The sequence below is a fragment of the Malania oleifera genome, chromosome 1 (genome assembly GCF_029873635.1).
Source record: "Malania oleifera isolate guangnan ecotype guangnan chromosome 1, ASM2987363v1, whole genome shotgun sequence".
Classification (NCBI taxonomy): Eukaryota; Viridiplantae; Streptophyta; class Magnoliopsida; order Santalales; family Ximeniaceae; genus Malania; species Malania oleifera.
Genome location: NC_080417.1, coordinates 102,167,783 through 102,239,871, shown reverse-complemented (window position 1 = coordinate 102,239,871; position 72,089 = coordinate 102,167,783). Strand labels below are relative to the sequence as shown.

The 72,089-nt window shown below is 35.2% G+C and overlaps 3 protein-coding genes and 2 non-coding genes across 5 annotated transcripts in view; 1 reads left to right on the top strand and 4 right to left on the bottom strand.

The window, feature by feature from the left end:
• The window catches only part of LOC131162101 (uncharacterized protein At5g39570-like), a 10,443-nt gene extending 4,992 nt beyond the window's left edge, over positions 1-5,451 (bottom strand). The window contains exon 1 of the mRNA XM_058118264.1: positions 3,984-5,451. Within this exon, the coding sequence (XP_057974247.1) occupies positions 3,984-5,384 (1,401 nt within the window). The 5' untranslated portion in view covers positions 5,385-5,451. The remainder of the gene's footprint in view (positions 1-3,983) is intronic.
• Positions 5,452-24,178: 18,727 nt separating this feature from the next.
• LOC131162095 (pectinesterase 31) lies at positions 24,179-28,962 on the top strand. Its single transcript, XM_058118251.1, has 6 exons — positions 24,179-24,667; positions 24,828-24,932; positions 25,225-25,302; positions 26,017-26,204; positions 27,621-27,794; positions 28,454-28,962. Exons 1-6 carry the CDS (start codon positions 24,425-24,427, stop codon positions 28,614-28,616), a joined length of 951 nt encoding a protein of 316 aa, XP_057974234.1. The 5' UTR covers positions 24,179-24,424; the 3' UTR covers positions 28,617-28,962.
• A 2,867-nt stretch (positions 28,963-31,829) lies between these two features.
• TRNAA-UGC (transfer RNA alanine (anticodon UGC)) lies at positions 31,830-31,902 on the bottom strand. The gene has a single exon. It is a non-coding gene; the product is annotated as a tRNA-Ala (tRNA).
• Positions 31,903-32,028: 126 nt separating this feature from the next.
• TRNAA-UGC (transfer RNA alanine (anticodon UGC)) lies at positions 32,029-32,101 on the bottom strand. Its single transcript has one exon. It is a non-coding gene; the product is annotated as a tRNA-Ala (tRNA).
• Positions 32,102-57,503: 25,402 nt separating this feature from the next.
• LOC131162089 (pentatricopeptide repeat-containing protein At5g15340, mitochondrial) lies at positions 57,504-59,812 on the bottom strand. Its single transcript, XM_058118237.1, has one exon. It carries the CDS (start codon positions 59,752-59,754, stop codon positions 57,859-57,861), a length of 1,896 nt encoding a protein of 631 aa, XP_057974220.1. The 5' UTR covers positions 59,755-59,812; the 3' UTR covers positions 57,504-57,858.
• Positions 59,813-72,089: the final 12,277 nt, after the last annotated feature.

Genomic DNA, 72,089 nt, shown 5'->3' with positions numbered 1-72,089 from the left:
CTATAAATCATTGTTAAATGTATAAGCCTTTGTGCCAAGTAGGAAAATCCTAGATACGGCTCTTACCCCAAAGAGGTAGCAAAAATAAACTGAAATGGTGCTTTTAGAATGATTTGTAAGTTTGACAGGGGTAAAGCCTGCAATCACATTTGCTACAATTTCTCATTTATGTTTTGGAAATGATGGGTTCAATCAAGGTGGAGAAAGCAGATGTGGAAGTGTATTTCAACACGCATATTTTCCATTCTTTTGAACAGGACATCAGCAGGCTTTTTCATTTTTCCAAGGGCTTAGGCAAGGAACCTCTCTCCCCTTTCCTCTTCATTTTGGTCTTCTATTGCTTTTTGGCAGATGACAAGAGGATGATGATTATTGTTGTTGTTGTTGCTGTTGTTGTTGTACTGAGGAGTTAGATGAAATAATAAATTTGAAGTGCATATTGCTTCGTTTTGTGGAAGAGCAGTTCTACTCCAAAAGGGTTAAGAATTGAATGATAAAGGCTTGCTAAAGTGTTGGGGTGTGCTGTGGGGTCTCATCACTTATTTGGAGCTCCTGCTAACTGCTAAAAGTTATATTTAAGGACAAAAGGATCAGACAGGGTAGGATGTGGCTTCTCAGACCCCTCGCATGGGCTAGAGCTTGCCAGTCCGCTCCCACAAGCCAGCTCACCCTAAGGGAGTTAAAAGGAGTAAAAACAAAAAGATAAGAAACAAATTCCATCTATGCTGTATCCTATCTCTAATAGATGGCAAGAAAAACATGCAATAGGATGATATCCTGTGCAGTAAACAAGCTAGTCCAATCATACAAAAACTCAACCTCCAAAACAAACACACCCATATGGGCTTAAGGTGCCTGCCCTTTTTTTCCCAGTAATAAAAATTATTTGGAGCCAAATATTCTCGGGCACTATTCGAGTAGTCAAATTTATTTTTTTTTGCACCTAAAGTCTTAGGCTAACTTTTGGGTTAATGAGCCAAATAGCAATCAAATTTTCTGTTTGAAAATTATGAGATATGATAAGTTTGGTTACAATAACGGCAACCAAAATTTTCAGTTAATTCAGAAATTAAACTGAATTAAGCCATACCAACCGAATGCTCAGCCTTAATTTTGATTTGGAACATGTAGAGGAGAGGCATTCAAGTTCAATTTGGTGAGGTGTAAAATGGTTAAACCACCATTGTGGGCAGCAAGAATGTTGAGGAAATGTTTGTGAAGGGGAAAAAAGAGTGTACCAAAGATCAACGTAATGGGCAGATAACAAAGGAGAGGAGGGAACCTTCTGGGACAGGGTTAGGAGAATATACAAGGAAAAGATGGGTGCATTTTGTTAACCACATCTTTGGTGAAAATGGGAAACAGAGAATTTGTCATCCGCTGGCAAGAGTGATTCCCCTTTAAAACTTAAGTTTCCTGTTTTATTCTAACAGATTAGGTTTTAAAACGAGTTAATGGACTCATTTTTGCATAAATCACATAACGGGGTCCTGTGGGATGTTCCTTTTCATTGGAAGGACATGGCCCATTGGTATCTTGAGATGTTCGACAACTTTATGACTGCTTATCCAACTCTGCCGTGTTAGGAGAATGAGAGGATGGAAAGAATCGGAGAAAAACAAAAGGTGGCACATTTGACACCTTAGAACCATAGATTCAAGTCAGAGCTTTGTTGGAGATGGGTGCTGGACCGTATTGGGTAATGTCAAATCCATGTTAAAATAAAATAAATTAATTTAATTTCAAACATGTGTCAGGCTGTACCAAACACATTTCAGTGCCTGACACTTGCTAGAAACTGACACTCAGGTTCTCTTGGCTCTTACTTCTTAGGAGGGCATTTTAGCCATTAAAGAAACTAACATCTTCTGCCATTTAAATCTTCTCCCTCGCCTTTTGAAACTCTCATGCCAGACTTTTTTCCCTTGGAACCATATCCTTTGGTGGCAAAGGAGCCTGGGAAGATTCAAGCTTTTGTCTAGATCACGATCTTGGCAAGGATTAACATGCACAATTTGCTTCAGAGGAGGTGGTCTCATAAGGCTCTCAATCCTAACTTGTGTATTATGCGTTGTGAAAGAAACGAAAAGAACACACACCTCTTCATGCATTGCAGAGTGGCATCACAGCTTTGGAAAGCCCCTTTCACTAGTGCGGGAAGAGTGGGTGTCTCCAAGAAAGGAGCAGAGCTGCTCTTGTTTAACTTCTGGGATTTGGAAAGAAGAGAAATGATAGAGCCCTTTGGGGTGCAGCTATTTCCACCATTATTTGGACCTTATGGATGGAGAGCAATGCTAGGTTCTTTAAAGGCCAGTCAAACTGTTCACAGCCTTTTTGAGATAGTGTACTTCTGCACCCCTCTTTGGCGGAACCTGCTCCTCACAATTCTTTCAAGGTCTATCACTGTCAGACCTCATAAGAGACTGAAGGGCAGCGCTTTTGTAATGGCTACCGTTGTGTCTTTCTGTTTTCTCTGTTTTCTTTGCTGTAACATAGTTTCATCCTGTATCTACTTTCCTGGGAAGGACGTCCTTATTCTCTAAATTCATGTTGTCTGGTTATCATTTTATAATTAATAATGTCTTCTTTTATCCAAAAATAAATAAATAAACGAAACAAAACAAAACAAAAGGTTAACATGCTAAACAACTCCTTCAAGGGCAATTTGTTACCCGAACCTATAAAATTAGGGAGGTAAAGCTAAATTATGCAAATCGTGATGTAAGCGAACCATTGTTTTAAGTTCAGACCAGACCAGCCAGTTCCAGGCTCAAACAGAACCAGGTGCCTGCCCGTTCAGGGTGACACCTAAGACTCAGAAATGGGGCAACCGGGTCAAAAAACAGCTGACCAGGGGTGAACTGATGCACCAGGGTCAGACCTGGGTCTACCAGGTAAGACTTATAAAATAAAAATTTAGAAGAAAATAAAAAGCAAGACAGGGTCCTTCTACAGTGCCAGCACAGCATCATTCTTCTCCGGAGACCAGCAACATCCTCCTATGGCAAAAGCACACTAGACCAGCCTCCTCTGCAAGCGACATACTCCCTCAGGAAGCACACATCCCCCTCTGATACAATGCCACATCATCCTCTGACAACACATCCTCCTTCAGCTCAGCACGGAGCCACACTGCAAATTAAAAATATTGAGAGCCCCAGGCTAACCCACTAAGTTTTACTAGATTCTCTAACTTGATACACGTGCAGCTCCATCAATTTAAACACCATATATGCATCCTTAAAGAGTTTTTATTATAGGAATGAAGGGTGAATGGAAGGTGCTCTGCTCACATGCAGGAAAACACAATGATTTGATTCGTCATCATGGCTTCACCATTGATCCAGTTTTTAAAGCCATGAGCGAAACCATCCTAAAAATTAAATTATTCTTTGCAAATTGGTTTAAGAAGTTAGGGCGCATTAGGCATTTTATTTGTTCTATTAAAAGCTTAAAAACCACAGGTAATATTGGATGAAAAAGGGTATAGTGCAATTTTCTAAATGAAGGGGGTGTTACATGATTATGCAAAATCTTGGGCGGTGGTTAGTGCAATTTACGATAATAACTAATAGACTTATCAACAAAAATGAATATCATAAATCATGGCATAGAAATTAAAGAGTTATGGAAGAAGAAACTCGTACCAACTATTACAATCTAGGATAGCAGTCAAATTAATCAAAAGGAAACAAACGTCCAAGTAGAGCAAGCATCAAGAAATGAGGGGAAATAACTAAACATCTCCTCATCTACAGACAATCTAAATACTGCAATCTAATTACAACACAAAAATGGAGTAACACTTGAACTACGCAATCAAAAGGAACATCAAAATAAACTATACCAATAGTTGGAAGAGAAACACCATAAATAACAAGTATCATACAGTACTCACACAAGACTTAAAAGAGAATCACAAGCCACAAAATAAGGTCGAAGAAAGGGATAATAACAACGAGCAAAAGATTGAAAGTGCTCACATATTTCTTGCGACCATAGCTCTCCTCACCATAGCCATATTTGCGAGGCTCGTCTTCATCATCACGCCTCTGATAACTGGGCTTCTCATAAGTAGGTTTCCTGTACTCCTCTTCCTCAGACCTCTCATAGCTTGGCCTCTCATAAGTTGGCCTTCCATATCCCCCTTCTTCCTGAGTCTCATAACTCTGTCTTCCATAGCTCTGCCTCTGAGGCGGCTCCTCCACCTCAGAAGCCCCATAACTTGGCCTTTCATAACTTGAGACCTCGTGCCCAGGCCTCTCGGTCCTTCTACCGTACCCGCTATCCTGATCCTCTCCGAAACTGGTCTTCCGACCATACCCAGAACCATATTCAGAACTGGGCACTTCAGTTTCAGTCCTCTGACCATACCCAGATTCATGTTCAGTCCTTCGACCATACCCAGAACCATATTCTGAACTGGGCGCGTCAGATTCAGTCCGTCCGCCATAGCCAGATCCATATTCCGAACTCGGCTTCCTATATCCCGGCTTCTGACCGTAACCAGCACCATATTCCGAACTGGGTTCTTCATATTCAGTCCTCCCACCGTACCCAGATCCATATTCCGAACTCGGTGCCTTATATCCCGTATCCTGAACGTACCCAGATCCATATTCGGAACTAGGCACCTCAGGCTTCCGACCATACCCAGATCCATATTCGGAAGTGGGCTCTTCATAGTCAGGCTTCCGGCCGCCATAGCCAGATCCATATTCCGAACTTGGCTCCTCATATTCAGGCTTCCGACCGTATCCGGAATTGTGCACTTCAAATTCAGGCTTCCGACCGTACTGAGATCCATATTCCGAACTCGGCACACCCGATTCAGGCCTACGGCCATAGCCTGATCCAAACTCGCTTTCTCCACCATATGACGGCGGGTTCATTCCCGGCTGGAACCCATAATTCGGCTCAGGCTTCGACCCATATCCACCGCCTCCGCCTCCGCCTCCGAACCCTTCCTCGCCATAAGACACTCCCGGCGGAGGACCGCCGTAGGCAGGGGCGGGCCGTGGCTTCGGACGACCGTAGCTACTATACTCAGTAGCGAGAGCCTCGTCTCCGTATGCGGAGGGCTCAGAATAGGAAGTGTAGTTGGGGCGATCGTAATCGAAATCACCGGCGGACGACGACGACGATGGGAGATAGCAGGTCTCCTCGGACGGCTCCAGAGGGCGCCCGTATGTGAGTGTGATGTCGTAGCCACCGTTGTAAGGCGCCGGATCGTACTCGTCAAACTCGTAATTGTCGGCGTCATCGTCCCTCCTGGAGAAGTACGCCATAGCAGCTTCGCTTCGTTCTCCCTGTTCTCGCTTCTCAGATCTCACAAAATATGCGGAGAGCAACAGGAACGATCGGGCCCGCTTTAGTAGATGCATTTCAACAGAGAAACGGCGTCGTCTAGAAGTTTCCTTTATGGTCAAAAATGCCCTTGGATCTATCCAGAATGCCGCGGCGATCGGGCAGGCAATCATGGGTTAATTTGTTTAATGGGCCTTCCATGGGGCCCAAAAGTCGCACCAGCGTTCTCGTGCACACACGTAACCCGCGAGGTCAATATCGGGATTATAAAGTATATGGCCCGCCGGGGAAGGTATCTAGCTTGCACTCACACGCTCGGAATTAAGAAGGTTGTCGGAGAAATAGGGGCATCCAATGAGCAAGTAAATCGAATTATTGAATATTGAATCGAGTGGAAGATATTGATTAAGCAATTTGTGGATCAAAATTAAATTAGATTGTGCATGTTTTAATTTTTTTTATTTTAAAATTTTAATTAAAATTAGTAAAATGTGAAGGATATGTTGATTTTGTTTTGAGTAATTATAGAGCGATTATAAGATAATAAGATGAGTATTTTGAGCAATTAAAAAATTAGATTAAGTATAAAAAAAATTGAACAAGAATTTAAATGGATAAAACTTTTTTTCTAATTTCTAAGAAACCTTTGGAAGGTTCATGGGATGTTTGAAACCTCAGGTAAGTCTGCATCTTTTTACCAATCGGATGAAAAGTTTATAGAATTTTTGAAACTTAAGAAAGGATTCACGTGTTTTCATCATACTTTATGAGACATATACTAGTGTGTTTTGCTTGAAAATTTTAAAGAATATATATATATATATATATATATTATTTTTATTTTATAAAATCTCAATAAGCAACTTCTTCTAACAAAAATATTAGTAAATTCATTATTTTGTAAATTGTGATTTGCTACCTTAAATCATCATAATTATTATTTATTATTACTTAATGTTCAATCATTAATTTTTTTTAAATTTCAAATAAATTTAAATTTTACTATTTGGGATATTTTTAATCAACATTTTTATTTCTAAAATTTATTTTAGAAGTTATATTATTTTTTTTGTCTAAATGATTTTATCAACTTCACAGTAAGTTTAGAGGGCGTTAGAGAGATTTGACTATTTTATTTTGGATTACACCTTTCATTTAGTGTTTATTATGTATTGTATTTTTTTTATTTTTAATTAAATGATTTTTTAGATTCAAATAAATGTAAACTTTTCTATTTTTTGAGTTTAATTTTTTTTTTTTTCAAAAAATGTTTTGTCTTGTTTTTTTTTTAAATATAATATTTTTTATTCATACTTTATATTTATGCGTATATGCATTACTAGTTTTTCTTTTTTAGGTTTAAACATTTAATTTATTGTTAATAGATTTTATAAAATAATGTTATCTAAGTATGGTTTAATTTACTAACGTTTTGAAATATTTGGTTGTACTTTTAAAACATCCTTATCCTTCCCATGAATGCAATTAAAGATTCCCTCCGTCTTATGAGTTACTGCAATGAGCACCCTATTCTATTTCCCAAACACACAATACCTGCAGAAATCCGGCTTGCATGATTTGAACCCCCCCCCCCCCCTCTAAAAGATTTATCTAATGAAACTCCATCATTTCACGCTCACCCATGTGCCCTAATCGCGTATGCCACAAGACAGCTATATCCGACTCAAACTCCACAGTTGTAGCTCCACCTACAACTGTGGTACCTACACAAGACAGCTATATCCGACTCAAACTCCACAGTTGCAGCTCCACCTACAACTGTGGTGTTTAGCAATGTATAGATATTATCTAATACTTTCTGTCCCTCATCATGGTTGGAACACCTTTACTCATCTTTATTACTCCACTTTCAGACTTGAAACTAAACCCGTTACAATTTAAAGTGTCCAATGAAATCAAATTCTTCCTTAACTCTGGTATATGTCTAATATCACATAATGTCATCACCATACCATCAAATATTCTAATTTTGATATTCCCTATTCCGATAAATTTTCATGAAGCATCATTTCCCATCAAAATAGAACCAGAATTTATCAGTCTGTAAGTGGTGAACCAATCTTTGTTGGGCATCATGTGATAAAAGCACGCTGAATCTAAGATTCATGAATCCGTGAGACCATCTGAACGGGATGAAACCGAAAGCATATCACTATCACTACTCCCTAAGTCTCCTTCTTCCACTATATTCGTCGATTTTAATGAACCTTCTTTATTTTCTGCATTTCTCTTCTTTCTCTCTAGACAATCTGATTTTATATGCCCTTTTTCCCGCACTTAAAACACCGTACGTCATTTCTCTTCCTGGAATTGGGCCGAGCCTTATTGTTACTCGATCCACTCTAGAACTTGCTTCTCCCACGATCCTAATTATCTTTCACCATAAGCCTTTCATCTTTAGAATTCTCATCGCTAGCTTTCTTCCTCTGATGAAAACTTAACAAAGCACTCATGATATCCTCCAACTCCAGAGTTTCCTTTCCCCATGTCAAAATCGTAACCAATTTTCATACGTAGACGACGTAGGTAGGGAATTTAATAGCATCAACACCTTGTCTTCATCCTTGAACTTCACATCAACCGTTTCAAATCACTAATGATCTGATTAAATACGTTGATGTGTTGATTCTGATCTGAACCCTTTGTCATCTTAAATGCATATAGTTTCTGCTTAAGATACAACTTGTTCGTCAATAACTTGGACATATACCGGCTCTCCAGTTTCAGCTAAACTTCCGCCAGTGATACCTCATCCAATATATCATGTCATCAGTTAGAAAAAGTCTGATAGTCGCCACAACCTTCACTTCCAATCCCTTTAAACTCATGTCGTCCATGCCTTCTGGCTGCCTCCCATATAATGCCTTCACCATACCTTACTGCACCAACAAGTCCTTAACTATCACAACCTGAAAATTCTAGTTTTTTTTCCCACATAATAGACTCTGATACCACAAAATATAACAAAGTCAACCCGGACCCAAAGTGGGATACCAAGGATATACCTGTCCATACATACATACTATCTATGAAGTAGAAAACATAATGAACATGTCCTCATATACAATACTAGAGTTCTACTGTTTCCATAAATATACATATATATCTCCAAAAAGAAACCATAGAATATCCTAGGTACACACAAAACCCATCTCCTAACTTAAACACTTACCCTGCAATTAGGGCAGTACTAAAACCTCCTCTATCTCGGAGCTCACTCCGCTCGTCAATATGGATTTCCTAAAATGTTTGAATTCTGGGGGTGAGACACCTCTTAGTAAGTAGGATAGATTAACATCAGTGTGTGGCACATGAGTTCTATTGTGTTATAAACATATGTTGTATATAATTAACTGTATTTGATAAATCAAGTAATTCTTTTCTGTATAAGTCTGAAGAAATCATATTTCAACATAACATACTGTGTCATGATAAGTTTCTGTATACATGTAAATCATCTGATATATCTGTATAATACTGAAACTATTCCCTAGATGGATAACAAGTTGCTATCATGTATTACCCCCACATGATTAGGTTGTGCAGCTTGTAGGCGAGACCTAGCAATGATTGGCCTACCATGCTAAGCCAAAACTGATTCATCTATAAGTATAATTGGTCTGCCCAGCTTGGTCCGGACTGCTAGGGGGGCACACTACTACTCTTTGCTCAATTGACTATCCATTCACCAAAATTCTATCTAAGACGTGTGGTGGTGCTAATCTGAACTGATAGCTATGGTACTGTACTCTAAAACTAAACTAGGTCATCAAGAGTTTGTTATCATATAGTACATTTCATAAATAATTGTAATATCCTTGTTTCATGGTTTTGTGTAAAATCTATCATAATAATATTTCTGAATAAACTGTTATATATGTAGAAACCCGAACTCAGAAAATAAAGAAATAAATAAGAAAAGAATAAAGGAAAATTTTTAAGGGCAAACAGAAGGATTCGTCGACGAATTTCCTGTTTTTGTTGACGAAGTCCCTTCTACAATTCGTCAATGAAGTTCAGGCGTCGTCGATGAGGAAATGTCGAGAGGAATTTCAGGCTTAGGGTTTATCGACGAACCCCTCCTTTCATCGACAAACATCCTTTTGTAGTTCGTTTACGCAGACACCATTTTGTCGACGAATGCGACCAAGTCAACGGTCTATAAATAGGATTTTTCATTTCTTCTTCATTAAGAAATCATATTTCTCTCTCTTCCTCTCTTTAAATCGATGCCCCTCACTCTCTCTCTACGATTCTTCACCATTTGTCGCCAGAATCGACGATCAGAGGTTACCACGAGGATCTTGGGGAAATTCTTTACAAGTCTAGCGGAGTGGATTCTTGAACGAGGTCTTTCCAGGCATCACCCCCAAAGTTAAGGTAATGGTAGAAATGGGTTGTTTATATAGCGTATAACTTTTTAAATGGGGTGTATGGGCTTGGGGGTGTTTAATGGTTATTATTTTGAGGAAATGTGTTTTTCAGGGTTTTGGGCTCCGTATCGCCGTCGGGTGGGCTTTACGAGCGTCGTAGGAATTCTCTCAATAAACAGGTGAGGGGATTAAGTTAAGTCAGGAGTTTTATTAAAGTTGAACCGATTAAAATTCTATATATATATATATATATATATTTGTATATTTATGTTTTCAGTTGTTATTTTGAAAAACCAACCATTCAAAATTGACTTTTCAAACTTAGGATATATGATATGGTATTTTGAGTAAAATTGAACGGTGGAAAGTTTGTTTAACTAAATATATTGTGTTTCTCGGTTGCCTACGGGCTATTTTTAAAATATTGAAAATGTGTGGCAGGTGAATGATTTTATGATTTATCGTAAAACCGAATTTGGGAATGATTGTGAATATACTGGAATTGTTTGTGAAATACTAGAACTATTTGTGAAAATGTAGGGATTTGATATAGCAGCTGCAAGTTGAGTTTTATATGATGGTCGGGGGCCAGGATTTGATATAGCGGCTGTGAGCTAAGTTTTAAATGACGACTGAGGGCCGAGATTATGTTCAGTGGCTATGAGCCGAGATGTATATGACGGTCAGAGGCTGAGTTTTATAATATGACAAATTTTTATACGGAATGAGTTTGAAATATAGTTTTTATTACTTAAATTGCATGATATGTTTTAAGAATCCTAAGGACCAGTTATGTTATGAGCACGGTACCATTGCTAGAGATTCAGTATTTGACCATATGCGCCCACACTGTTCTGGATAGAAGTGTAGGGTGGTCTCAGCTGATTAGCCTCAGTAGAGGGTGTACCTTTCCTGGCAGTCCGGACCAGGAAGTGTTAAGGCAATTGGACCAACAAGCAAGTTGCGGATGCCTGCCATCGGAGTTAGTGGCAGATAAATGATTTGAATTTGTCTAGGTTGATCCCTCAGGGCTTGGTCTTGCCTTCGAGCCTCATGACCCGTACCATGGGGGAAGTAAATGGTGTTTAGTCCTAAAAAGTGTCTTTCATGCATATCTGTAGATTTATGTAAATGATGTTATATATTTATTGAATTATTTATACCATGGAAATAAGATGAATATTTTCAACTGTATAAAGTGAGTACAATGTAAAATAGCTATTTTCAGTTAAATAGAGAATGGATGTTTTCCGTAAACACTAAATACATGTTGACCACACATTCATATTAACTTAATCTGCCTTACTGAGAAATGTCTCACTTGAATATACAAATTATCTTTTCAGGACCATCTCGAGGTCGAGTTTAATGAACTCCGGGGCAAGGTGATAGCCAGTTAGTTTTTGTGAGTGTCCATAAGAACTCGACTGTATATAAGTTGGGTTTGAAACCCTGAGTATGTAATATGGGTGTATGGAATGAGTTGTTTTTTTTTGTACTATTTTAATGGGTTGTAATATGGATAATTGGAGACTATTGTGTTTAAAGGTACTTTAAAACTCTGGTAATGGATTATGGAGACTATTTTATTTATTTCCGTTGTATTTATACTATTGATTATGGTATCAAGTACACAGATGTCACTAAAGTAGCACCCCGAGCCCATGTAGCGGGTCGAGGCTTTACAATATATATCTAGTCACAGCACTGGGCCGGCTGAAATATCACAGCATTTGGGCCAACTTAATTGTCACGGCATCTGGGCCAACTGCATTGTCATGGTATTTGGGTTGGCTGAATTATCACAGCATCTGGATCGACTGAATTATCACAATATACTGAAAAATATCATAAGTTATGTACTGTTTATAATTTTTTTTTAAAAAAAATCATTATCAAATCATGTTTGTTCTATGTAACCATAAAATAACCTAACATGCTTATATCTGCAGTAAAATATTTATACTCATGTCACACAAGTGAGTGTTATTTTATAATATAATATCTGTCTGGGAAGAATATATTTTTCTAAAAAATAACAATAAATATGTTTCCAGGGTTTACTCCGTTCAAACATCAAATTTCTTAACAACTTACATTAATTCATAAACATGGTTCCCATAATTCTGCATTCCTAGATAATTTATATATATAATTTCTGAATCAAATATTGTATTTTTAAATGGTAAACTTTTTGAAAATACCTGATATAATCTATCCCCTTACCTAATTCTTGAAGAAAAGTCCATAGGATTCCTAATCCGCACCTACGGCATACGCACAAAATCCTTGTATTCATAAACCCTAATCCAATCAACTTAACCCTAGAAAATTTATTATTTAAAACTCCTAAGCCCATACTCCTTCAATATTTAACAAAACTCAAAAAACAGCTTCCTTACCTTAATTTTGGAGCGGTCTCTGAAATGCCCGATTCACGAAACTACTCTAATTAAACTGCGGAGAATCGCCGCCGGAATCTCAAAGTCATGTTTATAAGCTGATTCAGGCTGAAATCAGGTGAGAAATCAAAGAGAGAATGAGGGAGAGCTGTAGCCGTAAGAGAGAGAAAGAGGAAGATAAAATTTTCCTTTAAGAAAATGAGTTATAAGATTGATTTTATTAAGCACTGCCCGACAAAACCATTGATGATTTTCCCAAAACCGTCGATGGTTTGGGTTTTAATCCTTCCCTTTTTCACCGTTTTACCATTACTGGGCCATAGTTACACAAAATCATCGACAGTTTTCTAAGCTCCCACAAAACCGTTGACGGTTTGGTCTACACCAAACCATTTTCCCTCTTTTCCTTTGTTTTCTTATTATTCCTATTTTCCGGGTCTCTACATCCTCCCCTCCTTATAAAAATTTCGTCCTCAAAATTTGTCATCTATCTATAGTACAAATCTTAAGGGAAAATGCTGAAATTTTATTAATTACCCTCACTTATTGTAGAAGAATACCGTGGTTACACATATAGTTTTGGGAGACTACAATAACTAAATCAAAACTCTCTCAAAACTAGCCAAAATAGAAAACTACATTCAACTAATTAACTTGCACAAAAATCTACTTACATTCATGATTTCTTACTTGAGCCATTACCTTTTCCTGGCTAATGCTGGATCTCACTAAATAAATGTGGGCACTTCTGACACATTTCCTCCTCTAACTCCCACAAAACTTCCTCAACTGCATGATTCCTCCAGAGTACTTTCATTAGTGAGATTTTCTTGGTGTGTAATTCCTGTTATTTATGATCTAAGATTTGAACGAGCACTTCATCATAAGATAAGGTCTCACTAATCTCCATTGCCTCATAACTTAAAATATGATATGGATCTTGGACGTATTTCTTCAACATGGACACATGAAATACATCGTGGATTCTGGATAGTGCTAGGGGTAACACTAATGTAGTGACTCGAAAAAATAAATTAATAAATAAATAATAGTATTTAAATAATAAGAGGAAGGAAAATGGGAATAGGAACAGAAGGAGGCAGTAGACTTCGTTGAAGAATACAAGGATTCATCGACAAAGGTCTTTAAGATCTTGTCGACGAGGTCCCGTTTCATTGACGAGAAAATACCGAGCGAGGTTTTGGGCTGCTCTGAAATTCGTTGACGAAGGGTAAGGTTCGTCGATGAATTTAATGAAAGACTCTTCGACGAGGTGATGTGTCTCATCGAAGAATCTGATCCTATAAATAGGGAAAACTCAAATTTATATATCACAAATTTCAGTGCTCTCTTTCCTACGGTCCCTCTCCCTTCTCTCTTCAATTTTGGCCTCTCAAGTCGTCGGATCGACAATCCAAAGCCACCATAATGCTCCTAGAAAAGTTCTTTGCAATTCTTCTGGAGCGGATCATTGGTGAAACAAAGTTGGATTTCATCCCAAATTCAGGGTAAGGCCTTTTAGTCCATTTTTGGCCTTCTGACAGTTATAGGAAATGATGTAGGTAAAGAAATATTGATATTTTATTCTAACAAATGTTGTTTTCAGGGTGTTATATAGGAAGCCCTGCGGGTGTTAGGCTAGTATACCATAGGAGCTTTCAGTAGTCAAGTAACAGAAATATGTTATGCTAGGTAATTTTAAAAATATTATATAGTTTATTAAATTATAAAAGTTATGTATTAAAGTATGGTGTGGCTTGAGAATATGAATATAGTATGGAGATAAGTTTATGAATTCCAGTACCATGATTTTATGAATTTCAGTACCATGATTATACGAATTTCAGTATTATGATTATGCAGTTTCAGTGTTATGATTATACAGTTCTCAATATTATGACGTATGAATTATAGTTACAATTTATTCAGTATCATGGTTATTACAATTATTTTAGAATCATGATAAATCAGATAATCGTATATAGAAATATATTATATAGTATCAGACCCTGCTGGACTATGCAGTTACAGAGTACAGTACCGTTGCTACAGATATTATGTTATGTTATGAGTGCAACAACCTATTTAGATAATACGTGGTAGTAGGTCGATTACTTAGGCCCTTGATGTGGACAAGCTCCCCATCAGATATGAGTTGAAGTGGCATATCAGACCGATGGAGTTTAGTGATTTACCCTGGTCGGCCAGCCAGTGTAGATCCCGCCTACAGGCCACACAACCCTGTCATAAGGGGTTAAATCGTGATACACAGTTATCCACAGGAAAAGTTTTCAGTTACTATTACGTATATACAGAATTACAGAAACAGGGAATATACTTATGTATACTAAAAATATTTTGAATAGTAACCTACAATACTGTGATGTTAAACAACATGGAAAGGGTGGTGTATTTCATTACTTGTACTGTACTTACGCATCCAGTTATACATGATTATATAGAAACAGATTTTCATAATATTGTAACTCATTTGCCACACACTAGTAATAGCATATTTCGTCTTACTGAGTATTGGCTTATTCCAGTGTTGAATCATTTTTCAGGTGATCCAGGTAGGCGAGCAGACCAGGCTTGCAGATAGAGGCCCCATAGTACCGCCTTGTCAGTAAAGAGTGAGTATATTTTTGGGGGTGTTTTTGTATAGCTCCCACTAGTTGAGAATATTTTGGGAATATATATATATATATATATATGTATATTTTGAGGATACATTCTAACACTCTGGTATTGTATGTAATTATATATGGATATGTTTATTTGACTTCTGCTTCTCATTGCTTAGGTTAATGATTGAGTTTTCCCTAGTATGGTATCAAAGCATTGTAAATGTTATGTTAAAAAAAAAATTGAAATTAAGCAGGTCATTACAGCTAACCTATAGGCAACTGGGCCAACCTTTTCTAATATCTCAAACGACCCAATATACCTAGGGCTAAGCTTCTCTTCGTTCCAAATCCCATTACTCCTTTCATTAATGCAATTTTCAAGAACACATTATCACCTACATCAAATTCCAGCTCTCATCAACGAGTATCTACATAGCTTTTCTTTCGGCTTTAAACTATTTTAATTCTTTCCTGGATAAGCTTGATTTTCTCAGAAGCTCGTTGTGTCATCTCTGGCCCCAATATCTATTTTTCACCAATTTCGTCTCAATATAATGCAGATCGACACCTCTGACCATATAATATCTCATACGCGGCCATCCTAATATTGGCCTAGTACTTGTTGTTGTAAGCAAACTCTACTAGTGACAGGTACTTCCAATATCTGTATAGTCCTCTCTGTTTGTCCATCGGTTTGAGGATGAAAAGTCGTGCTAAAAGCCAACTGTGATCCCAAAGCTCTCTGTAAGTTTTTCCAGAATTAAGATGTGAAACTTGGATCCCGGTCAGAAATGATGGACACAGGCACTCCATGCAGACTGACTATTTCTTGTATATGCAGCTCTGCCAATTTACCCATGGAGTAGTTAACTCTGATGGGAAAAAAATGAGCAGTCTTCATTAATCTATTAACGACTACTCAAATGGCATCCTGTCCATGAAGTGCCGATGGTAACCCCGATACAAAGTCCATAGAAATATGCTCCCACTTCCATTTAGGGATGTGAAGTGGTTGCAATGGTCCCTCCGGTCTCTACCTGCTGGCATGTCAAACACTACTGTACATATTCAGCAATTTCTCTCTTCATATTGCTCCACCAGAAGGATATCCACAAATCCCTATACATTTTCGTACTTCCTAGATGTATTGTATACAGGGAACCGTGCGCCTATTTCAAAATAGTCTTTTTAATTTCGCTGTCATCAAGTACACACAACCTACTACAAATCCTTAGAGCTCCGTCATTTGAAATATTAAAATTGGCTCGCTATCCACTTTGCACTCTATCTTTGATCTTTACTAATTCTGCGTCTTGCATTTGTGCAATTTTAATTCTCCCCAACAAAGTCGATTGAAGTTCCAAATAAGCAATTAATGCGTGATGATTACCCTCTACCAGTTCTACACCAAGTCTTTCTAAAACCATTCTAATCTGAGGTGCAGTCACTATTGCTGATACGGATGCACACCCTGATTTACAGCTCAATGCATCAGCTACCACGTTAGCCTTCCCTGGGTGGTAACTGATGGTACAATCGTAATCTTTAATCAGTTCGAGCCACCTCCTCTGCCTCATATTTAACTTCTTCTGCGTAAAGAAATACTTTAAACTCTTATGATTTGTAAATATTTCACACTTCCCACCATACAGATAATGTCTCCAGATCTTTAATGCATACACCACTGCAACCAACTCTAAATCATGTGTAGGGTAGATCTTCTTGTGCTCTTTAAGTTGACGAGAAGCATAGGCTACAAATTTCCCCTATTGCATTAGCACACATCCGAGCCCCTTCTGAGATGCATCACTGTAGATTACGAATTCACCATCTCCTGATGGAATAGTCAAAACTAGTGCAGTGATGAGCCACTGCTTTAATTCCTGGAAGCTCTACTCACAATTGTCATTCCATTCAAACTTAATATTCTTCCTAGTTAGCTGTGTCAGAGGCCCTGATGGCCTAGAAAACCCCTCTACGAACTAATATCCTACCAGTCCCAAGAAACTTCTGATCTCTTGAACATTCCTCGGTCTTGCCCAGTTAACTACTGCCTCTATCTTGCTTGGATCTATAGAGATACCATCCTCGGATACCACATACCTAAGCAAAGTAACTCGTTCTAACCAAAATTTACACTTCTTAAATTTGGCCTACAACTTTTTCTGAGTATCTGAAGTACCAGCCTTAAATGTGTTTCATGCTCCTCAGGATTTCTCGAATAGACCAATATATCATCAATGAAAATTACTACAAACTGGTCTAAGTACTTATGAAAAACTTTGTTCATCAAGTCCATGAATGCAGTAGGAGCATTCGTCAGTTCAAAAGGCATAACTAAAAACTCATAATGGCCATACTGAGTTTGGAACACTATCTATGGAACATCCTCTGCCTTGACCCTCACTTGATGGTACCCAAAGCGAAGATCAATCTTAGAATAGACCCGTGTTCTGTGGAGCTGATCGAACAAGTCATTAATATAAAGAAGATGATACTTGTTCTTAACTGTCACTTTATTTATCTCCTTGTAGTCGATGCACATCCTTATCATCCCGTCTTTCTTCTTTACAAATAGAACTTGCGCTCCCAAGGGTTATCCACTAGGTTTGATAAATCCTTTATCTAATAATTCTTGTAACTATTCTTTTAACTCTCTCAACTCTGCTAGAGCCATTCTGTAGGGAGCTTTAGAAATCGGTGTTGTCCCTGGAAGCAAATCAGGGACAAATTCAACCTCACAGTCAAGAGGTAATCCAGGTAGTTCCTCTGGAAAGACATTTGAAAATTCCTTCACCATTGGAATATCGGTAAGTTTCAATTCTTTCTCTGACATTTCCTTCACACAAGTTATGTATCCCTTACATCCATCCAGGAGTAGCCTCCTTGCTTGAATAGCTGACACTAGCTGTGGTAAGGAACGCATGCGCGACCCCACGAATCGGAACTCCTACTCTCCTAGAGGTCTGAATACCACCTCTTTCTAATGACAGTTGATGCTGACATAGTTGGCGGCTAACTAGTCCATTCCCAATATCATATCAAATCCATGCATGTTTAACACTATGAGGTCAGCTGGTAGCACTCTCCCCTGAATACCCTTTAAGTACCCTTTGACACCTCACTACTGATCCTGTCAGTGTGGTTACTGATAATTCGGTGTCTAGCAACTAAGTTTTTACCCCACATAACTTGATATATCCCATAGATACAAAAGAATATGAGGCCCTTAAATCAAATAAAACAATAGCTTTAATTGAGAGTATGGTAATAATACCTGTCACCACATCGCTAGCTGCCTCAACATCTCCTGGTGTCAGTGCATAGACCCACGCCTACGCGGTATTCCTTTTCTGGCTTCCTCGAGGTGCCTAGATGTTTCCCTGGAATTGTTTAAAAGCAAGAGCATTGCTCGGCTGCACATGATAGTCTTGTGCCAGGTGACCCAGTCTACCATACTGATAGTAGACATCCCTTCCCGTTCGGCACTCTCCCACATGCTTCCTATCACATCTACGGAAAATAGGATAAGTCTGCTCACCCTAAAACCCACAGCTTTCCATATCCTGTCTCTGTCCCCTACTATATCTGCCTCTCCTCCATGAGCCCCGGCTAGTACCCACCTAAAATCCAAGAAGTGTGGGCCTCTTCCTCTGACTATGCTCCTCGGCACCCCTTTACCTGCTTGCCTCTGCAATGGTGGCCTTATCTACTAGTTCTATGAAATCCTGTTCCTTTAGAACTACCACTTGTTCATAAATTTCTTGCCTCAAGCCTCTCTTAAATTTTTTTGCCTTCTTCGCCTCATCTTGAACTATGTACGAGGCAAAGCGAGACAATTCAACAAATTTTACCATGTACTACTGAATCGTCAGGTACCCCTAAGTCAAATTTAGGAATTCCTCCACCTTGGCTTCTCTAGTGGTGGCGGGGAAATATGGTCGAAAAACATCTCAATTTATCCATGTTGATCCATCATAAGCATTAATTTCACATTCATATCAATATCACAAATTATTCTTCAAAATCATACTCAATAACTTCATGCTCAGATTTTCAAAATATAGTGAGCCATAAATCATCTATATTTTCGTTGTCTTTAAAGATCTCAAGATACCAAATTCAAGATATACACATGTATCATATTGCATTCATATAAGCTTGGAGTATATCATATCATGTGCATTGTACTATAATTTTGCTTGGATTGTTCTTATGTTGCTCAAGTATTTCATTTTAAACTTGTTTAACAGTTTTACCTTCAGTCAATCGGTTGAGCTTATGTCCAGTCGGTTGACTGTCATAATTTTTCTGCCAAGTTTTCATCTTTATCAAAATACGTATGCAATAAGCTCTATTTGCTTCAAATATTATTTTCTTTTATAAACATCCAAACTTCGTATATCTTAATACTTTCTAATTTAAGGCTTATATGAATCATTCATTAATTGAGGCGAACAATTTTCATTTTTGTTTTTATTTGTTTTAATAAGATAAACTCTTAAACTCTTCTTTGAGATTTTCCATACAAACTTTTTATCTAGGTACCCATACTTTCTGAGGTCCTGATGATTTAATAAAGGATATTTCTTTAATTCTCTAAACTTGTTTTGTTTTCACACCTTTTCTTTTTAATGGACATTCAAACTTTATATGTCCCTTCTTTTTACATAGGTAGCATGTGGTGTGAGTGTAAGCATTTGAAGAAGTGCTTGCATAGTCCTCGGAGGCTTTTGTGAAGTATCCCATGTAGAAATTCTTTTTCCTTGTATTATCAATTTCATTGAACCCTATATATGTCTTTTTTATTTAGAGACATTCTTTGTGAGCCAATTATTTTAACAAAATTTTCTTTTCCTCTAGTGAAATTGTAAATGATTTTAGCTTGATCCTTAATTTCCTTCTTAAGATCATAAATTTCTGAATTTTCTATATTTTTGCCCTTTTTTTTTTTTGGTTTTTAGACATCTTAATAATTTTATCCTCTAATTCAGAAATATTTAAGTCTTTCTCATTTTCCATAGAGGATTGAGATCTCAAGTCTTCTACTTCCTTCATCAATTTTTCATTCATGCTTTCTAATTTCTTGATTTTCAATTCTTTTTCTTTTTTAGCAAAATTTTTAACTTCTAACTCTTTTATCACAGCTTCATTCTTATTTTCCATTTTCTTGATTTTTGAATCTTTTTCTTTTTTAACAAGTTTGAGAGATTCTAACTCTTCTATCACTCATTCATTCTTGTTTTTCAATGATGCGTATTGTTTAGTTACTTTGACTACCATCTTATGCACTTTGAATAAATTATTTTGTAACTCTTCATAAGATGACATATACCCATCATTGGATTCATTTGATGAATCACTACAAGAATTATTAAAGGATTTATATGAGGAGCTTTCCTCATCGTCCCAAGTCATAAAGCAAGTATAAGCAACCTCTTGGTCACTTGATTCACATTTCGAACTACTTGTACTCAAACTATCCCAAGTAGTGACTTTCATTGCCTTTTTCCTTTTGAAATCCTTCTTAAGTAGTGGACATTCCTGTTTTATATGTCTTGCTTTGTTGCAATTATAACATGTAGAAATTTTATTTCTTGATTTCTTCTTGCTAATTTCTTCTTCTTCATCTGATTCAGATTTTGATTTTCGTGTATTTCTTCTTTTGAATTTATTTTTTCTTCTTAGTATTCTTGCAAGTTTCTTAGATATGAAGGCTAGTTCATCTTCATCCATCTCTTCTTTACTACTAGAGTTTTCTTTTGAAGCTTTGAAGGCTATAGATTTTTGGGCTTTGGTTTTTCCATTCCTTTCATTCATTGACATTTCATATGTGAGTAGAGAACCTATTAGTTCATTTAAAGAAGTGTTTTTCAAATATCTTCCTTCGGTTATTGCTGTGACTTTTGTTTCCCATATTGGTGGCAGCCCTTTAAGAATTTTACGAATCATTTCATACGTTGAATATGTTTTTCCTAGGGCATTGAGGAAGTTTATAATATGGGTGAACCTAGTATACATACTAGTGATTGTTTCATCCGTATTCATTTTGAAAGCTTCATATTCAATAGTTAGCATGTCAATTCTATTGTCTCTAACATCTACCGTTCCTTCATAGGTTACCTCTAACTTATCCCAAATTTCTTTGGCTGTTTTGCAAGCCATGACTCTATTGAATTCATTAATATCTAGAGCACAATACAAAGCATTGATAGCACTTGAATTAACTTGCAGCATTTTGTGATCTAAGTTAGTTATGTCCTTTTTCTCCTTAGGGACTTGTTTTCCATCTACTAGTTTGAAGGGAATTAGGTCACCATCCGTGACAACCTCCCAAGCTCTCCAATTCATAGTTTGAAGACATATTCTCATCCTTTATTTCCAAAATGTATAATTTAAATCACAAAAGATGGGAGGCCTAGTTGAGGATTGTCCTTCTCCAAAGGGAGCTACGCCTAAGTGTGCCATTAAGATCTTTATATAGCTATTGATTAAGATTTGTTATAACCTCGCTCTGATACCAATTGAAAACAAAGGTGTAGTCCCAAGAGGGGGGGTGAATTGGGTTTTAAAATTTCTTTTAAATCTTTTTAATTGATTCTTGACTTCTTTATTTGATTTAGCAATCACACAAGAACTAAATTCTTTTTATACAATTCACAACACAATTAAACAAACAATCAATCAAGCCAAACTTTAAAATCAATCAATCAAATCCACAAAATATTTAATCAAGATGGTTAGTTTGTTTGCAGCCCTGTAGTGAATGAAATTTTGAATCAAGCCTTGCGGTTAATGCAAGCCTTGTGATAATGAATTTGCTTTCTCAAAATGAAGTATTATATAAAATCCAATACTCTTTTCAAAAACTTAGACGCTAAATAAATTTTCAATTAAAGAATCTTTGGGTGTTTCACCAATCAATGTACTCTCTTACGATTTCCGCAAAATATGGATCAAACAACGTACTAATTTTCGGTTTCTGCAATCCCAAAAACAAATTAAATTTAAGTTTATTTAATGTCTAATCCACGTAGTATATATGATTTAAGAATTTGAAACATCCACGCAGTTTATATATGTTGAAAGTAAAGAGAGTAAAGGAAAGAGAGAGTGAGGCCACAGTTTTTACAAGGTTCGGCTTATCCCTAGCCTACATCCTCACCTTTGGCAAACCACCAAAGGATTCCACTATACCAGTTCCTTTCCAGGCGGAACAACACCGTTACACACTCCTTTAGTAGGCTAGAGCCCGCCTCTCCAAGTGATATTCCCTCACTCGGTCACTTCTTCAATTAGACTAGAGCTACACCTCTCTAAGTGATACGCCACGCTTAGCCAATGATCCAAACACCTTGAATTGTCAAAAATATTACAAAAATACAAAAGAGTAGCTGTGTACAAGAACACTCTCAAATAAAGTAGATTAGTACAACTTTAGCGCTATGTACTTCAAGAATTTAAATATCAATATGAAATAAAATTGAAACTTAAGTGTAGAGATCACCAAGGGTTCTTTAGTGATTGAGAAAACTCAGTATGAGAATCGTAAGTTGATGTTTCAGCAGCAATTCAGATGATTTCCCCCAACAAGAGTATGAGCAATAGAAAACTTTGAGAGAGATTGAGAGATTGAATGTAAGTTTGCTGTGTAATTGCTTGGTTATAAATTTCTTGGGATTAAAGTAGTATTTATAGACTTTTTAGGATTAGTTTCCTTATTCCCCAAGTTACTTGGAGTGTCCACTAAGTTTTGTATAAAGTTCATATTTGAAAAACTGATTTTTAGAATTTTCCCGTTGAGGTTTAAAAATTCATATTCTCGTGGAGTCGGTTAACAGGATAGGTGACTGGGTAATCAATTTTCACAGGGTTAGTCAGCTGGACAGGCGATTGAGGCCTCTTTGTTTGCCAGATATTAATTTCATTAAAACATCAGTCGACTCACTCAACCACATTCAAAAATGTCAGTTGGCTGGACATTGTCAGTTGGCTGAGTAAGGTTAGTTCTTTTGGTCAGTCGACTGGGTAGTTTATTTAACCGTTGTATTCCTGTCAGTTGGCTGAGCAAACCCAGTGTAACCTGGTCAGTCGGCTGACCAGTTCACTTTTCTGGTTTTTCTTTTTAGTTTTCAAAATTAGTTTTGCTCTCTTACTTTGATCTTTCATAAAATACTTTCGGGTTGTTAAAATAGGTTTCTAAGTCCATAAATATCCCCTAAAGAGCTTCAATAATATTTCAAAAAATATTTAAAATATGAAACACTTACATAAAGACTTCTAGGACTTTGAACATTCTTGGTGCTTAAGTCTTTATGCTTGTCTTTTCTTCGAACTCTCCTGCTTTTGTTTTCTTTAGCCTCTTTTGTTTTTCTTCAAGCTTTGATACACTTTTAAACTTTCCCTCATATTCTTTAACTTTTAAAATATCATCTTGAAATTCATGCTTTAAGTTTCGTACGATCATCCTTCTTTGAAGTATAAGCTTGCATTTTCATGCTTGATCCCTGTGAGTCCTGAAATATCATTACTCAACAAATATGTTAAATTTCACTTGTTTGTTAGCATCAAAATAGGATGTTAAGCCTTGTAAGGTCAACATAGGTGAATTGAATACATTATAATTTTGAATATGCTATGTTATTATGAAAAGTACGTGTATGTGGATTTTGTGGTATGATTGATGTTGAATGTGTGTTAGTACATGTATGTGAATTAAGATGCGTAAACAAATTATGACGAGTAAAACTCTCTGTCCGAGGGCTTACTGAGTAAGATGAGTGTCCTGATAAGTATCAGTTGTAGTCTCACTCAACTATAAGGGTAAAGTTATAAACGGTATTAAAGTAAAGAGGCGTTACATGTATGAGCGTGTAATCTCCCCTATCTTCGGAAATTCTTGCTTATAAATGTTTATGTGTGTGTGTGAGTACAGTTTGCATGTGTTTTCTCAGTTGATATTGATTAACAAACAACTATATTTTGTATACAGTTGATATTGATTAACAAACAACTATATTTTGTATACACTAAAACTCATTTGCCATACATTGATATAATTTATTCCATCTTTACTAAGAAGTGTTTCATCCTAGCAAATTATTAACTTTTCAAGTCCCTCAAGTGATCGAGCTTAGTAAGCTCCAAGGCAGGGTTAGTTTTTGTCACTATGAGCAGTCGTAGGAACTGAAATATATAAATTTATGTTTAATTTTCGGTTATATAATATGAGGTGAATGAATACACTTTTTGGATGTATAGAACAGAACTCTGATATTTTATTTGAAGTAGTTTAATTATTTTTCGTTACGTGTATGAAATTTATAGTATTCGAGACGGATGAATGGTCCTATAATATTCCGAGCCTCACTTGGTGGATTAGAGGCATTACACCTTCTACTTTTCCTCATCGTAACTAAGCTACTCTTTCTCACAAGTGCGTCTATCTTGCACTATGTCTATGCTAATTAAAGAATTTCTTAGTTTACACTTAAAAATTAGAAGCTGCAGAGAAGATTTGATTCCTAATCATAAACCGCGTGAAGTTTGAAAATGAGGGAAGCATAGTGGCGAAGCAGTGGAGAATCAGAATCGCTCTTTTCAATAGCAGACTCCACCGACTCTTAACACAGCTCAAGCAATAGAGAGCGAAAGAGGCGATCAGAGAGAGGGAGAGAGAGCGAGGGAGAGGGAGATGGCAGGGCGGGTGATTCGGGTGGCACAGGATGGATGCGGCGACTATCGAACGGTGCAGGAGGCCATAGACGCAGTGCCACTCAACAACGCAACCCGGACGGTGATCCAAGTCTCGCCGGGAATCTATCGGCAGCCGGTGTACGTTCCCAAGACCAAGAATTTTATCACCCTCGCCGGCCTACACCCCGAGGACACCGTCCTCACCTGGAACAACACCGCCACCAAGATCGACCACCACCAGGTAACACGTCCCCACCACACCTGCTACCCGTCTCGTTTTGGGACTCTTCGGCAACTGCAACTGCAACTATAAGTGTTCTGCTTTAGGGTTTTTTTTTTTTTTAAATGTTTTTTCCTGTGTGAATGTGGCTGTGTTTGATTGGGTTTCTTGAAGTTTTCAGACATCTCAGGTGATTGGGACTGGTACATTCGCATGTGGAAGCGCTATTGTTGAAGGCGCCGACTTTGTAGCCGAGAATATCACTTTTGAGAACTATTCTCCTGAGGTAATGCGGCTCAACTCTGAATTTGACATTCTCAAATTTTCGTTTGGTTATTCATTTGTTGTCTGCAATTTTTTTTTTTTGTTGATCTTTAGAGTAATGTGTATCTTAAAAATTGTAGTTTGGGGTTTTTAGATTTACTGAAAAAATCCTGCTTTGATTTTTTTTTTCTTTGCTGTCTGAAAAAATAAAATAAAAATTAACCAGTGATTGCGTGTGTCATGTGTCTGATTTGTTTTTTTAAAGGTTCCCTTCAAATTGTAATACTTTTCTTAACTGCAATCATTGTTTTCAGGGATCAGGCCAAGCCGTGGCACTTAGAGTCACAGCTGATCGCTGTGCCTTCTACAATTGCAGGTTTCTTGGGTGGCAGGTACAATAATTATCTCGTCCATTTGTTGCTTAGCAAAAGATAGATCTCAAATCTTTTTGTTTGGTGGGTTCGAGACCTTTTGTTTTGTTTAGGTTTGTTTTGTTTTGTTCAGTGAAGAATAACACTCACTATAAGGATTGCTGGAAAGAGCAATCAGAAGCACATTAACTGTTCAGCTAAAAGCTTTACAACAAAATGACAAGCAAATTAAGCTGGGGAAAAAAAAAATGTGTCAAACATTATCCTAAACATTTAGTTAGTAGGAGGCTAGCGGCTGGTTGGGAAAGTTTACTGAGCTTTAACAGAGAAGCGTGGACTTAAATTTTTTAAGCTATATAGTTCGTTATTAAGTTTGAGGATTTAAAGGGTAGTTCATAGTCCACTGAATATCCTATTCATTTAAATTTAAATGAATGGGTGTTGAGCGCCTAATTACTTGAAGAAACTAGCAATATATTCTTATGATGTACTTTTTGGAACAAGGAAATCTCTTGAATGATTTATCATGTACTTTCTGTAATTAGGCAATACTTGGAATTAACTAGGGGTCACGGAACCAAATGTCATGCAGCTTATGCTCATGCCAGTTTGATTGTTCAGCAAGAAATATATGTGTTCTCTTTACATTTCCCAACGTCCTGTGTTTGACTTAATTCTTTTAGTTTTTCCTTTGGGCTTCATGATTCTTTGTCTGACTTCTGTTTCGTTATGCAGGATACTCTCTATTTACATTACGGAAAACAGTATTTAAAAGATTGCTATATTGAGGGCAGCGTGGATTTCATATTTGGGAACAGCACTGTTCTGTTGGAGCATTGCCATATCCACTGTAAATCAGCAGGGTTTATAACTGCCCAAAGCAGGAAATCTTCTGAGGATACTACCGGCTATGTGTTCTTTAGGTATGCAGCTACATTGCTTTTTGCACTTAAACATGTAGATAATATACGTACATATAATTATGATCTGTGCTTTTGCATTTGTTGACAATGCCAAATAATAAAATTCATGCTCGTCACTGCTTAAGGATTAACTAGATTTAACTAGCTCTTGCAATGGGAGACTCGAATTGCATTTCCTTTTAGTATCAGGTTTACTTGTAAGTTAGTGTACATGAAACTCTTCTAATCTGGGTTGGTAGGGGAAGCTGAACTAGAAACATCTTTCTTTCTTTCTCCTGTCCACATATCATTTCATTAAATTAGAAATGATAATCGTCTTCTTTAATGCTGACACTTGCTTGATTGCTTAATCACTGAACAGATGCAGCCTCAGAAACTTTTTTCTTCCACATCCTCTGCTTGTTTTGTTTTGTTTTTTTTACTGTCCTCTTTTTATTTTTTCTGAGTCTGTCATTTACTTTTGCTAAATTGTTGTTTTTATTTTCTCCATCATATACATATTATTGTTTGTGGTTGTCATACCTGTCTGCTCCACTTCATCTGGGGTGGTCAATAAAAGTATCCTGCAGTTATACGTGGTACAAGATGAGAGTCTATAGATTGAATAAATTGATCTTAAGATTAATAATAATAATAATCATCATCATAATAATAAATGAATAATTCTCAACAAATCTTTCTGTATCTTGCAGTTAACCATGCAGATGACTTATCTAAGGCAAAAAAGAAATTTATTTTGGGGGGGAACCAGTGCTTCATTTTTGACTAACATGTTTTGATGTATTTGGTGCCTTGCTTTTTCTTCTTTGTGTACATTTGCACTGTAGGATTACACTGTGCTCAGCCCTACTTTTACTTGTTTATCAATGGAATTGTTTGATGCTTTCTTTGGCTACACAATGCTAAATCCTTTGTTTATCAATACAGCCAATGCATTCTTTGAGGTTTTATTTTTAAGCTATTCATGTTTAGAAAAAGAAAAAAAATTATTGCAGACATTTCTGACTGAGTTGACGTCACGTTTGGTTTTCCAAATGGAATGTCGGATAGGAATGGAATGAAATGAAAACCTGAATGGAAAAAAATGAAGAAATCAAGTGACAAATTCAAGTCCATTCTGCCAGATACTATTTGATTGTTATTTACCAAACATGCAATGAATGAAATAATTTTTGTGGAATGCAAGAATATTGCATACTTTTTGATTCTTATCTACCAAACATGCATTGAATCGAATAATTTTTGTAAAATGCAAGAATATTGCATCACTCTCACTAGATGTTTTTGTTCGAAAAGATCATCATATCTTAGGAGTGTCTTGTTTGTGTAGTTGAATTTTTTCCTCTCACTTTTGAATCATCTGAAGTCAGTTGCTTCTGTGGTTTCTCTCTTGAATGATTTGTGGCTCTGCTACAGATGTGTGATCACTGGGAATGGAGGGACTTCATACATGCATCTTGGACGCCCTTGGGGGCCTTTTGGAAGGGTGGTCTTTGCACACACATTTATGGATGTATGCATCAAGAGTGAAGGCTGGAACAACTGGGGCAAAACAGAGAATGAGAGAACTGCTTGCTTTTATGAGTACAGGTACTTGTGTTCTTTTCTACCTCTTCAGAGTCTTGAAAATTTATATAGCCTTGAGTTTGACATTTATGTATATGAATTTATGCATGTTCAAGAGCACTACTCAGTTATTCAAAAAGAACAGGGTCCAATTTTGGTTCCAAGAGACTACAAGTAGTTTGAAATTATCCAGTGTTATTAAATTATTTAATTGGAAGGTGGCAATTAGTTTCCTCCTGCCTGTTAACAGTTGTGTCAACTTTGGGTGTACGACTCAAAATGCTTACAAACTAATGTGTTCCTAAGGTGGGTCACGTTGTGTAATTTTCATGGACAGTTTGATGTTGTGTTGGATTTGGGTTTCTCCCAGTAATTTCATATTGTGAGTGCTCGTCTTATCGTGTTATGTGTAATTGCCACCGTTATTTCTTCCTCAAAGAAGAAAAGAAATGTGATAGATAAGATAGAAAAAAACTCAAAATTTTTTTTCTTTTATTTTTCTTTTTAATTTCCACCCCCACATTGGAAGGAGTAATTATATGTGGGCATAAATTGTTCTTCGAAATTTTCTTTTGCATGTGTAACCAGTATTTTTTTTTTATAAATCTTTTACCATGTTTCCCATTTGTTTACACTGTTCACTTTGGTTTACTAGCATTTTTTTGGTTGTTTCAATGAAACAGGTGTTTTGGACCGGGTAGTTGTCCATCAAAACGGGTAACATGGGCTAGAGAATTGGCAGCTGAAGAAGCCAAATATTTTCTCATGCATAATTTCATTGATCCAGATCCAGTACGGCCCTGGTTGGCCCAAAGAATGGCATTGAAGATACCCTATTCTGCTTAGAAAACATTATTTACATTCACTGCCAAAAGATCTCAGGAAACAATCAGAGAGCCAATATGTAGAATCAATAAAAATCTGCAAGATGGCTATTTTGATATCTGTTCCGTTGAGGTACAAGACCATTGTGGCTGCCTATGCATGATCTTCTTGAAGGTTGCAGATGTATGACATGGATTCCGATGTACTTTGCTCAGGTGTATACTGTCATTCAAACATAATATTAATTTGGTTGATTTAGATTAAGATCCTCATTTCGTAATAATGTATCGAAAACAGTACTTTAGTTTTAAGCAATGTAAGAGTTGTTATTTTGTAGGAATAAAATGGTTTGTCTGTTATAAATTTAGAACAATGGCTACTGTCATCGCCTCTGCGATGGTTGTTATGAGAGGCATGGAGCTACAATTGGATCTAATAACCTTGTCAAGAGCTTGCAGTGATTGAAAAGACTTGTTAGCTCCACTGTATTAGAAAAATTGTTACTGCAAAGGAAGAATAAAACTGCTTACATGGTACCAAGTGGGCGTTCTCGGCCCAGTCAGTTTGCTAAATTTAAGATGTCCTTTGGAAGAATGAGATGCCCATCTCATTTTGGGTTTGGCTTATAGAAATTTTAGGGAATTGAGTATTATCACCATGTCATTTTTTTTTTAAACCTCAGAACAGGTATGAGAATGGAATGTTGTGGAATTTTTTTTGGAAATTGCGAAGGGGATTTCACGAACGAAATGCCACCGAAGGGGTGAAATATAGACAATTGGGGCTTATAGTGTTGGAGCTAGTTGTTTGATGGGCGCCATGGTTGTCTGTTTGGGCACCATTTTGTCTGTCTATCATTTGAGAGAACAATTGTGTGGAGAGTGGCCAAATGATTTGAACCTTGCTCTGGCCCTAAGTATTCCACATGGGACAACTATTTTGATTTCCCTTTCACCTTATTCTTTGAAATCGATCTTCAAATTAGGTCAAAATGATCCATCCCATCCATTTCTCATCATACATATATTCCACAAACAACACTAATTAACCACAATTTCATATATGGATTTGTGCAGTGAAATAGTTGTTGGGTTCAATTTGGTTTTTCTCCAGTTGAACTTCAATTGATAATGTATTTTGACTAGATGAGAAAATAGATCACATTGCTAGCTTTAGTTTGCAATTTGATATGGCTCTTAAAATATTTTTCCTATCAAAATTTTAAGTTGAACTATAAAGTGTTAAGGTGATGACATACATTTAGTGTATACTCTTGGTAGAATTTGGAAGGGAGTACACCAGATCAAAAAATAAAATAAAATAATGGTGTACTTCTTTTCAAATTTTACCAAGAGATAACATGACTTAGAAGTTTCAAATTCCAAACCAAAAAGCACCATATTAGCAAAAGACAAAAACCTAGCCACCCATTGCTTTGCCTCCCCTCCCTAAAGATTGAGAAGGACAACCCCTTCATCTAGATTTTGTAACACACTAATAATACTTTAATACACACAATTGAGGGAGAGGCATGCTTTGCTATGCTCCTAATGATATCGATCTCATGTTATTTTAATGTATTACACATTGGCATGTCATTTTGGGACTCATGATCATTGTAAGTAATTTTTCTTTCTTCGACTATATCTCTCTCCCTAGTCGATTTTGTTTTCTTTTAAGGGAGAAATTATTACGTAGATTAAATCTACAACATCATCCAGAGACTAAAGCACTAAAAAAATTGATATTTTAGTTATTAATTAATGTCAATAGAAGGCCACAAATTATGCTTTTTTAATAACTATTAATCTAGACTGCATATACTTTCATAAATATGAGAGTAGATTTAGTTTACCATGTATAACTTCCTAAATCACTTTATGTAAATTAGTTAACTTACCATAATATAACTTCTTAAGATCACTCTGTGTAATTAACATGACCAGATTTAAGTTTCCTTGTATAACAGACAATCTTGCCTGTATAATGAAAGTCATTCTCAAAAGAGAGGACGATTCAAACCATTATGTTAATTAAGCGTCATTTTTTCTTTTAATCATTTGGAAGCCGTGCTAGGGTTTGAGCTACAAAATAAGAAACAACTCATTTCCCATCCAGTGTACTTTACCACTTTCTGTAAGATTCGAATCTAAAACCTTTAAGTGAAAGTCTCAATTTTAGTCACTGATATGTCTTTAGGGGTAAATTGGGTTAGGTTTAATTTTAACATAGATATAATAGAAAAATTATCCACACTATAGTTACACACACTCTTGTTTTTATTTTTTGGTTTGGAGCGTAGAGGGTTAAGAAGAGAGACGACTTACTTTTTGTCAAATAAATTGAATTCTCCATCAAATCTAAGTAAGTTTCTCCTCTCTAAAACTTTAGTTTTTTTTTTTCCCCATAAAATATATATTCCATTTATTTCTATTTTTCCTCAACTATGGTTGTTTGGAGGGAAAAAAAATTAATGCACTAATATTTAGTGATTTGCACATGTGACCTAATAAATGAATTTCATATTTTAAGTGGTTTGATTTACAGGTAGTGTGGTAGTCAAAATCTATCCAAGAGTTAGAAGAAAAGATTAATCTTACATTTGGTTCACAGAATGTTTATTCTTATGAATAGATCAAATATAATAGGTTAATTAAAATTAGTAATATAAAATATTTTTGTTGTTTCGATAAAATAAATAATAATATAAAATTTTTATGAGTCCACAAAAAATAATAGATAAATGGCAACCATTTCCCAATTTTACCATGGAGATGTCTATTCATTTTTTATTATATGTTGAATGCGACGACAAGGAACATATAAGAAATAATAATTATCTACTATTTTTCTTAGTATTTGATTATCAAAAATAAAAAAAAATAAAAAATATACAATAAATTTTTAGCTCTACTCATTATTAGCAATTAACTTTTTAAAAAATTAATTAAATTATAGCAAAATTTTAATATATAAAAATATGAGAACAAGAAATTAAATTTTATTTTCCTCTTTCAGCCACAAAAAATGCATACCAAAATTTTAACATACAAAAATATTTGGAAAAAAAGAAATAAAATTTTCCTTTTCTTTCCTATTCCACCCCCCCAACCCCCCCCCCCCCCCCCCCCCGCGGCCACCCTCCCCCACTCTCTGCCAAAACGGGGAAAAAAAATTCTTTTAGAAGTCTTTCATACCATCTGAAGCGGGGGATCGAACCCCGTGCCTCTCGCATGCAGATGCGGGGGATCGAACCCCGTGCCTCTCGCATGCAAAGCGAGCGCTCTAACATTTGAGCTACATCCCCATTTGAGCAATGACGGTCAGATTTATCTATTATAAAATGCAAACATAGCTACTCCATTTTTCCCCCAAAAGCCATCCTGGATTCGAAGAAGAGGAAAAATAAACAGGGCTAAAAGGGGCGCCAGGTTGGAGATGCGGGGGATCGAACCCCGTGCCTCTCGCATGCAAAGCGAGCGCTCTACCATTTGAGCTACATCCCCTTCTTTTTGGAGTCTCAAAATTAACTAATTTAACTTCTCTTAACTGTATTTTGCCTTGTTTAATATTTTAATTGGATTTTTAGAAACAGTAGCGCACTGACTAGGAAATGCTTAACCTATATATATATATACATTTATTAAAAAGTCGGCTAAACTCTTTCCATATGTTCTTAAAATTGAAAGTCTAAATAAAATCTATTATCTTTTTATATAAGTTTGAGGTTACTCGTGCAAAATGGATTTATTTTTATTCAACTTTTTTTTAAACAGCATCATTATTTTCTCCCTTTTTAACATCTGTAAATAAAATGTTCAAAAAATTTTCTAAATAATTTTCTAATGTTTCTATACAAATGTTAAAATTTTTAAAATAATGTAATATTCTTGTAATTCTTTAAAAAGTAAGCATGAAAAAGGAAAATTAATTTTGACAGGTCCTTTAAACTCTCTCTCTCTCTCTCTCTTCCTACTTTTTAAACCCTGTCGCTTATAGCGCACATCCGCGATTTACCTTTTACATGTTGATTGAGGGCACAACTGGTGTAGGCGTGGATTAATCTGACGCATAAACCCAGAAAATCCAACGTATCTAAAAAAAAAATGAAGCCCCTTAAAAGGTAAAATATATTATATAAGAGAATAGAGTATTGATTTTAATTTACTATTATTTAATTATTTTTAAATAATTCTTTTTATGGAGAGTTTTATTCTTGTTGGTCTCTACTACCTTAAACCATTGCTTGATCACAACTCCAGCGCACATTTTCAATGAACCAAAAAAAAAAGGAAAAAAAAGAAGAAGAAAAGAAACATGAGCCGATCACCAATTTTTTTGTTTTCTGAATTTTATGTCAACCTTTGAGCAAACAAATTTAAAAGAAAAATATCATTTTTTATTTGTTTTAAATCACTTTTTCTTTCTTTTATTATTTAATTTAATTTTCATTAAAAATTATGTAAAAAGTGAATGATTTAATTCATAAAAATTAATTTTAGATATTAAAATAGAAATCCCGTTGCCAAAATAATTGAAAAGAAAACTATAAAATCTAATTTTCAAAAATATTTGAAAACTGTTGGTTTTTTTGTTATCCCACATTGGTGGGAAAGTTGTTTTGAAGTATTTTGTTTGTCTTACATTGGTAAGAAATGTTTTTTGGATTTGAGGTTGAAGTTATATAAAGAGTTTGTTAACTTTTTAAGTCTAATTCCTATTTTGATTATGATAAATAATAGTATCTCATCTGTGTGTTAAGTGTATTAATATGTTCATTTTTCTAAGCATGGGTAACATATTGGAAATGGAATCCTTGAAAGTACTCAAACGAACATACCTTGGCATATTCCATGGGGATTCAAAGGAGCAAAAGCATGAGTATTTTATTTATTTATTTCTAAGTTGTAATAATTAATTAGGTTTAATTATGCATGCATCTCATGATTTTTATTTGAAGCTCTCACAAAATGATCAAAACATTAGATTGACCTTAGGGGCCTAAATTTTCATGAAAACATTTTTTCCAAAACAATTTCTTTAAAAAAAAAACCCCTTCATATTTCTTCCACCGCATTGATGAATACTTTTCTCTATCAAACACTTCTTATCTTAAAAAGTGCCCAACATGAAAGTCGTGGTATTTTATCTTAACTTTCTGTTGATATTAAGAATGTTAAATTTGGAATGCTATAGAAAAAGTTATGTGCAAAATACTGAAAGGTGTCCATGCAAAAAACTCAGGTCACTCATCTACGAGTGCATGGACTAGTCGATGAGTCCAACAGGCAAAATTATTTTAACGGGCGAAAAACGGTTAGTTTACTAAATTAAATATCTTTTCTTCCCCCCAATGGCTATATAATGGCTACAAACCCTTTTTGCCTATAAATACATGTCTAAACACTTGTAAAATGTTAGAAAAACTCTTGGGAAACATACTTGCATATTCTTTGATTCCCATTCATTTTTTTATACTCAGTTTTGAAGTTTAAATTCTTACTTCTCCTACACTTTCTTTTTAAAAATCTTTTTTGGGGAAATTATCTTGGGATTATACTTGCAAGACTTGAGCATATTTCATATCCATATATTTTGCTTGAAAAACCTATTTTTTCTTAAAAAGTTAATCTTGAAGAAATTTTATATATATTTCTCCTACTCTTCTTATTGAAAATCTTCTTGGAGAAAATATTTTTGAGTTATCTTTGAAATCCTTGAGCAACATATTCACTTATATATATATTCTTACTTGAAAGGCTACTCACATTTGATTTACCAAGGTCATTTGAGAAAAATCATTTTTCATACTCTCACTCATTACTTGCATAATATTTTTGAGAGGAAAATTATTTACTCTACCAAGCTTCACTTGAAAATTATTTGAGAGTGCATATTAGATTTCTATTGTACAAATCAGCTTGTTGAGAAGCATTTCATTGTACAAAAATTTCATTATCATTGTGTTTTATGGTTCGAGTTGTGAATCAGGTTAGACGTGGGGTATCGTTTGGATAGGCAGCTGCGCCTAGGAGTAGTAGATGTAAAGGGAAGCTTCGCCCTGTGAAGAGGTGGATGTAAAGGGAAGCTTCGCGCCTGAGAACATAGGTAATTCTGTACCAAATCTCGTAAAATTATTGTGTTGTTCTTTATTACTGTAGAGACCCGAAAAATATAAATAACAAGAAAAGAAAAAAAAAAAAAAAATTTGGTTTGGTATAGACCAAATCGTTGACGGTTTGGTGGGAGCCTAGAAAATAGTTGACGGTTTTGAGTAACCGAAATTAGGTAAGGGTAAAATGGTGAAAATGTGTTTGGTTAAATAACAAACCGTCAGCGGTTTTGTTGCAGGATAGAGGACTATATAAGGCATGTACGTCTTTTTTTTGGGATAAAAATCAACCTTTCCCTCTCTCTCTCTATAGGGCTACGACCGTTAGCCTCTCTCTTTTCGATTTCTCTCTTGAATTAAGCTTGAATCAGTTGAAAAATACCATTTCAAGATCCCAACGACGATTTTTCGTCGTTTGATTGGAGCAATTTTGTGTTTTGGAGTTTCTAGGAACCACTCCAAAGTTGAGGTAAGGATGATAACTGTGTTATCTGCTTAGAATCTAACTGATTAAATGGAGTGTATGGGCTTAGCAATTTTGTGTTTTGTACCGCTTTGATTAGTACTGAATGCAAAAAGAAGGATTAGAGGGTTCATAAGGAAACAATAGAAACACTAACAATAAGAGGACGTTCTCATAGTCGTAAACTTGGAAGGAGGCGTAAATCTCATAGGAGACTTGCTAAAGATGAATGTGTCTTTTGTCATGAGAAAGGGCATTGGAAGAAAGATTGCCCTAAATTGCAGTAGAAGAATAAAGACAAAGCATATTCTAATGCCAATATAACTGAGCATGATGGAAGTGAGTCAGATTTTTCTCTTGTTGGAACATATTCGTCACATTATTTTGGTGAGTGGATTTTGGATTTTTGTTGTTCCTATCGCATGTGTCCCAATAGGGAATGATTTTCTAATTTTGAAGAATTAGATAGTGGGGTTGTTTTTGTGAGAAATGATAATACATGTAAAACAACTGGAATATGATTAATACAATTGAAATGTCAAGATGGAACTATTAAAACCTTGACTAATGTTAGGTATGTTCCAAACCTAAAGGAAAATATGATTTCATTGGGTGCCTTAGAATCTAAAGGGTTCACTATCACTTTGTAAGATGGAACCTTAAAGATTAAATTAGGTGTGCTGATGGTGATGAAAGGAATAGGGAAAAATAACTTGTATTATTTACAAAGTAGTACAGTTATTGGCTCAGCAACTATTATTTCTGAGAAAAATGCATGTTCAGATACAACTAGGTTATGACATATGCGATTGACACATGCAGGAGAAAAATATTTGCAAACATTGGCTAAGCGAGGCTTGTTGAAGGGTGCAAAGGTATGCAAACTTGAATTTTGTGAGCATTGTATTATGGAAAAATCGACTAGAGTGAAATTTGGCACTGCAATCCACAAGACTGAAGGTATTTTGGACTAAATCCACACAAATGTATGGGGACCTACTAAAACTGCTTCATTGGGTGGTATGTATTATTTTGTCACTTTTGTTGATGATTTTTCCAGAAGAGTTTGGGTGTATTCTATGAAGCATAAAAATGAAGTGTGACATTTTTCTTAAGCGGAAAAAATTAGTTGAAACTCAAACTGATAGAAAGATTAAACAGCTCAGATCAGATAATGGTGGTGAATACACAAGTGACCCATTTATGAAGGTATGTTAGGATAGAGGTATTGCTCGACATTTCACAGTTAGAGATACACCACAATAGAATGGGGTGATAAAGCGCATGAATCAAACTTTGTTTGAGAAAGTTCGATGTATGTTGTCTAATGCTGGGTTGGAAAAAAGGTTTCGGGTTAAGGCTGTTAGATATGCGTGTCATCTCATCAACTGTCTACCGTCATCTGCAATAGGGGGAAAAACACCCAATGAGGTATGGTCTGGAAAGCTTGCTAGTGATTATGATTCTTTACATGTATTTGGTATTATGACTTATTATCATGTTAGAGAATCTAAGTTGGATCCAAAAACCAAGAAAGCAATATTATTGGGGATTATTACAGGAGTCAAATGATACCATCTTTGGTGTCTAGAGACGAGAAAAATGATTTTAAGCAAGGATGTGACTTTTGATGAACTTGCGATGATGAAGAAAACAATATGCAAGCAGTCACCAATTGAATAAAAGACCAGTGATACTCAACAACGGGTGGAGGTTGAGACAATTTTGGGAAATCCAGTGAGAAATGAGACTACACGATGTAACTCTCCAGTTACGGTAGGGAATTATGTACAAGAAGAGGATATTTCAATCCGAGAATCTTCACAACAATAAGAATCAATTGTTTCTTTAAGGCCAAGACAAGAAATTCGAAAACCTGCTCGGTATATTGATATGGTGGCCTATGCACTTCCAGTTGTAGATGATGATGTTCCTTACACTTTCGAACAAGAAATGAGGAACTTTGAATTTGGCAAGTGGAAAAGAGCAGTGAATTAAGAAATGTCGTCTCTTCATGAGAATCAGACTTAGGAGCTAGCCCAGCTACCCAAGGGTAAGAAAGCAATTGGTTGCAAATGGGTTTATGTAAATAAAGAAGGATTTTCAGATGCAAATAATGTTCGCTTCAAAGTTAGCTTGGTAGCTAAGGGCCACGCACATAAGGAAGGTATTGATTATTATGAAGTATTTTCTTCAGTTGTTAAACATTATTTTATTCGAATTTGGTTGGCTTTGGTAGCACAATTTGATCTAAAACTAGTTTTGCTCAATGTAAAAACAACATTTTTACATGTTGATTTGGAAGAGGAAATCTATATGATTCAGCTAGATGGATTTCAAGTTTGTAGAAAAGAAAATTGGGTATGTAAACTGGGTAAATTGTTGTATGGTTTAAAACAGTTCCCAAGATAGTGGTATAAACAATTTCATCAGTTTATGATGAGTCACAAGTACATTAGAAATAAACATGATCATTGTATTTATTTTCGCAGACTGCAAAATGGATATTTTATATATTTACTCTTGTATGTTGATGATTTGTTAAGGTTCAAAAAATGGAGAAGAAATCAACAAAATGAAAAATCAGTTAAATCAAGAGTTTGAGATGAAAAATCTTGATGAAGCAAGGAAGATACTTGACATGGAGATATGCAGAGACAGAATGAGAGGAAGAGTCAGTTTGACTCAAAAACAGTATTTAAGGAAAGTAGTTCAAAGTTTTGGCCTGTCTGAGCAGTCAAAATCAGTTAGCACTCTTGCTCCTCACTTCAAACTTAGTGCAACTTTATCTCCTAAATTAGATGAGAAGCATAAGTATATGTCACATGTTCCTTATGCAAGTGTTGTTGGTAGTCTAATGTATGCAATGGTTTGTATAAGACCTGATATTTCTTAAGCAATTAGTATGATGAGCAGGTATATGCATGATCCAGGTAAAGGACATTGACAAGCTATGAAATAGATTTTACGATACATTATGAGTACTATTGATGTTAGTATAGTATTTCAGAAAAATAATACTATTGATCAGCGTGTTGTTGAATATGTGGATTATGATTTTGCAAATGATTTGGATAAGCGTTGATAAACTATTGGATATGTTTTTACATTTGCTAATGGTCCAGTGAGTTGGAGCTTTACTTTACAGTCTACCATTGCTTTGTCCACAACAGAAGTAAAGTATATAATAGCTGCAAAGGTTGTTAAGGAAGCTATTTGTTTGGAGGATTTACTTGAAAATTTGAGAGTTGTTCGGAAGCACATTGTTGTGTTCTGTGATAGTTAGAGTGCTATTCATTTGGAAAAAAATTAAGTCTACCATGCACGAATGAAGCACATCGACATTCAGCTTCAATTTATATCGGATATGATAGATGAAGGCAAAATACTCCTTTAAAAGATTGCTAGCGCTGAAAATCTCGCAGATATATTGACCAAGATTGTGACAACAATCAAGTTCAAACATTGTTTGGACTTGATCAATATCTTGCAATTCTGAATATTTTTGGAAGGTGCTGATGATGTGGAATTCTAGAGAATGTTGGTGATTGAAAAATTTGTTGAATTTATCGTCAAGGTATAGATTTGTTGGTTTTTGTTTATCCCACATTGGTGGGAAAGTTGTTTTGAAGTTTTTGCTTGTCCCACATTAGTGGGAAATGTTTTTTGGACTTGAGGTTGAAACTATATAAAGAGCTCACCTCTCCATTTGTAAAACACACCTTAAATTTGTACTTTATCTATAAGTAATGGATTAATCGTCGGCACCTGAGGACATAGGTAATTTTGTACCGAATCTCATTAAATTCTTGTGTTGTTCTTTATTGCTGTATTTTATTATTAGTTTCTGCATTACTTTAGTTTTTTATATATTTAATAACGTTAGTTGTAGTATTGGTGTTTGGCACAAGTGAGGTATCCGACACAACAAAAACAACTAAAACCTAATAGGAATAGAAAACCAACGTAACAAATGTGTTGTCATAATTATTTTTGTTGGACAAAAACAAAAATAGAAAATGAATAACATAAATGATATCAAACAACTTTTTAAGGTTAATTACTTTTGGTTTACAAAGAAGGGGAACCTAAATGCAACGATAAAGTTCTTTGATATGAAGATCATGGGTTCGCAACATGGAGATGGTCTCTTGCAAAAATGCAAAGATGATTCGTCATAGTGGACTACTTCGTTAGATTCCACATATGTAGGAGCTTTGTGCATAGGATTGTCTTTTTTTTTTTCACTTTTGATTCACAAAATATTTATTATTAGGAATAAAATAGTCATACTATAATAATTTATTAATTTATATAAGAAGCTAGTATTGTTATCATTATAAAGCCAATGGCAATGGAAAAAGTTTTTATTAATTCATAATTTCATAAACATATGATGAATAATTATTTCCAAATTTCTTCATAAGAATATTTATTTTTGTTCTGACTGAATAATACAATGTTCTTAGTTCTATGCAAGTGATTTTTTTTTAAAAAAATTATTAAATCCCTATATAATATTTATTTCATTCCCATCTTATTTTATTCATCATAGAGAAATTAACACTTTCATTTATAAGTACAAATTTTTATTATTTGTTTTAATTACTATGTTTTTGAACTAGACAATCGCAATAATTTAATATCCCAATTTCTACACAGGAGCTTATAAATAAAAATTTTAGTACAATATAAAACATTATTAATGTAAAAAAAAATTAATAATAATGATAATTTGAGTTTTATAAAATAAAAATATTATATCCCAATTTCATTATGTCAAATAATGATATGAATAACGCTGATTTTTTGTTTTTATTTTTACATAATTTTTTATGTTCACTTATATACGTACTAAAATATGTGTCTGGGCCATAACAAAATTAGATGGGAATGATAATAATTAAATCTTAATTACCTATAATCAGAGAAAGATGGTTAGAAGTGAAAAAATAATTAAAGCTTAATTACCTATACTAAGAAAGATGAGGACCCTGCAGCAGCAGCACCAGTAACTGGTGCAGCGTCATGAGCTGTACATAATTTCCCACGAGGAATAAGATTCATAGATATTAATTTTTCTTCTTCTTAGCTTTTTTATCTTCGGCACGGCGGTCCCTCTTCTGGCCGGCCAAACATGATGAGGGCGAGGACGACGATCCCATGGTGCCATCCACCCTCTTCTTAGTAGTAGCTGCAGTCTTCTTAGTTGTAGTAGCAATTGTCCTAACTTTTTGACCTTCGGCAGGGCGGCCCTTGTTCTGTCCGGCTGAACATGGAGAATCCAGGGTCGCGAATTGAGTCAGTAACCTATCCTCGACGCCGCAGCTCCACACTCCCGGCAGGCCCAGGGCGGACGCCATCATCCCCAGGTCCCACTCAGTGGTCATCAACGGCGCCGCCTCCTTCCAAAACACGTCTTCGCCGTCGATGTTATAGTCCCACACTGGGAACATCCCTTCCTCCTCACCGGAAGTACTATACTCTCGCTGATTCTCCATCTCGCTAGCTAGCTAGCTCTTGATAACCAGAAGAAGGGAGAGGGAGCAGAATCAGAATCCTCAATTGCTCAAGGATTGAAAGGGTTTGGAAGAACCCAGATAACTATTTATTGTAGCTGGCGCTGCCATGGAAGGATGGAGGAGAGATCGGTGTGCGATTAAATCAAGAAGGAAAAAGACAAGTAGCTGGGCATTTGGAGAAGATATTAAAATGGCATAAAATAGTTGTATAAATATATTCATCGATCGAATTAACATTTTTGGCTATATTAGGCAGCTGTGAAGTGAATGTAGTTGTGATGAAGTTTATTGGAGAACGAACTGAAGAGTGGATGCATGGATGCAGGGTGACACTTAGATGAGAGAGAAAAAGAAGGGGGGGGGGGGGGGGACATCAAATTTTAAAAAAAAAAAAAAATTTACAATTTTGGGTTGGGCTTCTTTTGTTGTATATGGGCCTTTGTTACAAAAAACCCATGTGTCCATTTAGCTTATTTCGACATGTATCTATTTTATTAGATAAAAAAAAAATTAACTTCTTAATAATTCAGTTAAAATAGAGGTAAATAGTAAAATTATATTGTTTTTATGTTTACATAATTTTTTTTTGGTCACGAGTAAGAGACCAAACACAAATAAGTTTGCAAAAAAAAAAAAAAGGGGCATATGCCTACTTCACTTGTGTAACACAATTTCTTTGTACGCACAGTTAGTCCCAATTGTCCGAATAAATGAGTAGGGTTGTGTTAGATAACTGACAACCAGTGTAAAACTTTGTCAGATCTTATTATCACGAGTTCTTACCGAATTCACCTAGATAAAGGGAGTTGATCGGGTTAGTATATAAGAGAGGGTAAAAAAGTTAGGTTAAAAAATTAAGATAAGATTAGCAACTTGGAATATAATGATTTTTATGAGGAAAAAAAAAATGAAATTGGTGAAATATTTAGAAGAAAAATTAACTTATTTTGCCTTCAAGAGGCAAAATGAGTAAGAGAGAAAACTAGAGAAATTAAAAAGTACATATTTAAACTTTGGTACACTGGAAAAGAGAAAGATCAAAATGGGGTGGGGATTATTGTAGATAAAAACATAAAAGATAATGTAGTAGATGTTAAAAGAATAGGGGATATGTTCATTAAAATCGGGATAACTTTAGGTCAGGAGATAGTGAATGTCATTAGTGCGTATACTCCCTGAATAGACTTAGCAGAAAATTTGAAAAGACAATTTTGGAAAGATTTGAATAGTATTTAATTTTATAAGGGATACCAATGTCTGAAAAGACATTCATAGGAGCTGATTTGAATGATCACATTGACAAGGATAATATAGACATGAGAGGACACATGAAGACCATGGATATGGAGATAAAAAATGAGGCTGGTGATAAAAGATTAGATTTTTCTATGTTTTACAATTTGGTTATATTAAATACTTGCTTTATAAAAGAGAAGAACATTTGATAACTTTCAAAAGTGAGTATAATAAAAGCCAAATAGATTTCTTTTTAATTAAGAATGGGGATTGTCTATCTTGTAAAGATTGTAAAGTTATTCTAGGTGAAAGCCTGACTACATAACATAGAGTCTTAGTACTAACTATGCATATTAAAAAATGGAAGAGAATGAGTAGTATAAATCAACACAAGAGAGCTAGATGATGGAACTTGAAGGAAGATAATAAAGTAAAATTTAAAGATAAAATGAACAATGAACGTGATTGGACAGTAAGAGATAAGGTAGATGCAAATACTATTTGGAATAAAATGACAAATTCTATCATAAAGATAACAAAAAAGGTTTTAGGTGAGTCCAAACGAAGATACTTAAGTAGTAAATAAAGTTGGTGATGGGATCAAGAAGTCCAAAAAATCGTTAAGACAAAAAGAAATTGGTATAAAATATGACAATATTGTAGAAAAATAGAAAATCTTGAAAAATATAAAGAAGCGAGAAAAAATGCAAAAAAAAAAGACTATCAATGAAGTAAAACATAGAGTTTATGATACTTTATATACCAAATTAGATACAAAAGAAAAAGAAAAATACATTTATAAACTTGCTAAAGTTAGAGAAAGAAAATGCAAAGAATTAGGTGATATAAAATGTATAAAGGATGAAAATGATAATGTCTTAATTAAAGAAGAAGACATAAAAGAGAGGTAATGAAGATGCTTTGATAAGTTGTTTAATAAAAATCAAAATGAAAGATTGAATTTAGAAGTGACAGATGAGGAGAGGACTAAAAATAGGAGATTTATTCTCAAAATTAGAGTCCTTGAAGTTAAGATATATCACATGAAAAAAATGAAGAGTGGGAAATCTATAGGACTAGATAAAATACCAATTAAAGTTTGGAAATGTTTAGGAGATAATGGAATTATTTGGTTAACTAATCTATTAAACACTAATATAAAAATGAAGAAAATGTCATAAGAATGGAGGAAAAGTGCGTTAGTACCTTTGTATAATCACAAAGGTGATATTCAAAGTTATAATAACTATTGTGGAATTAAAATTATGTAAGTCATTCGATGAAAGTATGGGAAAGGGTAATTGAATAAAGAACAAGATTAGAAATGAAGATTTCAGATAATCAATTTAGTTTTATGTGTGGGATATTAACAACAGAAGCTATTTATCTTTTAAGAAGTTTAATGGAAAAGTTTAGGGAAAATAAGAAGGATCTTGCATATGATTTTTATTGACCTAGAGAAAGCTTATGATAGAATACCTATGCAGCGCCCCGAACTCGGTGGGGCCCGAAGCACTACTCTCCATACATATATCTCTGATACCATAATTATAGCGACCCGAACCCAACAAGGGAATCCCGAGTACTCTATTCCCCAAGACATTTAAAAATATGCAGCGGAAAAACATCAAACCTTAAAAAAACTTTACCAGAGTTCTAATACCACCATAATTACACATGTACCTTCAAGTATTCATATCACATCCCAAATTAAACAAAAACATAATAACCTAGTGTCTCGGAAACACTTACAATGAACTATAAAATCTAATCCTAGCCTCGTAGCTTACTAGACTCAGTTTCCTGTAGGTCCTGAAAAATGAAGATATTTATTATGGTGAGACACCTCTCAGTAAGAAGGATTAAATTATCATCAGTGTGTGACCAACATGAGTTTTAAAGTGGGCATAAGACATTCATTAATTTAACTATAAGTGAAAAGACATTTGAAAACTGTACTTACACCTATATCATTGAAAATACATACATTTTCCTTCATAACATAGTTTCGGCTCAATATAGCCCATTTTTCATAAATTACATATATGAATAGAGAACCTTCCTTATTGGGCCATCATATAACATCATGAATAACCCCTATGATTGGGTTGTGCTGTAACGCTCCAACCTGGGTCTGTCAGGGAGCACTACGTCTCTCTTCCTCCACCTGGACCAGACAATAGGGGGGTGGACCTTATCGGACTAATGACTGGCCCCACAAACTAAAACGTGTCCTTTTCAGTGTGTTTTGTCCTCACTCACACATTTCTTGAGAAAACTTCCCAGAAGGTCACCCATCCCAAGATTATTCCAAGCCAAGCATCCTTAACCGTGAAGTTCTTATGGGAAGGCTCCCGAAAGGAAAGGTGTACCTTGTTGATATGGGTAGTAACATCTAATCCTTTTAAGCCTTTCTTCCATGAGGTATCACATTCTCCCCCACTTACAAAACGCAACGTCCTCGTTGAGAACCCACATTTCCAAATCCAGGCGATGTGAATATCATCTCACTTCCGGCTAGGTAATTGCTTTGATACCATTTTGTATCTTATAAATCACGGCTCTTACACTAGAATAGCAAGTCAAATAAAACCCACGGCCTTTACGCCGACATATCATATAAGACCTCGGCCCTTACGTCGGCATATCATATAAAATCCATAGTTTGAAATCCCTATAATATTTATAATATCTTCCTGAAAAACAGTAATAACATGCTTATTCTGAAAACATACTATTTTGATATTATATAAAATCATAGAATTTTATACTCATGCCACAAAAAAGTGAATATTGTTCCATTCATAAAATTTACACAAAATCATAATCCCTATTGAATTGTGTTAAAATTGTTTTCTTGTTAACATCAGTATTTCCAAACTCAGCTCTATGACATACATAATTTCCTTGAAAATAAAAGCTGAATATTCATAAATAATTTCATGGAAATATTGACTTAGTTTATCCCCTTACCTGACTTATTGGGAAGCCCACAAAACACCCAACTTACACCTGTGTGTTCCCAAGCTCAACACCTTGAAATTGATATTTTCTCAACAAAACTTCAGTATTATCTTCCCTAATATATTCTCCTCAGTCCAGAAACACTATAAATCTAATAAAACTTAAATTAACTAACTTACCCAAATTTTGGGATGGTTCCTAAGTTGGTCCAACCAACGATCTACTCCAACAGATGTGAAGAGAAACTTCCCACGAATAGCATGGAGGCTTCAGATCATCGATCTGAAGAAGAACCGAGCTGAAAAACTAGAGAGAAGGGGTAGATAACGAAATGTAGAGAGAGAGAGAGAGAGAGAGAGAGAGAGAGAGAGAGAGAGAGAGAGAGAGAGAGAGAGAGAGAAGGGTTGCATGCAAAATTTCATGCTGGAAATCCGAGTTTGAACTATTTATACACTTTCCTTCGCCGACGAGACACGTCACTTCGTCAATGAGGCCAAGTAGAGAGTTCGTCAACGAATACTAATTCATCATCGACGAATTTCAAGCCCTGAAATAACCCCTCTCGGTAATTTCTCATCGACGAGACATGTGTCCTCGTCAACGATCTCAATAAGTCACTTTGTCGATGAACTCTTTGCGTTCATCAACAAGATCCTGCTGTGACCCCCTTTTTAAATTTCCTTTTTCTCTCCTTCTTTTATTATTTAATTACTATAATTTACTGGGTCTCTACATTCTCCCCTCCTTATAAAAATTTCGTCCTCGAAATGGGTCTTTGATACCATTTTGTAACGCCCAAACTTGGGTCTGCCAGGGAGCATTGCGTCTCTTCTCCTCCACTTGGCCCAGAAAACAGGGGGCGGGCCTTATCTGACTAATGACTGACCCCACAGACCAACACGTGTCCTTTTCAGTGTGTTTTGTCCTCACTCACACACTTCCTGAGAAAACTTCCCAGAAGGTCACCCATCCGAAGATTATTCCAAGCCAAGCACGCTTAACCGTGGAATTCTTATGGGAAGACTCTCGAAAAGAAAGGTGCACCTTAGTAACATCTAATCCTTTTAAGTCTTTTTTCCACAGGGTATCACATGTGCGGTCCGAAGACTAGACCTAGCAATTTGGCCAGCCAACCACTGCTAGGTCAACATAACATACTTTGAAATAAGATTTGCCCACCTCTACTTGGTCCGGACTCCAGGAGGGTACGACCCTACTCACTCCAAATCGACTGTCTATGGCCTACACTTCCACTATAGTGTGGCTGTACTAATAATTTCTCTAGCTACGGTACTAAGCTTCAATAAGATCTAGTCCCTCGGGGTTCATAAACCATATATATAATTTACATAGTAAAAACAGTAACATTGTAACGCCCCAAACTCGCCAGGTGGGGCTCGGAGTCTGATGAGACCAATCACACTTCTATGATACCATTCACGTAGCAGAACTAATTAAACAACCTAAAATAAAATACCAGAGTACTATATACATATATACAAACCCATAAAGGAGTATAACCAAATTCTCCATATTACATAACTAGAAAAGAAAAAAAAAATTAAACATAGAACTTCACATATATCTCTTCTTTTAACCACTCACAAAACTAAACCTCGCCTCGAAGCTTTCTAAACTCAATCACCTGAAGGACCTGAAAAGAATAATAAATCGCCGGGGTGAGACATCTCTCAGTAAGGAAGAAACAAGTTACAACAGTGTGTGGCAGAAGAGATTTAATAAAATATAAAATACTGTCATTTAATAATCAACAACAACCAATAAAACGCATACATACTGTAGTCATCACACAAACAAGCCAATATTTATAGCAAAAATTTCCGAGGATTGGGGTGATTACCCGTCCATACAAGTAGCAACCCTCTGTTCTGGTACCGTTTGTAACCTTGCCCTTTCATTTGGGTGCAACCACACCTGATACTGATTAGGGCACTCACTTCTCAGTAAGCCCTCGGGGCGAGAATTTCTTTACCATAAATATTCATGTAATTAAATTTACACACATCCAATGCTAATCATTTCATAGAGATCCACGTATACACACATATCACAACCCATCCACACAAGATACACACACACACACACACAAACACACTTTATTCACACCCATACAGGGTCCATATTCTCACAGGAAATATAGTCCACACAGGACTCACATCCACACAGGAACACCATCCACAGACGACTCACAACGACATAGGTTACTACACAAGCTTCCTAACCACAAAGGTTACAAATCCACACACACAACCTTGTTCATAGTAAATCGGTAAAACAAACTCCTCATTCTACTACCAATGTTTTACCCCCTTAATATAAATGTCCATATAATGATCTCCTCATACCATTGCCAACGTTATATGACGATTTATATCAGGTATGATATAACGACCTCCTCATACCACTGTCAATGCTATATCGAAATTTACATGAACCATAGAACAATACACATCCAATTCATGAAAACACATCAATGCATTCAAGTTCACAATATTTATTCATCCAAACCGCATCACAACCAATCAAAATTTGCAACCCAAACAGTAACCACAAGCGAACAATAATCATAATCAAGCAGTACTCGCAACCATTTAATTATAAAAGTTATTTTTCATACCACACAATTTTTCCCAAATATGATATATAATCAAAATCATTTTTGATCCAAATGCCTAAACCATTCAGAAAATTATACATGAGTATATAGAATTGTATACTCAAATTTAACCGATTTAAAACTAATAAAAAGTTGTTATAACATATTCCCCTTACCTGCTCCTCGAAATTTTGCCCAAATTGAATAGAAAACGAAACCATGTATTCCAAAAATCCTAAGTTAATTAGTTTAACCGCAGGATATTTATCATTTAACATCTCCTAGGCCCACACACTCTTAATACTTAATTTAATATTAAAAATATCCTACTTACCCTGGTTTTGGAGTGGTGCCCAAGTATCCCAAATCAAGTTTATGCTCTAGCTATCTTGAAGAGAAACTCCCCAGGAACCTCACGGTGGTTTCCGATTGTCAAATCGAGCTAAATTCGGGCCGAATTTGAAGAAAATAGGTGGTAGGGCCGAACCCTAGAGAGAGAGAATGGGAGGAGAGAGAAATTTCGTAGAAGAAATGATCTAGGGTCACTTTATAACTTGGCCTTTGTCGACAAGTTTAAAAGGTTCATCGACGAAGCCAAGAAGAACATTCGTCGACAAGGTCATCATGTTCGTCGATGAAGCGTTTAAAAACTTGAATTTTCCCTACTCTCGGTAATTCCTCGTCAACGAGACATGTGTATTTGTCAACGAAACCTAGAAGTACATTCATCGAAGAGGAGAAAAAAATCGCCAACAAGTCCCTGCTTGATGCTTTTTTAAAACTTCTTTTCCCTTTCTTTTATTTTCCCTTTTTCCTTTTATTTATTTTCTTTTATTTTTCTGAGTTCGGGTTATTACATTCATTTTCACTACTCGGTATAAACTGTCATATTCATAAATGTTTATAAAACCTATCATATCATAACTCAGTATAAAATCGTCATATCATATCTCGGTGTAAAACCGTCATATCATAACTCGGTATAAAACTGTCATTTCATAACTTGGTATAAAAATGTCATATCATAACTCGGTATAAAACTGTCATATCATAACTCGGTATAAAAAAGTTATTTCATAACTCAATATAAAACCATCATTTCATAAATCCAAATTATTCTTAACATTTCCCGAGGTCAGTATAAAACCATATCTTTCACTATATAATACCATAAAAACCATCAAGTTTAATTATGCAATAATAATAAACATTCTTATGTCACACGATTTGAGTGATATATCATAATATAATAAACTACCCGGGAAAAATATATTTTGCTGAAAATAAAGGTATGATCATCTATAGGGTTTAGTTTAACTCAATACATATATTTTTCACAAAAAGGAGATGATCACCCCATTCACTTTAGTTTTCCCCAAATATGTATAATAACCAAAACCCTCATTTCATATGTCTAATTCATTCAGAAAATCATATATAATATTCTTGTACACATATACTTCAATTTAATCGATTCACATTTCAAAAATAATTGACATAATCTAATCCCCTTACCAATTCTTGAAAATCTGCCTACAACGTTTGGAGGAAATCCTAACTTCTTAACCTAGCCGAGGAGCAAGGATGGACAAGCCGGGAGGAGAGAAAGAGGATCGGAGAGCACGTGTGGAGTGCCTTTCGAAGAGAGAGAGTGAGAGACTCGGTTTAGGGAAAGGGTGAGAGAGAGAGTGAAAGCCCACAGAGAGAGAGAGAGAGAGAGAGTTAAAATGAAAAGAAATAATAGATTTCCTTTTATAAATCCCCCTAGCTTGCAGGAAACCATCGACGGTTTTCCTGAAACCGTCGACAGTTTGGTCTCTTACCAAACTAGTTTTCTCATGTTTCTTATATAAAAACTCTCGATTGTTTGAAACCGTCGACGGTTCCCCTGAGATTTCTGAAACCGTTGACGATTTGGTCTTATACCAAGTCGTTGCCCCACTAAACCATCGACAATTTTCCTCAGATTCCTCAAACTGTCGAACGTTTTGGTATTATACCAAACCGGGTCCTTACAACCTAGGAAAGTTCTTTGGTGGGCATTAAGAAAGATGGGAGTTTGCAGTAGATATACGAAGGTTTTTAAAGATATGTATGATAGAGTACAGATTAGTGTTAGGACTATAGGAGGAAATTCTAGAGAGTTTCCGATCAGAATAGGTGTACATCAAGGTTCTACTTTGAGTCCTTATCTATTTACTTCAGTTTTTGATGAATTAACTAGGAATATCCAAAATGAGATCCCTTGGTGTATGTATGATATTGTGCTGATTGATGATAGTAGAAGCGGAATGAAATCTAAGTTAGAACTTTGGAGAACCATATTAGAGTATAAAGGGTTTAAGATAAGTAGGAATAAGATAGAATATATGAAATGTAATTTCAGTAATGTAAGGAGTAGTAATAAAAAGAAGATTAAACTAGATAATTAAGAAATTAATTACATTGATAGATTTAGATATCTTAAATCTATTATGCAAGTTGAAGGGTAAACTGAAGAAGATGTAGTACATAAAATTAAGACAGGTTGGTTAAAATGGAGGACTGCATCGGGTGTGTTGTATGATCATAGAATATCCTTAAAATTAAAAGGAAAATTTTATAAGACAACTATAAGGTCAGCTATTCTTTATGGTTCAAAATGTTGGGCAACTAAAAAATAACATGTACAAAAAATGAAAGTTGTTGAGATGTGCATGTTAAGGTGGATGAGTGGTTTAACATTAAAAGATAAAGTAAGAAATAAACATATTCGTACTAATTTAGGTATAGCACCAGTTGAAAACAAAAGAAGAGAGGGGCAGCTTAGATATCTTGGACATTTGAAACACAAACTTAGTAGAGTATTTGTGAGGAGGAGTGAGTTAGTTATTGTTTTTGGCATGAAAAGGGTTAGAAGTAGGTTTAAAAGAACTTAGAATGAAGTAGTGAAGAAAGATTTAATAACTCTTAATCTAATAGAGGAAAACTCTACGAATCGAGTGAATTGACAAGAAAAAATTTATATAATTGACTCCACTTAAGGAGACTTAAGGCTTGTTATTGTTGTTATAGTAAGAGACCAAGCAATTGATTTTGTTCGTCATCTTAAGCATAGTTGTTGTATAAATTTTTTGTACGTTTTCTCTAAAGGCAGCATCAAAATTGGCTTTTAATAACTCTTGTTAAAAAATATGTTTATTTTTATTTATTTATTGTAGTTTTTATCACAGCCATTGGATCATCTCTAAATCCAACGGTTGTGTGGTATCATATATATGTTTGTAAGTCATAGGCATATATAAGGATTGCTTGTCATTTTGTGCAAGGAGAGCTAGAGAGGGGTTCTCTCTAGGAAGAACTTTTCTTTAATGAATTGAAGGTGAAGGGGTGTATAAGGGATCTGGGATCAAGGAGAGACTAACCAGATCTTGTACTATCATCGTTTCATAGTGGATTTTTCTCCAGGTGCACACTCCGTGGAAGTAGGCAACCTTGTTGAACCACGTAAAATCTCTCGTATCCATTTTTCTGTGAATGTTCTTTGTGTGATTTATTTTGTTGATCAGAAGATTAAAATTTTTGTGTGTCAACAAGTGGTATCAGAGCATGGTTTCGATTGGGTGCATATCTAATAGATCGTATCAGATTGAAAGAAATTTTTTGGATATGAAGTTTTTTTGCAGGAGTGCTCAAGATCAGAGTGGTTCGTTCACATCGGATTGAGGTACGTGAAGATTTAGATCAGGTGCTGAAAAATTATTTCAAAAATTTTCAATTGAAGGAGGATCATTTTTCAATTGAAGGTGTGAAAAAAAATTCAAAAAAAAAAAAAATTTCATAGATGAAGAACATGATGAACAATGCTAGAATTGAGTGATAGACTTGGATTCATAATCAGGATGGAGTGCGAGTTGAAGCGCGGATCCTCCCCATGGAGCACTGACATCACACTAACGAAGAAGCTAACACAGGCACCATTGTTGACGTCAGAGGAGAGAAGAAAAGAAAATTTTTTTAATGGCGAGTCTTTCGACGGCCAAGTTCAAGGTGGAGCCCTTTAATGGGAAAAATAATTTCAGTCTGTGGCAGAGACTGATTAAGGCATTGTATGGGAAAGACAAGAAGCTAGTGACCATTGACCATGTCAGATGATCAGTGGGAGGAGTTGGAAATGAAAGCGGTAAGTACCATTCGCTTAAGTTTAGCTCCAGAAATTAAATACAATGTGCTGAATGAAACATGACTAGCTGAGTTTTGGAAAAAAATGAAGGATATTTATATGTCCAAGTCCCTAGTTAATAGAATGTATTTGAAGAAACAATTGTGTCAATTGAGGATGATTGAGGGCATAGAAGTTAGATACCACTTCAATTATTTCAATAAGATAATCACGCAGTTGCTGAGTATTGAGGTAAAAATTGAGAAGGAAGATAAAGCACTGATTTTGTTGTATTCACTTTCCAATTCACTTGATACTTTGAAAATCATACTACTGCTAGGTAAGAAGACTCTTATAGTTGATGAGGTGACTACTGTCATTCTGGAGAGTGAGAATTTTTACAAACCAGATCATCCATGACATGGAGAAGGGTTGGTGGCTAAGGGTAAGTCTAGCCAACAACGGGGTAGGAGTTCTAGTAGGGGTAATTGGAATCGAGGGAAATCTCGATCCAAGTCCAGGGGTAAGAGTGGGAACTAGAGAATTGGTTGTTTTTATTGTGGGAAAGAAGGGCATATAAAGAATGACTGTTTAAGAAGGAAAAGAGATTTAGAGGAAAAGAATAGGAAGATGACTGAGCAGGCTACTGTAATGGAGAGCAGTTCATCAGTTTTTGATGGGGATCTTTTGGCTGTTACTACAGTTTCCAGTTACTTAGCTGATACCTGGACTTTGGATTCAGTATGCTCATATCATATGTGTCCATATAGGGACTGGTTTGACTCCTATGAACCAATCTCTGGAGGGATGGTGCTAATGGGTAATGATGCTTCCTGTGGTATTCTTGGTATTGGAATGGTCAGAATCAGGACGTTTGATGGTGTGGTTAGAACCATCAGGGATATGAGGCATGTTCCAGATCTAAAAAAGAATTTGATTTCCTTGGACTCTTTGGACAGTAATGGTTTCTCTTTTTCAACTAGGGATGGTGTGCTGAAAGTGGTTAGAGGTTCACTGGTAGTAATGAAGGGTCATCTGAGGAACAATTTATACATTCTAGTGGGTAGCACAGTGACAGGTGGAGCTGCAGCTAGTACCTCTTTAGATACAGATACAGATGATACTACTCTGTGGCATATGAGGCTGGGTTACATGAGTGAGCGTGGTTTGCAGGAGCTGCACAGGTGGAACTTACTAGGAGGTTTTTTTGTTGTAAGCTTGAGTTTTGTAAATACTGTTTGTTTGGTAAACATCGCAGGGTGAGTTTCAGAACAGGAAAGCATACGAGCAAGGAGGTGTTGGAGTATATTCTTTCAGATGTATAGGGTCCAGTATAGGTACAATCTCACAATGGTGCTATTTATTTTGTCTCATTTATTGATGACATTTCTAGGAAAGCCTGGGTGCATTTTCTGAAGCATAGAAGTGAGGTATTCAGTAAGTTCAGGGAATGGAAAGCTCAGGTAGAGAAGTAAACAGGGAAATAGGTGAAGTTTCTAAGATTTGACAATGGACTGGAGTACAAAAATAGCCAGTTCATTAACTTCTATAAGGAATAGGGGATCACTAGGCACTATACAGTTCCACATGGGCCACAACAAAATGGGGTTGCTAAAAGGATGAACAGAACATTACTAAAGAGGCCAAGGTGTATGAGGATTTAGGCTAATTTGCCTATGTCATTATGGGCAGAAGCAGTGAGTATGGCATGCTACCTGGTAAACAGGTCTCCTTCTGTAGCTATTAGCGCAAAGGTTCCTGAGGAGGTATGGATAGGTAAGCTAGTAGATTACTCTATGTTGAGAATATTGGTTGTCCATCGTATATGCATGTGCAGGAACAAGATAGATCAAAGTTGGACTCTAAGTCCAAACAGTGCGTATTTTGTGGTTTCCTAGACGGAGTGAAGGGATACTGGTTATGGGACCCTATAGCACGGAAGGTAGTCATTAGCAAGGATGTGGTCTTCGATGAGGAAGCCATGTTGAAGGAGAATGTTGATAAGAAGGTGGAGTCTGATTTAGCAGGGGTACTTATTCAAGTGGAGCTGGACAGTATTCAGAATTTAGGTATAGGTAATACTCAGACTACTATTGTTGATTCTGTTGTACATGATACAATGAGACAGGCTACAGTTCCTCAGGAAATTCCTCAAACAGGTGATAGATATGAGCCTACAGGGCTAGCCATAGGCAGAAAAAGGAGGAATGTTAAGCCTCCGGTCAGGTATAGGTTTGAGGACTTAGTTGCATTTAATCTGATTACTAGTAGTGGAAATCTTTCTGATTTTCAGGAAGTAGTTCAGAGTTCTGAACAAGATAGTTGGCTTGGAGCCATGGTTGATGAGATGGAGTCTTTTCATAAGAATGACACTTGGGTGTTGGTTTAGAAGCCTAAGGACAGGAAGCTGATTGGCTGTAAGTGGGTTTTTAGAAAGAAAGAACCTACTTCAAAATCAGAAGGGATAAAATATAAGGCCAGGTTAGTAGTAAAAAGATACATATAGGAAGAAGGTATAGATTATAATGAAATATTTTCTCTTGTAATTAAACATGCTTCTGTTAGATCCTTGTTAGCAATGGTTGCCATGCATGATTTAGATCTGAAACAGATTAATGTAAAGACACCTTTTCTTCATGGTGAGTTGGAGGAAGATATCTTTATGGAGTAACCAGAGGGGTTTGTGGAACAAGGTAAAGAGCACCTGGTATGTAAGTTGAATAGGTCTCTTTATGGTTTAAAGCAATCCCCTAGGCAATGGTAAAAGAGGTTTGATTCTTATATGTCGAGGATTGGGTATGTTAGAAGCAGTTATGACAGTTGTGTTTACTTCAGATTGCTTAACAGTGGTATATATGTGATCCTTATGCTATATGTGGATGACATGTTGATTGCCTCTAATAGTACTGATAGATTGAATGTGTTGAAAGTCGGGTTACAGGATGAGTTTGAGACGAAGGATCTTGGTGTAGCTAAAAAGATCCTTGGCATGGAAATCAGGAGGGACAAACAACAAAAGAAGTTATGGTTATCATAGGGTAAGTATATTGAGAAGGTGTTGGAAAGGTTTAACATGGATAAGACTAAACTGGTAAGTACACTTCTAGCTGCTCATTTTCAGTTGTCTGCTAAGTTGTGTCCTTCTACTGATAAGGATAAGTTGGATATGACTAGTGTGCCTTATGCCAGTGCAGTAGGGAGTCTGATGTATGCTATGGTATGTAGTAGACCGAACTTGTCATATGCAGTTAGTTTGGTAAGCAAATATATGGCCAATCCAGGTAGAATGCATTGGAATGTGATGAAATGGATTTTCAGATACTTGTGTGGCACTTCTGATTATGATATCCTGCTTGAAAGTACTGATGATTGTAATGTTCAGGGTTATGTGGACTTCGATTATGCAAGTGATTTGGATAAGAGGAGGTCTACTTTTGACTTCATTTTTACCATGGCTGGTGGTTCCATTAGTTGGAAGGCTATGTTGCAACCTACTACAGCTTTGTCTACTACAGAAGCTGAATACATAGCTTTGGCAGAAGTAGGCAAGGAGGCTTTGTGGTTAACTGGACTGATTCAGGAACTTGGTGTTATGTAAGATAGGTTACACGTATTCTGTGATAGTAAGAGTACGATCCACTTGGTAAGGAATCAAGTCTACCACTCTCGCACGAAGCATATTGACATGCGGTACCATGCAGTTAGAGGTTGGGTTGAAAGTGGTAAGTTCCAATTATTGAAGATCAACACAGATGGAAATGTTGCAGATATGCTCACGAAACCTGTTACATTAGCTAAGTTCAAGCGCTGTTTGGACTTGGTTAATGTAGTCTCTTGTTGATTGTTGACAGAGCATCCCAAAGCGTGGGGATGGAATGTTGTGCTTGACTGTGATTAAAAGCCAAGGTGGAGATTGTTAAAAAATATGTTTATTTTTATTTATTTACTGTGGCTTTTATCACAGAAGTCGGATCGTCTCTAAATCTAACGGTTGTGTGGTGTCATAATTATGTTTGTAAGTTATGGGAAAATATAGGGATTGCTTGTCATTTTGTGCAAGGAGAGCTAGAGAGGGGTTCTCTCTAGGAAGAACTTTTCTTCAACGAATTGAAAGTGAAGGGGTGTATAGAGGATCCAAGATCAGGGAGAGACTGATAAAATCTTGTATTGTCATCGTTTCATAGTGGATTTTTCTCCAGGTGCACGCTCCGTGGACGTAGGCAACCTTGCCGAACCATGTAAAATCTCTCGTCTCCATTTTTCTGTGAATGTTCTTCGTGTGATTTATTTTGTTGATCGGAAGATTAAAATCGTTGCGCATCAACAACTCCAATATGGGGAGGGCTCTATTTCCATTGGATTCTTGGGGGCAGCAGAATTCTGTTGCATGGTTTATGAATGCCACAATACTCTGCAAACTTCTCCTACAGAACCTGTGAGAATCAACAATTTGTTGATGAAATAACACTACATTTCTTGTTATCCATATTAGATGAAGATGCACAGCAAGAAACAAAGGCAGGTTATGGCCCTCTGGGTGATTCCTTCCGCAACCAAATTGGTTTCTCAGGACTCCTTCCATCCTTCTGCTGACTGAATCATAGACAAATCAACTACTTTAATTCTCCAAAAACTAAACCAAGTTGCTCTTGCAAGCTCACGCTGAAACAGCAGATGATTTCTTGATTCTTGTTCATTGTTGCAGATAGGACAATTTGAGTCGTCAATTGAAAACCTACTGATAATGTTCATTCCAGTAGGCAGTACTTTCTGCAATATTTCTAAGCATCTAAATCCATTTGCCAGCTTAGTGATTTCTTGCATTCTACGAAAACCAAGCCCCCCGCACTGCTATGGTGTACATATTCTATCCCAGCATTTAGAATAATACCTTTTCTTTCCCAGCTATCATTTCCCTGCCAGAACTCTCTTGCTAAAGAGGTCCATCTCCTGCATACTTCTTTGGGAACCTTGGTAACTGTCATTGTGTATGATGGCATCGCTAAAACCACAGACTTCAACAATGTGCATCTCCCAGCATATGAAAGAGTCCTACTTTTCCAACCTTGCATTTTACTCAATTAACTTTCTGTTATTGCACTGAAATTCACCCTAGTTGGTCTGCCAGGATTTGAAGTCAGTCCCAAATATTTTGCCTTCAAGCTCATGGCTCTATTTTGAAGTTTAGTTCCAAGTTTGGTGATCATTGTCTTTTTGGTGTTAGAACTGAATATAATTCTAGATTTTTCGAAGTTGATCCCTTGCCCAGACCATCCACTGTGTCTCCAACACCCCCAATATAGCCTCAACATTGTCTTCGTTGGCCTTGCTGAAAATAGAAAGATCATCAGCATACAACAAATGAGAAATAGATGGGCAGTGTCTTGCCACTTGGATCCCATTTAACCCCCTGTTCCTCCTCTCTTGAGTAAGAATCTACAGAGAACTTCAATACCCAGCATGAACACATTGAAATGTTTCTTAACTTTTAAATTGTCTCTCCCTCTATTTTTTCAGGCAATGTGCACTTCCGGAGTAGACATCTATCTACCAAAACTCCCAACCCATTCTCCTCTCATACACCTGTGAAAACCCTTGTCACTCCTTTGATGTAGTACTTTTATATTGTCTCTCTTAAGTTAGTAGTTAACTTTATAATTATTGAAATATTGTAGATTATTTACATATTTTTTCTCTACAATACTTGTTGAAAAGCCATTATTCTCTTTAATGATTAATCAAAAATTATTTAAAGCACATAGAATATTTTAATCCAGTGCATCACACAGGAATCTACTTCTGTAACTAACTACACATTTGATGCATAGGAATTGAATGGAATCTACCATAATAGAATCAAATTTATCGTCACTTGATTTTGTCATACTTTTGATTCAAATTTTCATTCCATTTTTTTTTTCTTTTCCCATTTCATTGCGCAAACCAAACATGATGTAAATGGTGACCTTGTGACCAGGTCTTTGCTTTTCTAAAATCCTCGTAACAGTATCACCATTTGAAAGGGCAGCATGCCTATTCTGGTATAGGGTTGCCAGGGTGGAATTTAGTAGAAAATAAAATTCAACTTGGATGGAGAAAAAATCTGTCCCTTGAGGAGGCCATCAAACAAGTTTATGGAAAAGGAAAGAGATCTCAAGCAATCTTTCTTATCCAAGTATAACATATATTGTATACAACACCACCAGAGTCACCAATAATCAGAACAGGAACATGAACCGCGCTTGAAACAATGAAAACGATTGCGATCCCTTATAACGATTTCCCGGTTGTATATTTCAGACACCATCTTCATAGCTGAATGACAATCTTGGCAAATTCGTAGATTCTTGAAAATATACAGAGGCACACCAGCTCTGGTGCTTATAAGACCAAAACATACTGCCAGCTTCTCACTGTGAGAGAAAAGGGCCTGCTCCTTCTCTTCCAGCTCATCTGCATTATCCCACGTACCATTATTAGAGAAAACTTGGCATGTAGTTTGGGGGACATAACCAGCCAATCTCAACTTCCGAATCATCTCATCCAACATAATGTAAATGTGTAGGGTTTGTGGATGTGACTTATCCCCTGCATTAAATTGGTGTACTTTTCCACCAATGTGAATGGAACTCAATCCAGGCACCTTCCTAACACCCCTTTTTGTAAGAACCTGGCGAAGAGAATTAGCCTTGTCTGGTCTTCCGGCCAAAGCATACATGTTAGAAAGCAGGATATGATACTCTGTGTTGTGAGGATCCATCTCAAGTAGCTCTTGCAGAAGACGTTCCCCAAGCCAAAGCTTCCCATGGACACTGCAGGCACCCAGTAGGGACCCAAGGACAAACTCATTTGGAAGAATTGGCATTTTTTTCACTAAGATCTCAGCTTCTTCTAAACGCCCAGCCCGACCTAAAAGATCCACCATACAAGCATAGTGTTCTACCTTAGGTGTAATGCCATACATAGATTCAAGGTCATGGAAATAATGACAACCCTGATCAACCAGACCTGAGTGGCTACAAGCACTCAGAACAGATGTGAAAGTTAAGTCATCTGGTTTGACTTCTTTAACCATCTGAGGGAAGATGTTCAATACATCTTGACCCTGTCCATGCATCGCTAACCCAGATATCATGGCATTCCAGGCCACCACATTCCTTCTAGGCATCTTCTTGAAAAGTTCCAAAGCAGTGTTTATTTTCCCACATTTTGCATACATATCCACCAAAGCAGTCCCAACCATGATACTCATTTCCTCCTCCATAGCTTTTAAAGCATAGAGATGGACCCACTTGCCCATATTTAAATTCCCCGACTGGGAACAACCTGACAGAATTGAACAAAGGGTAACATGATTCAACCCATATCCCAACCCAAAAATCATTTCACCAAGCAGCGAAAAGCCTTCTTGGCTAAATCCACCCTCCACATAGCCCACAAGCATAATAGTCCACGCAACCTCATTTCTCTCAGGCATTGCATCAAACCACAACCTCCCACTACCCACACCTTCCCATCTAATCACACCAACCAACATCACAGTCCAAGACACCACACTGCTTTCCTCCATTTCCTCAAACAAACGCCTCGCATCATCCATTAGTCCACACTTAACATACATATCCATGGCAGCATTACAAATCGTAACACCAAACCCTAAACCCATTTTCGCCATGAAGGCATGCATCTGAGCCCCGGCCACCACGTCGCCCACGAGGGCGCACGCACTGAAAAGACAAACCATAGTGACTTCATCAGGCTTCAACCCAAATTTCCGCATTTCAGTGAATAGCTGGATGGCGTCAATGAGCAATCCGTTGCGGGCAAAGCAGCTCATAAGTGTGGTCCAGTCAACGGCGTCTCTGTGCGAGGGAGGAATTTCGTCGAACAGCTTACGAGCATGCCATGTGCAGCCGCAGGCGGCGTAGAGATGGAGGAGGGCGTTGTGAAGGAATGAGTTTGGCGAAGAAGCGAGGCCAGTGGTGACAATTCTGGCGTGAAGCTTCTCGCCGACGTCGAGCGAAGTTCGACGAGCGCATGCTCTTAGGAGGGATCGGTAGCGGCGAGGAAGCAATGGCAAAGCACACCTGATCGGCCATGTCATAAGAGAGCATTGAAACCAAAAAACAAGCGGTTAGGCTTCTAGGCCTCCTCCGGCTTTTGACGGGGTTCCCACCAAAGGAATTTATTATTTTGGGCAAAAATACTCATCTATGCGATTAAAAAGACCTTCTTCAGGTTTTAAAAATGTCACTCTTCCCTCAGATTTATTAAAAAAAAAAATTTATTTTTTATAAAATATAAGGGAATGTTTGCGTCTTTTTAACAACTTTTATGAGATGTCCCTAGAAATTTTAAAACCCCAAGAGAAATTTCTGAAATTTTTGAAATTTCAAAAAAAGTTGTTGTCATTTTGAAACTTCGTAGGCTCGACAAGTTACTCCACCGAGAAGCAAGAGATCAATCCGCTCTTTGCAACATACAAGGTCAGGGAAGCTTTGGGATCAAATTCAGGCTTTATTTTCTTATAGTCAGCTAAAGAATCTTGAGGTTGATGCTGAACCAATTCTTCCATTCCAAAGCCCCAGAGAAAGGGGATTTGACTTTTTTCATAAAACTCCAGTTGTAGTATGCATATTTGAATGAAAGTGTTCGCAACGCATTCTGAAAATGAAACCAATTTAGTCAACCATTAATGACTAGCAGGCTTACCAAGGAATAGAAAGGGAGGACTCGGGGCAAAGCAAGTTGGGTTGGGATATAGAGCTATAAGTGAGACATGTTAGAATTCCAATTATTACAATTTGTTTAGACGTGACACATTAAGATGGGAGTAGATGGTAAGTGCACCCCATATTGTTGACCAAGAAGTTTCTAAGGGGAAGTTAATGCATTTTACCTTATTATTATTATTATTATTATTTTTAAGTATGGTTTAAAAATTTGGACCTACAACTAACTTGGTAAAGCTTTTGCCTTAATTAAATTCATGATTGATGAATTAATCGGGTGATAGCAAGTGACATTAGATTGATAAAATATGTGTTAATACATATTTTTTCATTGCATTTGGAGTGTAGATTTCAAAACTTAACCTTAAATTTAAATGGATTTACATAAATTTTAATATAATTTTATACTTTATTTTATTCAAATCCAATATAAATCTAAATTCAATACCTCTCTAAACATAATGTATCTCTATTTATAAATATTAACTGAAAACTAATATATCATTATAAAAATTAAATTACACCAATTACATATAAACATTTGATTAAAATTACATGTTAGTAAATAAAAAAAAGAAAATAAATTCTAATAGCCATCTAAATAAAATTTGAATTCTTTTTTTATTCTTATATAAAAAAAAATTATTTAAGTTTATATTGATTACTATACTTTTTAGGCTTAGTTTAGTCTCCTGCAACTTTTTAAAATGACATTTTGAAAAGAAGTTGATCAAAATGAGCTTTCGTATATTGTTTTAAAAATGTTACCTGTTATGACAAAGGAATTGTTAGAAAAATAGAAAAGTTGATTTTGAGTATTTAGTAAAAAAGTTATAACTTACCTAAAAGTATTTAAAATAACTAATATAGATATGTATTTTTAGGAAATATAATTAATGCATCAATAATTTTGTAAAAAAATTAAGACTAACAATAAAATTGAATAATTTGTTTGAAAAAAAAAAGACTTATTTTTTAACTTTTAAAAGTTTCAATTTATAATTTTAGAAAGCTACAAAAAAAAAAGTTTACAAGTTGAAAAGCTAATTATCAAACACATGCTACTCAACTTTCACTTTTGAAAACAAGAATTTGAGGTAAAACTCACACTTCGTAAAAAACATAACAATATTTGAAAAATGTGGTGGTCTTGTAGGTGTTGTTGAGTCTATTAAAAAAAAGCGATTTAACATACAAGTGCAATGGTGTACCCTTATAATAGCTCTTAGGTTCAAGATTGAACTCGATCGATCGTATTGTTTGGTATTTGCAATTTGAAACTATGTTTTTCTAATCACCAAAGAGGTCAAATTGTTGTGTCAATTTGATGATTGCCTGATTGGACCAATGAATTTTTTTTTTCTTTTTAATAAGTTGTTTAAAGCTAAGTACAAAATGTATAGGGAAAATGAAACACGAATTTCTTAGTCTTGGCTCCTGTGACTTTTGAAAATAAACTTGAAAAGATTAATTAAGTGTTTAGTAAAAGAAACCTATAAGATGACTAAAGTATTTTAAAATGATTAAAATGAATATGTATGTTTAGAAAATGTAACCAATGCATTATTCATTTTGTGATATTTGGAAAAAAAAACCCACAATAATAGAATAAAATAATTTATTAGGGAAAAAAACTAGTTTTTAACCTTAAAAAGTTTTAAATCTATAACTTTTAAAAAGTTTCCAAAAAATGCTCATAGTTTACTTTATAAAAGCTAAACAAGATGTTTACCAAATACATTATGTCTAGGTTTTACCTTAACAAAGAGAAGTTAAAGAAAAAAAAATTGGGACCAAACTCACTCTCGGAAAATTTGACAAAAACAAATAGGATTTTTTTTTTTTTTTTCTGTTTGGTTTAAAAGTTTTTATAGACTTTTGTATTTGATTTTCCAGACACTTGTTGACACCTTATTTTATTTAGGATCAATTTATGATGTTTTTTTTTGTTTTGTTTTAATGTATTGGAGGGGTGATTAGGATATTTTTGCAACCTAAGATAAGTTTGGACTAAGGCTATGCCCAATAGTTAGGTTTATGGTTTTACGCCGTAAAGACCTTATTTTAGAACCTAACTCCTATCCTTTAAATTTAAATCTTTTATAAAGAATTAAGGGACACGTAAAAGAAAAAGAAAAGGGAGAACAACGCTTAGGCTCCGTTTGAAACTCAAAAAATATTGGGAAAAGGACAAGATTATATAAAAAAAAATCAACATTTTTATGTTTGATTATTGAGGAAAGTGAGAAAAAAAATACCAAATCTATAAATAAAATTTTAATTTTACACATCATTAATGTTTAGTTATTATTAATTTTTAATCATATTAAAGTAAAATTTAATTTTTTATAGTATTTAATAGAGAAGGAAAATAAAAAAAATGAATTTCCTCATTAATTTCTTTTTTTTTTATTTTTTATAAATAAAATCTTTAATCCAAACTTACACGCAAAAAAAAAAAAAAAAAAGAAAAAAAAAAAGAAAAAAAGGAACAAGTTGAAGGGGAGAAAACCAAGATGAGGACAATTTTTCGGTGAAGGCAAAGAAAACTTGGTTATTCTTATAGATTCGAGATTGAATTTAATATTGATTTGGAGAAAGGAACAGAGTTCATGTCGACTGCTTCCTATAAAAAGACATTAACTGAACTAAGGCAACTTAGGGTACAACTAGAAGATTTCCTCAACAAGGAATCTGTTCGACCTAGTATATCACTATAATTTGCACCTATGTTATTCACTAAGAGACATAATGAGACCTTAAGGTTATATCTTAATCATTGGAAGTCGAATTACGTTACATTAAAAATTGGTATCGACTTCCAGAGATTGGTGGATTATTAGATCAATTGGTATATCCCAAAATTTTTGAAAATTAATTTGCAATTAAATTATCACTAATTAAGAATTGGAAATTACACACCCCAAAGATAGAATTGAGTACACAGTAAGATCGCTTTAGGTTTTTGGTGTTACCAATTGGGGTTATCAATGCACCTTACATTTTCATGAATATGATGAATCAAGTTACTTAACCATATTTGGATCAATTTAGTATAATTTTTATGGATGATTTTTGGGAAGAAGTACATGAACAACATTTGGGAATAATTTTACAAACATTAAAGTAAATTTTAATTTTTTATAGTATTTAATAGAGAAGGAAAATAAAAAAAATGAATTTCCTCATTAATTTCTTTTTTTATTTTTATTTTTTATAAATAAAATCTGTAATCCAAACTTACTTGCAAAAAAAAAAAAAAAAAAAAACCAAGTTAAAGGGGAGAAAACCAAGATGAGGACAATTTTTCGGCGAAGGCAAAGAAAACTTGGTTATTCTTGTAGATTTGAGATTGAATTTAATATTGTCTTGGAGAAAGGAACGGAGTTCATGTCCACTGCTTCCTATAGAATGACATTAACTGAATTAAGGCAACTTAGGATGCAACTAGAAGATTTCTCAACAAGGAATTTGTTCGACCTAGTATATCACTATAAGTTGCACATGTGTTATTCACTAAGAGACATAATGGGACCTTAAGGTTATGCCTTAATCATTGGAAGTTGAATCACGTTACATTAAAAATTGGTATTGACTTCCAGAGATTGGTGGATTATTAGATCAATTGGTAAATCCCAAAATTTTTGAAGATTAATTTGCAATTAAATTATCATTAATTAAGAATTGGAAATTACACACCCTAAAGATTGAATTGAGTACACAGTAAGATCGCTATAGGTTTCTCGTGTTACCAATTGGGGTTATCAATGCACCTTACATTTTCATGAATACGATGAATCAAGTTACTTAACCATATTTGGATCAATTTAGTATAATTTTTATGGATGATTTTTGGGGTATTCAAAGACTTAGGAAGTACATGAACAACATTTGGGAATAATTTTACAAACATTATGAGAGCTTTAGTCATATGCTAAATAGGAAATGTGAGTTCTGGACAATTAATACAAAATTTTTGGGGTCATGTTATAATTAAAATGTAGTTATCTATTGATTCTTTTAAGGTAATTTTGGTGATAGATCTTTGGAAGATTGGAGATGAAATTGAAGTTACTGAGTGTTAGTGTTAAAGTAAGGTGCATTAAGAAGTTACTGAGTGTTAGTGTTAAAGTAAGGTGCATTAAGAAGAGGATGTACAATCCATCGATTTATGTTAGTTATTAGTTATAAGGGACTTGTTTAAAAGATTAACTCATAACATATTGAGTTAATGATGGATTTTACTTTAGGTTGTATTTAACAAATTTCAAGAATGAAATTTTTATGAGGGGAGAATGTAATGCCCCAAAAATAATTATTATAGGAGGCTGTAGTGATTTCAAAAAAAAAATTAATTAACTAATTAAATTAAATTGATTAAATAATTAATTTATTAAATAATATAATATAATATATATTAATTATATATATATATATATATATATATATATATATATATATATGTATGTATCTCCTTAAGCTTCCAGCTTCAGGAGAATTGAATCAATTCAATTCACGCCCCCCCTCTGTATCTCTCAACTTTCTCTTTGCACTCTCTTCGTCTCTTACTCTATCACTCCTCATATCCTCCCCTTCTCTCCTCGATTTTCTTGGTCAAATGGGCGCCGATCGAAAAATAGAAAATATCATTGGGATCCTATCTTTGCCACAAACATTCCACTAGAGCGGATTTGTCGTATAAGTAACATAAGCATATCTCTTAGGGTAAGGTAAATTCTTATTCTTACCTTAATTTTTCTTAAATCATAAGTCAAATTGACGATTGGATACCACAATGAGAATTTAGGGATAATTCTTTATAAGTCTAGCGGAGCGGATTTCTCATGGGGTCATCATAGGCATAGTTCCAAAATTAGGCTAAGAGGGTTATTTAGAGATTAATTTTAAATTAATTAATGTAGATTTGGAAATATTAGAATGTTGGACATTCTGAGGTTGAACTAAGGTTATTGAATTCAGGGTTTAAGTGAACGTCGTGGGTATAATTTCGGGATCCCTGTAGGCGTAGTTTAGGAAACCAAGTAAGGGGAATAAATTATAGCAATTGTTTTGGAATACTGAATGAATTATTTTGTGAAAATGGAATATGATGAGTTACCTAAAAAATTAGTATATTGTGAGTATTAAACAAAAGTTGTGTGGCATATGACGTATATTGAAAATATGAAATATAGTAATGGGTAATTTTTGAGAAAATAATGAAATAAGAATCATTGATATGTTAATGGAAAATGATGAAATGTGGCATTTATATGTGAATAGAAATGAATTCTATGAAAATGAGAATGTGTGAATTACTGATATGAGTATTTTGAGAAATATTGAAACACGTGAATTATGATAAATGCTAGTATGTGAATAAAATGAAGATATGTTTTACTGAAAAATATTGAAACAAGGACATTAATATTGAAGAGTATTTTCTGAAAAATGATTAAATATGCATTATAGAAATGTTTTACTGGGAAATGTAGAATAATGTGAAATGAGATATATATGTATTATTATGAAATGAATTTTGAAATGTGAATATTAAAATGGGGAATATTGCAATGTAAATTCTGTAATATAAATATTGAAATGTGAAAATTGAAATATAAACATTGCAAAGTGCGAAAGTTATAATGGGATCATTAAATACTAGGAAATGTGAACATTATAAAGTGCGAAAGCTGCAATTGGATCATTGAAATATGATTGATGAAATGCCAATACCGCATAATGATTGTGGGTATGTGGTAATGATAACCCTGACAAATGGTTATGGAAACCCTAATAATGAGTTGTTTGAGCACAATACCGTTGCTAAAGGTGTTGACTCTGTGAGTCAAATCCTGTTTTGATAATGACAAACCACTTGGTATTTGATCTGTGCATTGAGATTGTGAATAGGAATAATATTTAGCATGCACCGAAAGATAACAAGTCATGGAAGTCATAAAGATTAAAGCATGGAACTAAAAGAGTTTAAGAATGAAGATGCAAGCGACAAGTTCAAGATCGTCATGGGAATGGGTATTTAAAACTAAATGTACTAACATCTTTCATATGATTTAATTTGAGGCTCAAATTATACTCTAGATTGACTTTAGGACTCATGCATCTCATGAACATTTTTAGGGGATATTTATGGACGTAGAGATATTTTTAAAACCCCGAAAAATATTTTACAAAAGAGCAAAGAAAGAGTGCAAAAGCAAATTTTTCAAATTAAAAAGAAAAATTAAGAAATTGGTCAGTTTAGAAGACCGAACTCAACGTTCAGTCGTCTGAAGATGTAACTTTAGAAGACCAAAGTTAAGCTTAGTCATCTGAAAAATTTCTTCAGATGATCGAAGATTAAGTTTAGTTGTTTGAAGAATTTATGGTGAAACACAAGACCTGGAAGAAGCACATCAGAAGACTGAAGTTAGACTTCAGTCCTCTGAGCTTGACACTTTAGAAGACTGAACCCCAACTTCAATTGTCTGACCATGTGTCCAGGTTAATTTTTCGAAGCTCTAAGGAACTTCAATCGTCTGAGCCTTAACCCTCAGTCGTGTAAACTTGCAGGAAAGTTTAAAATTTTAATTTTTAATGAGAGAACTCACGAATTATTTTTGATCCAACGGTTAAGATTCATTCTAAGGGCAAGGTACCTATATAATGAACATCTAAACCCTAGAGCCCTAACAAAGATCACCAAGAACAAGAAGAAAGATAAGAAACAACCACAGGAATAAGAAAATCGAACCTTTGGCATACGATTGAGCATAATAGCACAGCTTGGGAGATCACACTACTGAGGTTGTGATTGGGATCTCAAATCTTATACTACAAATCTGAGCTAAAGCTATTTTGATCCTTAAAAGGTTTTCTTGTGATTATTTTGCAATCATTTTGATATTGTGGTTTGGAAAATCAATATACTTGTTAATATTTATTCTTATAGAGTTCTTCATATAAATTGATTTGTTTGTTGATATTTAGATTTCAAAGAGTTTTTTCATCTCAAAATCTATTATTGAATATAAGCTGAGTGATTGATCTTGAGTGTGTTTACTTATAGATTATTTAGAAAAGATCATTACTTAAGAACGGTTTTCGCCATTGGTTAAACGGTTTTGATTCAAGTGTGTATTCTGTTAAAGGCTTTATATTTTTTATATCAAAAAACCACTTGAATAAATATCCTTAGTGTTCATAACTATTTATATTATTGAGGGATATTTTATGAAATACTTTATATTAGGTTTTTGATCTTTGGAAATCATATTTTATATATATATATATATATATATATATATATATATGCATATTACAAATATCATATTGTGGTTGAATATTTGAAAGAAAGCTTTTTGATTTTGATCGATATAATATTTAAGACAAAGCTTTTGATAAGTTCGCATTTGATATTCATGCATTTTCGCAAAGTGAACTAGAACCCTAATTTTCTCCAAAGCTTTTACTTATATAATTACTTGGGAGATATGATAAAAGGGAAATTGGTTGAAGCATTTTATTTATATAACAATTGTATCGTTTTCATACATACTGAGCTTCAAGTTTCATCATATGTATATGTGATAGGTTTCAATTGTATTCACTAGCTTTGTTAGAAGCGAATCTTGAGTTGTTTTGTAGATTTGATATTATATTGTAATCACAGTTGGGGTTGTGAACCGAGTGAGGAGGAAGCTGTGCCTCTTGTAAGCAACGGATGTAAGGGAAGCTCCGTCCCGGTTAAAAGAGCAGGGAATTAGTGGAATCCTTGAGTGGGTTGCTCAAGGCAAGGATGTAGGCTGGGTTGGCTAAACCTCGTAAAATTGTGTTTGCCTTCTCTTTTCCCTTATCTTTTTATTTTCCGCACTGCATTTCATTACTTGTACTTCATGTGTGTATGTTGACTAACTCCACATGCATTTAATTGGGTAAAAAGAATTCATTGATAAAATAAATTTAAATCAGTCTCAAACTCCTGCATTTAATTTGTTAAACATAGAAATCGGGATTAAGTGGTAAATAATTTGAAAGATTTTAAAATACTCAATTCACCCCCATCTTGGAATTATACCTAAATTAACATTTGTTATTAGAGCGGGTTTACATAGACGTAATTGTTCATTTGTAAAAAGATCACATCGCACTCATCGGTGTAACTCCATTCACTGAGGGACACTCATCCACTAGACCACCAATTTTTTGTGGTGTAAATTACACCTATTGGAAACGTAGGATGAGCATATATCTGTTAAATGTAGATTGGAAGGTATGGAAAATTGTTACTAAGGGAAATCATGTTCCCATGAAAGTATTTGATAAGGTAAATGTACCTAAAACTGAAGATGAGTATACAGAGGAGGACTGGAAATCGGTACAAATAAATGCTACTGCGATGAACTTGCTTTTCTGTGCACTAGATGTAAATGAATTTAATAAGGTAATGGCATGTAACTCTACTAAAGAGATTTGGGAAAAATTAGAAGTTACATATGAAGGTACTATGGAAGTAAAAGATAGTAGGATAGACATGCTCACTAGTGAGTATGAAGCATTTAGAATGACTGCTGATGAATCTATTCAATTCATGTACACTAGATTCACATACATCACAAATTCTTTAAATGCGTTTGGAAAATCTTACCCTACTTATGAGTTGATCAGGAAAAATACTCAGAAGACTACCTCTAGTTTGGGAAGCTAAAGCTAAGGGAGAAATCTCAAGGAGATGTCGGTTGACGAACTAATTGGATCGCTCATCACCTATGAGCTTGCAATAAATGAGAGAAAGAATGAACAAAGTAAAGCAAAGAAAGCCACAGTACTTAAGGCATCATCTCATTGCTCTAGTGAGGGAAGTGACTTAGAATCAGATGATGACATGGCACTAATCACCAAGAGATTTGGAGAGTTCATGAGAAAGAACAATAAATACACCAGGAAATTCAAGGGCTCAAAAGAAGAATAGGGAGAGTCAAGCAGAAGGAAGCAAAAAGATGATCCTCCCATGTGTTATAATTATAAAGAATTCGGACACATCAAGCCGAATTGTCCCTAGTTGAAGAAAGGGTCTAAGAAGAAGAAGAAGAAGACTCTAAAAGTGGGCTAGGACACACACAACAACAGTAGTTCAGAATTAAAATCCAGTAATGACGAAATAGCGAATCCATGTCTGATGGCACATGATGACCACGAGCTACAATCTTTTTGTTCTGCTTCATCTTACTATTCAACTGATTCAGAAAATGAAAATAGCATGTTTTCATATGATGAATTACATCAGGAATATTTATACACCCTTAAAATGTTTGAAAAAAATGAATAAGAAAAATTATGGTTTGAAATTAAAATTGAAAGAATTTTCAAAGTTAGTTGAACGTCAAAATGAATCTCGTGCATCCCTTATGAAAGACAAGGATATGAAAATTGAGGAGTTAGAAAAGAATTTGAAAGATAAAACTAAGATTATTTGTAAATTTACTGAGGGCCAAAATAATTTTGAAAAACTCCTAAGAGCTCAAAGAAATTCACTAGAGAAGGAAGGTCTTGGTTTTAATGGGAAGGAGAACCTAAAACAGAAACATTTCTACATGGGACATTTTGTAAGAGAGTCAAAATCATATGTTCCAACTAAAGACTATCATAGAAACATTACATGTTTTAAATGTAAAAGGTTAAGTCACATAAAATTTGACTATCCTTTCAAAAATAAAGATGTCAAAATTAAGAAAGTCTGGAAAGTCAAAGAAGAATCTAGCACTAACCCCCATGGACCCAAGAAAATCTGGGTACCAAAAGTAGTTATCTGATTATGTCCTACAGCTGTGCTTGAGATTGTCCTTCTCGAAGGACAAGTGGTATATGGATAGCGGATGCTCGCGACACATGACAGGAGATAAAGCTAAATTCGCATATATTATATCCAAAGATGAAGGATTCGTTACATTTGGGGATAACTCTAAAGGTAAAATCATTGGAGTTGGTAAAGTTGGTAAGGAACCTTCACTTGTCTTTGATAATGTGCTGTTGGTAGATGGATTGAAATATAACTTATTGAGTATAAGTCAACTATGTGATAAAGGTTATAAAGTCTCATTTGAACATGACAAATGCACAGTAGAGAACAAATCTAAAAATAAAATATTGTTTACTGCTGATCGTCATGAAAATGTATACATCACTAGTCTTGATAATCTTGCATCTCAACATGTTACTTATTTCTCTGCCATAAATGAGATTAGTTGGATTTGAAATAGGAGACTAGGACACGCAAACATGGATTTAATATCAAAACTTGTTAAGGAAGAATTAGTTAAGGGATTGCCTAAGACTAAATTCGTGAAAGATAAAATCTGTGATGCATGCCAACTAGGAAAACAAGCAAGAACGAGCTTTAAAAAGAAGAAAGTAATCTCTACTACTAGGCCACTTCAAATGCTACACTTAGATTTATTTGGTCCAAACCCTATTCAGAGAGTAGGAAGAAAATCATACGCATTCGTTATAGTGGACAATTATTCAAGATATACATGGGTTCTATTTTTAAGTCACAAGGATGAAGCGTGTGAACACTTCATAAATCTGTGTAAAAAAATTCAAAATGAAAAGGGTTATACTATCACTAAAATCCGAAGTGATAGGGGTAGAGAATTTAAAAATCAAAGCATGGAAGACTACTGTAAGTCATTAGGAATTGCTCATAATTTTTCAGCTCCTAGAACACCACAGCAGAATGGTGCAGTTGAAAGGAAGAATAGGTCTATACAAGAAATGGTCAGAACTATGCTTAACGAACATAAACTACTTAAGTACTTATGGGCTGAGACAGTAAATACCGCCTGCTATGTTCAAAATAGAGTTTTGATTAGACCATCTTTTAATAAGACTCCGTACGAATTATGGAATGGGGCCATAGACCAAACATATCATATTTTCATGTCTTTGGCTGTAAATGTTTTGTGCTTAGAGACAACGAACATCTAGGAAAATTTGATGTAAAATCAGATGAAGGTATCTTCCTAGGGTATTCCTTAGATAGTAAAACCTACAAAATATATAATAAACGAACATTAACTGTTATAGAATCCATTCATGTAGTGTTCGATGAGTCAAATCCTTTATAAAAAAGGATTGATGAAGATGAAATAGAGATAAATAAGGAATTTGAAAAACTGTCCATTAAAAATGATTTAGAAAAGAAAAATGAAATTAAGGAACCATCGGCTAAAACTACTCAATTTGAAAATGAGGTTAATGAACTACTTAGAGAGTGGAAGTACATAAAGATTCATCCCATTGATCAAATGATAGGTGAACCATTATGTGGAGTAGCCACTCGATCCTCACTTAGGAATATGATTAGTCATTTTGCCTTTCTATCTCAAGAAAAACCTAGGAATGTGAGTGAAGCAATTGAGGATGAATCATGGGTGTTGTCCATGCAAGAAGAGTTGAACTAGTTTGAGAGAAACAAAGTATGGACATTAGTTTCTAGACCTGAGGATAAGAAAATCATTGGAACAAAATGGATGTATAAGAACAAGAAAGATGAACATGGGATAGTTGTTAGAAGTAAGGCTGAACTAGTAGCTCAGGGACACAACCAGGAAGAAGGAATAGATTTTGAAGAAAAATTTGCACTTGTAGCTAGAATGGAAGCCATTCAAATGCTTTTAGCCTATGATGCTTATAAGGAATTCAAGCT

What these genes read in the sequence shown, in the direction of transcription:
- LOC131162095 (XM_058118251.1), top strand. Translation starts at nt 24,425, where the DNA reads ATGGCAGGGCGGGTGATTCGGGTGGCACAGGATGGATGCGGCGACTAT. An exon ending in ACCGGCTATGTGTTCTTTAG is followed by an intron (nt 26,205 to 27,620) that starts GTATGCAGCTAC and finishes GCTCTGCTACAG; the next exon opens with ATGTGTGATCACTGGGAATG. An exon ending in GCTTGCTTTTATGAGTACAG is followed by an intron (nt 27,795 to 28,453) that starts GTACTTGTGTTC and finishes TCAATGAAACAG; the next exon opens with GTGTTTTGGACCGGGTAGTT.
- LOC131162089 (XM_058118237.1), bottom strand. Translation starts at nt 59,754, where the DNA reads ATGACATGGCCGATCAGGTGTGCTTTGCCATTGCTTCCTCGCCGCTAC.